General features: G+C 43.7%; 2 protein-coding genes and 1 pseudogene across 3 annotated transcripts in view; 1 reads left to right on the forward strand and 2 right to left on the reverse strand.

Annotated features, from left to right (window-relative positions):
- Positions 1-32,057: 32,057 nt before the first annotated feature.
- LOC307185557 (tektin bundle-interacting protein 1-like) lies at positions 32,058-33,601 on the reverse strand (annotated as a pseudogene). The gene is made up of 4 exons: positions 33,381-33,601; positions 32,862-33,104; positions 32,645-32,764; positions 32,058-32,542 (listed from the first exon to the last, which is right to left on the reverse strand). The product of its transcript is annotated as a tektin bundle-interacting protein 1-like (transcript).
- Positions 33,602-34,664: 1,063 nt separating this feature from the next.
- CTSO (cathepsin O) lies at positions 34,665-55,944 on the forward strand. Its single transcript, XM_079919192.1, has 8 exons — positions 34,665-34,965; positions 41,430-41,538; positions 42,108-42,247; positions 45,314-45,481; positions 46,798-46,919; positions 51,243-51,406; positions 51,974-52,066; positions 54,171-55,944. Exons 1-8 carry the CDS (start codon positions 34,858-34,860, stop codon positions 54,203-54,205), a joined length of 939 nt encoding a protein of 312 aa, XP_079775318.1. The 5' UTR covers positions 34,665-34,857; the 3' UTR covers positions 54,206-55,944.
- Positions 55,945-58,561: 2,617 nt separating this feature from the next.
- TDO2 (tryptophan 2,3-dioxygenase) overlaps positions 58,562-72,089 on the reverse strand; it is a gene marked incomplete at both ends in the record, with an annotated part of 19,677 nt that continues 6,149 nt past the window's right edge. The window contains 7 exons of the mRNA XM_079919191.1: positions 58,562-58,715; positions 60,445-60,535; positions 61,128-61,207; positions 62,594-62,651; positions 63,272-63,383; positions 70,433-70,540; positions 71,620-71,806. Coding sequence (XP_079775317.1) covers positions 58,562-58,715; positions 60,445-60,535; positions 61,128-61,207; positions 62,594-62,651; positions 63,272-63,383; positions 70,433-70,540; positions 71,620-71,806 — 790 coding nt within the window. The remainder of the gene's footprint in view (positions 58,716-60,444; positions 60,536-61,127; positions 61,208-62,593; positions 62,652-63,271; positions 63,384-70,432; positions 70,541-71,619; positions 71,807-72,089) is intronic.

The following is a 72,089-nucleotide window of genomic DNA, read 5'->3' on the forward strand; positions in this document are numbered from 1 at the left end:
ATGGAATCTAAGAAAAAATAAATAAATGTCATGAAGAACCTAGGGGTAAGACAGGAATAAAGACAAACACCTACTAGAGAATGGACTTGAGGATATGGGGAGGGGGAAGGGTAGGCTGTGACAGAGTGAGAGAGTGGCATGGACATATATACACTACCAAATGTAAGGTAGATAGCTAGTGGGAAGCAGCCGCATAGCACAGGGAGGTCAGCTCGGTGCTTTGTGACCACCTAGAGGGGTGGGATAGGGAGGGTGGGAGGGAGACGCAAGAGGGAAGAGATATGGGAACATATGTATAACTGATTCACTTTGTTATAAAGCAGAAACTAACATACCATTGTAAAGCAATTATACTCCAATAAAGATGTAAAAAAAAAAAAACTGAACTCACAACTCTCATGTGCGTTTCTTTTCAGTCGACACTGCCAACTCTGGTTTCATATATTTTAACTCAGAAACCTTAGAAATTTAAATTTCTATACTAAACTATACTCAGCTTCAAATGATACGAAGAGCTTGGGAAATTTAACTCTGATTTTCACATCATGGTTATTATGTATTTTAGCTTTATCTTCATTCTTTAACTCCATGAGACATTGTTTTATATATTCCATGTTTGTTGAAATATGCCCTCAGATTTACTACTTTGCTCACCACTGCTTTTTGCATATAAGACCTCTCTGTGAGGATTACTTTTAGGGTAGCGAGAGGCTGGAATGTACTCTTTACTTAACGTCTATTTGTTGCAAATGTCCTAGTTTTGGTTCACGTACAAACGCCATTAGCTTGCTCTCGTGTCCAAAACATAGTTTTGTTGATTATACAATTCCATGTTTATGGCTATTTTCTTTCAGAATTTTGAAGTAGTATCCATTGTCCTCTGGTTTCTATGGAGAAATCGGTTGACAGTCCAATTGTTAGTTCTTGGATTGTAACTGGTCAGTTCTCTGTGGCTCCTTGCATGAACTCTGTGTCTTCCGTGACCTGCCGTTTCGCTGCAGTGTGTCTGGGTACCTATAAGTGGCAGGATAGGCTGTCAGGGGATCTCGGCCTGGCCCTGCTGACACTTGGGACTGGATAACTCTTTGGGATGGAAGCCGCCCCTTATCTTGTAGAAGGATAAGCAGCATCCTTGGTCTCTACCCCATAACAGTCGTGCCCATGAAACTGTACCCAGACATTGACAAATGTCCCCTGGGGGGCACAGACTCACTCCCCATTGAGAACTGCTCAGCTAGTTTAAACAGCATTCACAAAAAAACCTTCAAAACATATCAGTAGATTATAAGAGCAAAGGTTTCTGTCTCATCTATACTACACGTCCATTGGGGCTGACCATGGCTTTGCTTCCATGTCTTCATTTGCCTGGGATCCAGGCTTATAGAGGAGCCTTTATTTAGGGCATTTGCAGGAACCATGGCAAGAAGGGAAGGAAAGCCTGACAAAACATATACCAGCTCTTAACACTTCAGCTTGGAAGAGACCCATGTCACTGCTACCTGCATTCCATTAACCAAAGCAAGTTGCATCGCCAAGCTCAATATTAATTGGATGGAAAATATTGTTTCTCCATAGGAAGGAGCAGGAAATATTTGGGAATAACAACACAGTCTCTCCCAATATGAATATGTTTTAATTTATTTGACCTCTTGAATCTGCAGCGTGTAATCTTTGATCACCTCTAATATACTCTCAGTATAACTTCCAGAGTTTTCTCTTTTTGTTGTTCTTCTCTTCTGGAATTTCAATTAGTGGTATATTAGATTTTCTGAAATGTCTTTGTATCTTAAACTTTCCTTTTACATATGCTTAATCTTTGTACTGCATTCTAAATTATATCATTAAATATATCTTTCAGTCCATTCACCTTCTCTCTAGCTATGTTTAAGAACCTATTCTTCTACTGATTACCCTTAAATTTTTATGTGCACATTTGACTTAATAAAGATGCACATTAATTAATTTTTCTGTATTAATAATAATAATTGGAAAGATTTGATCCCTCTTCTATTGTAAAATTTTCCCAGTAAATGGTTCCTCCTTGTATTTATAATCCCAAATTCTTATTTGTCATCATTAAACTGTTATTATATTTTCCATATATGGAAACTATATATTTGCCAGCATCTTCTTTTTATTTTTTTGCTACAGTTTTTTTTTCTGGGTCCTGTTTCTTTCCTAATAAACTTCATCTTTTCATTCCAGCAAAATTCTATGAGTGACAAAAATTAATGTGTATTTTAAATATATTTATTTTACCCTCACTATTGAAGGATAATTTAGGTTGATAGTTATTTCCTCTCAGTATTTTCAAGGTCATATTTTTTTCTTCACTCAATTTTTGCTAATGTGAAATTTACTGTCAAAAATAACTCCTGTGATTTCTTGTTTATAATTTGTGATTTATCACTGCTCAATTTAATATATTTACCTTCATTTTTGTTGTTCTACAATTTTTCTATAATAAATCTCAGTGCCTAGTTAATTATCAGCCCTTCCATTACTTCTATGATCTAAGGAATTATTTACATATCAGCCTGAAAATGTTTCCATTATTTCTTCTAATTTTGCTTTTTCTCTATTTTTGTTTGTTTCTTCTCTTGGAATCCCCATTAAATAAATGTTGCCTCTATCTTAGTCTACCCTTTATATCTCAACATTTTTATATTTTCAATCTCTGTTTTTTGTTTTTGTTTTTTTCTGTGTTCAACCAACTGGAAGAGTAGATCATTTTTTTATAAGGGGAACAGGACATTTTAAAAGATGCTATAAACTGGTACAAATAAATATAGCACAAACTGGTCACTTAAATATATAGAGACTAGGAAGAGTTTTCTGTGTCATATAAATGATGAAAAATTCCTCCAATGACAAGGGACAAAAAAATTCAGTATTTTATGTGAAAATGTAAAAACAAACATTGCAAGACATTAAATGCAAATCACTTTCAGAGTGAAGTAGATTTGTGCTCTTTTGTTTAAAAAACATATATTACATATTACATGTGATTTTTCTTTAGTTTGTTACAAAAAACACCATTATAATGGTGAACATAGCAAGAAAGTTTATAAAAAATAGAAATTATCTAACCATAGTGTTAAGCTTTGTTATTTTGTATATAGATTTGTGAATTTCTACCATCCTCTCAATTATATACCCTGAAATAAAAAGGAAACAAAAGGAAAGTCCATTTCATTCATTCTCACAATAATTCCTGAAATAATCACTATGATTCCAAACTCGGAGCGACCAACCAAATGTAACTTCGTGTCCACCTGACCCTGACCCTTTACAGCTGTGACATTTCATTCCTCCTTCCCTTTGACCAAGATTCTCATACGATCAGTCTCAGCTATGCTGCAGTAGGGTAGCTTTCCTACTAACCAGAATGTGAACAAGTTTAGATCTTTGACCTTCAGACCTGAAAAATAGCAAAAACAAGAAAATTGTCTCTGAACCAAAAGAATTGAAACCATTACTGGTTAATGCTATGTGCGAGACGTAGAGACACACTGGAACAGAAGGAAGCCACACCTGGGAAACTCAGTTCAGCCAAAGAACACAAAGGTCAATATATTTTATGTAGATACAACACTGACCACTGTAGAGGAGTTTCTACTTTACGTGGAGTTGTCCCCAAACAAAAATGTCTAAATGCTCGCTATGTTGCCAAGGCTGCCACACACCCACAGCTGGTTCTTCTCTTCCTCAAGATTACCCAAGACAGTTGCAAGCATTTGCTGGGAGCTAACGGTGGCCAAGGTCGCAAACTGTTCCTATGCTAAACACACCTGAGTACGTTTAGAGCAGAAATACCCTTAAAGAAAAAAGAAGAGAAAGATAGACTTCTAGGGGCTTCCCTGGTGGTGCAGTGGTTGAGAATCTGTGTGCTAATGCAGGGGACGCGGGTTCGAGCCCTGGTCCGGGAAGATCCAACATGCCGCGGAGCAACTAAGCCCATGCGCCGCAACTACTGAGCCTGCACTCTAGTGCCTGTGAGCCACAACTACTGAGCCCACGTGCCACAACTACTGAAGCCCATGTGCCTAGAGCCCATGCTCCGCAACAAGAGAAGCCTCCGCAATGAGAAGCCCGCGCACCGCAACGAAGAGTAGCACCCGCTCACCACAACTAGAGAAAGCCTGTGCACAGCAACAAAGACCCAACACAGCCAAAAATTAATTAATAAGTTAGTTAATTTTTTTAAAAAGAAATAGATGACACGGAAAAATCCTAATTAAAAAGAAAGAAAAGATAGACTTCTATATAAAGGACCGTGTTATTAATGTGTGTGGATTCCAGAGAGAAGTAGCTTGAAAGAAATTTCTTCACCTTCCTGTAATGTCAAAACAGATATTTCCAACCAAATGATAATTTTTCTCTCCTTTCATCTGACGATGGAAAAGGTGACCTTGAATGCACATTAATGATTCGTTTATTCAGAGTTGAACATCAAAGGACCCTACTTACATTTAGATTGCTTTCACTCCTACAGACTTGGGGAAGATGCAGGTCTTTGGAGCACAGCAAAGAAAGGATATAAGTAAGCATCATTTTTAAATGATGTTATATGAAAAACTTGTCATTCTTTATTTGGCCATTTGAAAACCCCAGGCCCTTCTTCTCACTGAAGTTTCCATAGAAATTTCATCTTCTCCTCCTCTATACCTCTACAAGGACCAGGCTGGTGGTTTCAAAGGAAGGCGGGAATAATCCCCATTGGCGGGCTCTAGTCATCAGAGGTTACTCAGAAACATGCCCAGAGTCTGCTGCTTCACTGTCTCCATGCTTCCCTGACTCACAGAGAAGTGTTCCTGTTTCTGGGCCTTCCTTTGTCTCTCTTGATCACTCTGGCAGCCTTGGTGAGAAAGACTGACCTTCTTTGTATGGTTTCCTTATTAAATTGTACAAACTGTGGGAATGCAGGAACCAGCAATCACATTCCACCGTCTTAGCCATCATAAGCATCATCGTGTAGGCAGGAGAGAAATAGGACTTCAGCAAACCGTCCTTTACTGAGCAAAAATGTGTCCTGAGAGGACCCCCTTCTAAACTGCTCAATTGCACTAATACAGGAATTTAAGAAGAACAAAAGCATTCACGCTGATGACTGCATCACTGGAATACGTAACCAACTGTATATTGACGTTCCCTGAAGAATGCCACCTCTCTTGCTTGGCATTTTAATGCTAGTGCATTCTCAAGTTCCAGATGACAGCTGCAGAGCCAACATTTTAAAGCAATCAGAAAACTCATGCTACACAGTGGTCACAGCTGGACCCATCGATCAAACTGCTTTTGCTCCACTGAGGTTCATTCATTGTCAGATAATTAAGCAGTGCATGTTCTGGACTTGAGAATTTTAGCCAGGGGAGCTAGATTGGGAAAAAAGCAAAAATGTTAAGCTTTCCCTCTTGCTTTAGCCGGAGAGGAAGATTTTTAAAACGCTGCGTGATTCTAGGACATCTCACAGTGTCTGCATTCACAACTGGGCCCTGTAGCTGTTATCGGCAATATTGGTCATCGAGCGTCACAGCGCTTGAATGCTGAGGGTTGAATTAAAATGCTGATATTCACCCTTTTGGAAGCAGAGTGAGAGTTTCTCCCTCCTTCTTGACCAGGGTCCAAACCAAAGTGGAGAAAGAAGCGCATGGTTCAGTATCTCGGGTATGATGCCATCAGTTCCACTACTTGTCCACTTATGGCCGATACACGTCAGTTGAGATGGTTTTCACTGGATGACACAGAAAACCCTGATTCTAACGGCTCAGGTTATGACCTTATGTTTAAAAAGCTGATAGAAAAGCATTTTGAGCCTCAGGGAGCTCCAAATTCAGTGTAATCAGGGCTTCCGTTCTGCTGCCCGGAGTCTGACTGGGCTCTGCCTTCCTGCTATTTTGTTCTGCTTCACACTACACATGTCAACGCCATCTGTGTGCCCACCTCAGTTTAAGTGCCTTAGACATATTTTAATTCATGTCATCCTCATAATAGTCCTACGAGGTAGACCTCTTATGATTCGTATTTTTCTCATGAGGGGACTTGTGATACATATTAACTCCTCTATCCTCAAAATATTCAACGTTACCCATTTTACAGAGAAGGAAAATGAGGAAGAGAGATTGGGCACCTTGCACGAGACCAGGTGACCAGCACGTGGCCGAGCTGGGGATGGAAGCCAGCATCGGACTCCAAAGCCTGTCCTCTTAACCATCAGGCCGTCTAATCTCATCCTTGCAAGACACGAACCAGCAGCTGCAGAAATTCCCTTCACAGGGGACAGTGTCTAAGGGCAGAAGAGGTGCTCACTCCCTTGTGTTTTTGTTTTGTTTTCTTTGTTTGTTTGTTTTTGCGGTACACGGGCCTCTCACTGTTGTGGCCTCTTCCATGGCGGAGCACAGGCTCCGGACGCGCAGGCTCAGCAGCCATGGCTCACGGGCCCAGCCACTCGGCGGCATGTGGGATCTTCCCGAACCGGGGCACGAACCCGTGTCCCCTGCATCGGCAGGCGGACTCTCAGCCACTGCACCACCAGGGAAGCCCTCCCTTGTGTTTATTTTAAGAGTCAGAAGCCCTTTGCCAGGGGCCCCTGCAGACCTTCGCTCAGGTCTCACTAGACCGAAATGTCGCACCTGCCCAAACTGATGCTCAAAGGCAAGTGGACCAGCTGCACAGCGATGCGCCCCTGCCCTCAGGATTCACCCTGCGGGGACGGGGACCACCCAGGCTCTCCTGGAGGAGAAGGGTGACTCGCGTGCTCTGCCAGCGGGGGCTCAGGGACGATGGTGCCCGGCCAGAGACGCGGCACCTGCACCCCGGACCACGTGCCCAAGTAGAGGCCGAGCACATGAAACGGAACGGTCCTTAGCCTCGGTTCTCCGGTTGGAATTTCCAGTCATGACGTCACTGTGCCAGACAAACGCCAGAGAGGAAAAATGCCTGGAACGCATCCCTCCTCCCTTGAATACCTCCTAAGCCAGAAATCCATTCTTTGCTTTCACAACATACGTGTTGAAAACCTTCTTTGTGCCATTTTTCTGGTGTTAGAGATACAGTGGCGAACACACAAACAGAGTGAGGTTTGTGGAGTCTGCATTGCAGTGGAGGAAAGACTTGGCGGGGAATGTATAAATGAGTATCACGATCACCAGCGAAGGGGTTAGCGCGTAGAGTGGTAGAATGAGGTGGGAGATCTTTTAGGAAGGATGGTCAAGCAGAGCTTCTCAGAAAAGGTGACATTTGGATAAAGGCTTAAATGACATGAAGGAAAGAGGAGATGGCTTGATGGAGGTTAGCACGAGGACCCTGAGGTTCAAGGACATCAAGTCCCCGCGCGGCTGCACACATGTACGCACATCACAGCCTGGGCGTCTGGTTCCTCAGCTGCAGAACTGGGACCTCATAAGATTGTCAGGAGGATTGAATCAGTTGGTACCTTTCACGATGCTTGTACTTCAGGGAGCCCAGGACTGTGTGAGTGCTCGGTAAAGTTCAGCTCTTGTTAATATTATCTCAGAAATAGTAGTCCAGGTGCAGGCGACAGCAGGTTATGCTAAACAGGAAAGATGTTCCTGGGAAACAGAAGGCAAGGGGGCGGGAGCTCAGTGAACAGGGAGAACGGGTGCGGGGTGGTGTCTGAAAGGGAGACGGGGGCCTCATCACTGCCCTTGGTCAGGCCTGGCTCTCCATCAGGATGACCTTCGGATGAATTAACCAGAATCTCTAAGTGGAGCTCAGGGTTAGATTCTGCAGTTCAGCCCAAGAGGAAAATCATTGATGTGCGCTTTGCCTGCTAAAGAAAGGAGCTCGACTTTTGATTCTAAGAGAAACGCCAAGCCATCGGATGTCCACAGAGTCCTGCCCCACTCTCAATTCTGCACATCAAGTGCTTGACTATCTTTCAAAGGTGTCACATTCTCGTAGGTGAAATGACCCCTGTGACAACTCTCTTCCCTCCAGGCCCATCCTCGCTTTCCCTTTACCTAGAAACAATGGCTGAGAATAAAAGCTGACGTTATACCAAAGCCCCCATTGCTTTGGCGAATCAGCCGACTCAACGTGCATCCAAATGTAAAACACTAAAAAATGAAGAGACCAAAGATGGTTTCATCCGGTTAGAGACAGTTGCTGAAATCGGAAACACGTAGAATGTCGTGAAGCAACAGGGACGGAAAGACAGAATAAGAATGTAAAGCATGTGTTTAAGTTTACTTTCCTCCAGCAAATTAAGTGAAGTAACAGAGACACAGAGTTCTAGGCTTTACGTCATCATGATACACAAGAGTGATAGATTTGATTTTGGAGCAATTTCAAAAGTACCAGGAAAAATCATGGGAAAACGGGACCCCTCCATTTAGATTGATTTAAGACATAATGGTTTGAAGGCTTAACTGTGCGTTCTACGTCCTGGATAAAACTGCGTTCAGCTTTAGATGCACAATTTATATTTATTTATCACATATCATCTGTTTTTCATGGTTGTGATGGACAACCCGTCTGTCATGAGTTCACAAATGGATGACTATTGAAGGGGAAAGACAGCAAAGTTAGTTTCTGGGGCTCCTAAAGTGATTCACAATGTAATAAGTCAGAAAAATGTAGGCTGTCTGTCTAACAAACAGAAGTGAACTCTGTGTGGAACAAAGGCAGTCACTTTACATGGAATGTACCTTGAACAGCAGTCTACAGACAAAATAACAGTTTAAAATGGCAAGCTCGGGGCTGCAGGAGCACGTAAGTGTCTGGCCAACTCTCGTCCACATTGTGATGTATGGTTCTCTTGGGTGCAGACTGTCAAACTGAGTTAGTGTCAGTGAAAGAAAATGAGAGATGGACTTTCAGACATTCTCATTCGGCTAAAAAGAAAAATGCAGTTCACAGGGTTTTTACCCAGGGAGCTCTACAAATAGCCCCTCAGTAGGATGGACGTCGCGCTTGGAAGAGACGGCTCCTAAGACTACCCAAGAAGCCTGATATCACTCGTCATTTTTTCAAGTGCATCCAGGCCATCGCTTCTGTGCTTTACCTCAAAAGAGTAAACAGGTGCTAAAGACACTGTCATCTCTGGGCTCACGTGGTCACTTAGCTGGTGAGGTGAATTGAGAACAAAGAGCCTTAAGCAGCTTTCATCAAATTAACTCCCCGCATCCAATGGCCGACACTTTCCATTCCCTCTTAGTTTGTCCTCACCAACACTGGCCATGGCCTGTGACCTTGAATCTCACCTCCTGCAGAAGGTCAGGAACGGTGTCGCCAGCGCCGTTAAAGCTGATAGCAGGGGAATTCAAGATGACCTAAGTGGGACCTTCTGGACCTTTTTATTTCTGTAACACAGCAAAACTCAGTAAAAAACTTAGACTGAAATTTTCTAAAATTCCAGTTTTATATAAACTATCCCTGTATATAGTATTCATTGGGAACCCTAAGTCTCCTTTCGTTTGCTAAACTCAGACATTTGTACAGCATCTGGCCGTTAAATGTTTGCAGTTACCTCAATTTGGGTGGTCCTCTGACCAACAAGTTAATTTCAGAACCTCGTCACTTTGGTCAGTAAAGCAGGTTTTGTGCAATTCTTTGACTTTGTTTCTATTGTTGTTGTTCACTGGCTTTTATAAAACATCTGCTTTTATGCTTTATAAAAAGAGAATGGGAGGGCTTCCCTGGTGGCGCAGTGGTTGAGAGTCCACCTGCCGATGCAGGGGACGTGGGTTCGTGCCCCGATCCGGGAGGATCCCACATGTCACGGAGCGGCTGGGCCCGTGAACCGTGGCCGCTGAGCCTGCACGTCCGGAGCCTGTGCTCCGCAACGGGAGAGACCACAGCAGTGAGAGGCACACGTACCGCAAAAAAAAAAAAAAAAAAAAAAAAAAAAAAAAAGAGAGAGTGGGAAACAAAAATTAAAGTGCCGATGCTTGTCCTAACAGGTTCAGTCTCAAAACCTTAACAAGGATGGATAAGATTAAACTGGTCTTCTGCTTCAAAGAACCTACTCAGTTGGCCTGAAGTTAGTCTGAAGTTACTCAACCATGGGTGCAATTGTGAAATTAGAGATCAAAATGTAAGACATATGCAATGCTGGAAATTGTCCAAGGTTGTATCCTAAAGCTTATTAATTAAATTATTAATAAAGTCTGTATAGGTCTTTTGTTTTATGAATTTCTTTTCCTCTTCAACTCAGTGTCTTTCTGTGTGCGTGTTCATGGGGGACTAATGTTTTTGCCTACTGCTACGAGACCAGCTATCTACTGGTTGGAATGGATCCCAGGTCATTTAAATTGCTACAGATATGCAACTGGAAAAAGTGAGCTCCACATAGATTTAATATTAAGATTAAAAGCATATGAAGTCTTAAGGTCTGAAATGACTGAATATCTGCAGGTGTTAAGAGGAAATGTCCCTGATTGGCTCCAAAGTGGAAGATATTAAAATACAGGATAAAAAGAGGCATTTGATGTAATTCAGTTCTCGCTCTAATGATAAAACTAGTAACTTTAAGTAGATTAGGAAACATGAATGTATGAGTCAATCAAATACAGTCAAACATGAAATCTCGAAACTGGGAAATTATCTAATTTGGAGAAGATAAGGGAACAGATGAGTATCAGAAAAATTAAGCTGTGATCTTAGGATCCTGGCATTCTTAGCTGGGAAAATCTGAGTCAATCACTCAGTCACCGCTTGCATTCAGAGTTGTTCTACCAAAACCTCCAGCAGTGAATGTTTTTAAAAGAGGCATCTTCTCTGCCCAGTACTTCACCTTGCCTCTTCCTTCCCCACTGTTCACCTCTTCAAAGTGGAAATTGAAACGTGACCTCAGAAATCTGAACCAGAAGCAAACAGAAAAGAAGCTAGTCATTCAACCTGAACCTGTGTCCAGAGGGAAGGTTTGAGTCCCGTCCAGATGGCGCTGTGCCACGAAACGCTGACGGACTCTTCACTTCCAGGCGAGGATGGGAGTGTTTGTAAAGTCGTGATAACATCTGTCTGTGAACATCATCTCCATGGCAACAACGCGCACCACCCAAACAGGAAGTTCACAACAAAGGCGAGACTCTAACCTTTTTATCGGGAATTCATATTGAACTGACAAAGAATCATCACATACATCTGACAAACCCAATTAGCATTGACCATACCTCAAAGAACGACTTTCATCCCGGATTAGACATGCGAAAGAAAGCAGACGCGAAGGAAGTGTTAATATGGAGTGTGTCTCATGGTCCCTCTCAATCGGTGGCCGTGAACAGCTGGATTTAACCCCATATTTACTAAACTTAACCCCAGGTCCATCATTCGTTAGCTGGGTCCCCAGGTAAGTTACTTAATTTCTCTCAGTTTCAGCTTCACTGTTTAAAGGAAGAGAATTGTATGCGTCTCACTGCAAGAATAAATAACAGGTATGGACTCAGCAAACAACTTGCCTGTTAAAATGTGCTCCATACATGTTAGTTTCCCTGTTTTCCTTATAAAATAGTCTCTGTTACTCTGATCTGAATTCATAACTGCCTCTTTATTGTAAAAGCAGTTTACTGAGGCTATAAATGTGAAACGGCTTTATGTCTTTCCAGTCACCCCCCTCGGCCGTCCTCAAGTGAATGCCCTGTCCCGTCCCTGAATGTCATCGCAGGCCGACTTCACAACTTTCTGAATATTTTTCCTTACTGGAATTTGGTCCAGTCCTAGTTAAAATTCCAGTCTCAAACCTAATTCCACGCTTTCCCTTCTGCCGCCTCTGGCCCTGCTTGTGAAATGGCCCGAGGAAAGAGACTTGGTCATCTCCCCACGCCTCACCCACGCTCTTGTCAGCCTGAGGCCCTGGATCACTGTAGCCAGAGAGTGAACTGGGGGGGAACAGGGCAGATGCCACTTTGTTGAACCGGGACCCCCGCGCTGGGTCACTGTCACTCATCCAACTGATACAGGCTGGCGGCCGCTCCCTCGGTCCGGCAGACGGCCCAGAGCTGGCCCCTCTCTGAGCACACGTGCGAGGCCCTCGGAAGCCCCCGCCTAGTGCACGGTTCCCTGAAATGAGATACCTGGCTCAGGTTCAGTGTCCAGTGTCCAGGACCGTCCAGCTCCAACCCCTAATGGTCTAGCAAGCCCACGGCCACTACCGGCCCCTACACAGTGAGCTTGCCAGAAAGACAGAGCTGCCATACTCCCCAGCAAGCCCACTCCTGGGCATATATCTGGAGAAAACTATAATTTGAAAAGACATATGCACCCCGATGTTCGTTGCAGCTCTATTTACAATAGCCAGGTCATGGAAGCAACCTAAGTGTACATCAACAGAGGAATGGATAAAGAAGATGTGGTACGTGTGTACAATGGAATATTAGCCGTAGAAAAGAAGGCAATAACGTCATTTGCAGCAACATGGATGGACCTAGAGATTGTCATACTAAGTGAAGTAACTCAGAAAGAGAAAGAGAAAGATCATATAGGTGGAATCTAAAAAAAAAATCTAAAAAAACTAAAAAAATGATACAAATGAACTTATTTACAAAACAGAAACAGACTCACAGACTTAGAGAATGAATTTGTGCTTACCAAAGGGGAAAGGCGGGGAAGGGTTAAATTAGGATTGGGGATTAACACATACACGCTACTATATAGATAACCAACAAGGACCTGCTGTAGAGCACAGGGAATTCTACTCAATACTCTGTGATAACCTATATGGGAAAAGAATCTGAAACAGAGTGGTTATATGTATATGTATAACTGAGTCACGTTGCTGTACCCTGAAACTAACAAAATATAGTAAATCAACTATATTTCACTATAAAATAAAAGTTAAATTTAAAAAGGAAAAGAAAGAGCCCAGCTGCACCCCCTGGAGGTCTCCACCTGACCTGTGAGAAACACGTGTCCCGGCCCTGCCAGCCCGGTGGGCGCCCCTTTCCTCCCCCCAAACACCTCTGGCCCTGACCAGGTGGCATCAGGCAGGGAGCAGTAGGGCTGTCCAAAGCAGCATCCGCCTGCAGAGCAGACCCCAGGCTGCGCTGGTTTCCATTTCTGCAGACCAGGCTTTATCCCTGCACGCTTCCCACCAACCCCACTGCGGTCACCGAGCCCGGGGACTGGGGCTGGAGGGACTCGGGACCCCCCGCGGACACTGCGCCTTCCTCTCCTCAGCCATCATTTCCCACAGTCTCCAAGGGACAGGGCTTCTCACGTCCACGGGGCTGGCTCTGCAGGTGTCCAACTGCATCTACTGGTCACTGTCTTTAAACTGTGGAGAGTTTGCTCTTGTCAGTTTGCGGCTGTGGATCCAGGCTTCCGGTTTTAGGGTGAGGCGAAAAATGTTAGTCAATGGTGGATGACAGGATCGTTACAAATATGACGCATGGCAAAGAAACGTCTGGCAAACAATGACACGGAGCAGACGGCAGCAAACACACGTATTCGGTCCGTGCTCTTCCCCCTGGGTGTGGTCACAAACCTCCCACCGCGTAGCTGGTCTCATCTTTCTCGCCAGCCTCCACGCAAGACGGGGGCTGGAGGCATTCAGCCTGTTAGCTCAGCTCTGCAGCTCTCCTCCATGCTCCCCCCTAAACAGTGTTTGTGTGAGTGCACAGGTGCTCGGGATCCTGAGGAAACACAGGGAATGGACTCTCAGGTCTGTGCAGGGTCTCTGGGGTCCCTTGCATCTTGGCAAAGATCTTGTTCAGTGGCCAGCCTGATATTTCTTGGGTGCACGTAGCCTGGGTCCATCCCTGGGTGATCTAAGAAGCATCTGTGGCTGAGTCAGTAGCTGACTAACGGCAGACTCAGCCTTGCACGGAGCTAGACACCCCACATCCTCTCCCAGGTCCCCTGGGCCTGACGGCCACGGATGCAGTTTCATCTCCCCACGACCTTGGCGCCTGCCATGCCGCCCACTGACCCTTTGCTCAGCATCCGTCCCTTACGGGAGCCAAGCAGTGTGAGAGGTACCAGTGAGGACCTTCGTGTCTGACCATTCCACCCACCCTCTTAATGAGGATCCTGGCTCCTCCATCCTCTGTGGGAAGATTTTTAAACGCTTGTGTGCTTTTCCCACTCATTCTCTGTAAGTTTCCCTCGGAAAGTTCTAATCGCCGATGAACCAAGAGATTGAACTACCAAGTATTTAGTTCACTGAGATTCCTCAGGAGGGTCATCACCTCCAATGGAGTTGACAGAAGAGAGACACCATCATTACTTACTGGGTGACTTCTAGTAGGGATTTCATTACATTATCTGATGCTTAAATTTAATATAAAAGAAAATCTTACTACAATATTGTAATATGATTGCATTGTGCTCATTAAAGATGGAGATATAATGAAAATAAAGGTTTCGATAACTGTAAATCTGGCAACTGTGCTCCCATTGCCTTGGGAGAGGTCTCGGCATAGGTACATAGTATAGAATTCTGTGATACAGAAAATAAAAGTGGTGTTTAAACATAATCCCAGTTACCACAGAAAATAAACGTTCCTTCATAATTTACAGAAGTTTGTTCCTCTTTGGAAATGATACATTAATACTTTTTAGATTTTTCAAATGCATGGTCCATTTGATAGTTGAATTTGATAGCTAAAAATCAATTTGATAGTTGAAAAACTATAGTTACACTTAGCATCTAAGAAATGACACCCTTGAGCTGAAGGTCATTCTTTCCTTCCAAGAAATTCTATCACACATCATAAAACTTATTTTGTAAAAAGAAACTAGAACCATTATCCTCCCAGCCTCTTTAATTGATATTACCCTGTAAACCCTCTAGTTTATAACTTTGAAAAGCCTCAGAACGAACATTTCAAAGTTGAAACTGGAGTAGATTTTAAAAGCCTTTATGTTCCAAGCTATCTTTGAAAATATGCCTAGGTTGATTTAAATCGTTTATTTTTACTGTTACTAAAACATTCTAGGTTTGGTCAGTTTTGGTACTTTTTAAAAAGTAAAATCATCAGTTACCCATGTGCGAATGATATCTGAAGCTAAAATGTCTCAGAAACTCTGGATTTTCTGAACTTTCAGAACTAGAAAATAATTCAGCCTTTCATTTGGATCGCAGCTTTTTATTCATGTAGTAATTAGAGCTTTCCTTCCACGTGTGACGCATATTTGCTACTTGTTTGAAATAGCAATGTTCACTTCTTCCCCAAGCGGGATTATTAGCTGGAACAAAGGTGGGATTCATTCAGAAAGTATTTGGCCAGGTCTTCGGTAGCAAAGTGAAGTGGAGAACACAGGCAATTAGCAGCAACTACTGAGTACTCACTTTTCACAAATTTTTCTAGAGTGCCTTGTGAATAGCTTTAAGGAAAACAACCGGGTCTACCTTCACAGCATTTAAAATTAAATAGGAAAATCTAAAAAAGAGCATCTCTACACATGAATAAATACGCTCGTGATCTAAAAACCTAAACAAATGCATCAGACGTAGTTTTTTTTGCAGCGCACATGCCTATAGAGATGAGAATATTGCTGCAATTCTTTCGTTGTTTGCCCCAGACACAGTTTAAGAGAATAGAGTAGTGCCCACAATAATACAGGGCCTTTGTGTCCTAAGACAGAGGGGTCACCATCAGCTTTCCACTCAAGAGGGATTCCGAGTTCCGTACATTACTTTGTACATGAGGCGTGGTCCAGTCGAGCTGGTAACATTATGGCCCTTGGAAATGCTCCCTGGGGAAATCCAGCTGGGAAAATCACACTGTACAGATAGTGTCTGTCCTTCCTAAAATAGAGTCTTGTCCAAAGGTTGCTTCCTGCCGTGCAAACAGAGACACCGCAGGTCAAAGTCCAGATGACCTGGGTTGTTTTAGACACTGTTGTACATATATTATGGGCATGATCCTAAAGAGATCTAGCAGGCTATTTAAAATATAAATAACTATAAATTGTTTCAATTACACTGCATATAAATTTTCAATTTCTATAAGCATTTTTCAATTAATCCTTGTGTCCTCTCTTCGGTACTCACTATTTTACGAACTATATTTTATCAGTGAGTGAATTAGACAGGTTTCTGCTGTAGCCATGCTGCACAGCAAACCTCCCCCAGATTTCTGGGGCTTATGAAAAAGTCATTTTTTCCGCATGCACATGTTGGTGGGTGATCTGCTATTTGGCTCATCTCAGCTGGGCTTGCCTCGCCTTGCGAGCTCGATGGGATCACAAGCTCCAGATTGGTCTGGGTCTTCTCTTCAGGATGAAAGAAAGAAAGAAGAAATAGCTTCCTGAGACACATTCCTCTAGCAGCAAAGGGCAGGTGTTCCCAGAGCATCGGCTGATCCCTGCCCAGAAGGCACCGGTTTAGAAAAGCCCATGGTAACTTCTGCCCAACATTTCATCAGCCAAAGCAGGTGTCTCATGGCGAAGCTCAAAGCCAACGGGTTGAGAAAATCCATTCCGTCCCCAGGAGAGTGGTAGCACAGCAGGTGAGAGACGAAGAACTATGGGCCCGTGATATAATCCACCCCACTAATGTAAGTAAAAAGATGGATAATAAAACCTAGTGTCTGGTGATCACTGGCAAACACCACCCTAAGAAAAATCACAACTGGGAAAGGAGTCAGGATGGAGCGATGGAACTGCCTGGTAAGGACACGTCAAGGTCGCGCCAGCCCCAAAGCTGTCCGTCTCTTGTGCGGCCATCTGTGTCAGGCCCCGATGGACGTTCTCCTGACTCAGGGACACAGCCCACCCTGTCCACCTTCACCTGGGTTAGTGTTTCGGCAACAATTTCCCAAATGGCATTCCTTCCGGGTTGAGCCCTGGCCTCTGCCTCAGGTATCCGCTCATCAAATCCTTCATTTATACTCACTCAACCTGGGTCTGGTTTTCCCACTGCCACCTCTCCCGTCAGCACTTGGCGCTTAGAACTTGACAACCTTGACTCCTGACTCTGTGCGTCCTACCTGTGAATCATCCAACGTCTTAATGAGAATGTTTAGTCTCAAAATTATTTGACAGTTACAAATCAATCAACATATCTTATGAATTTAGACTATTAATAACATAAAGAAAATTGTGATTCAATTTTACGCATTTCATTTTTATGTAAAATAAAGATGAAATGTAAGCTGTTGGGCTTCCTAACTACCAGAGAGGTCATGAAACATGGTAGAATAGGATAGTTTCTGCTTTTATCCCTGCCTCTGTCGTTAAGAGGTATAGTTACTTTTCACACGACACGTATCCTGTACCTGAATTTTTGGGAACCCCATTCAAAAGATGGCAGTGTGAGCTTCAAAGCCTTCATAGAACCCTACTCGGATGCTACTAAATATTTGAGACAAGGTTATAACATTATCTTCGATAATTAAAGATACATATATATTTTATTTAAAACTAACCACAGTGTCCCACACATGGAATCCCTCCAATTTGAAAGTTTAGAAATTCCCTACAGGTTTAACAAATACATTTAAGTAATGCAATTTCTGACTTAGAACTTAACATTTGACCTTTTACTTTATTATTTAGTCTTGAACCATACGTTCAGATGAGCATCCGATAAGGAGGTCTTCTCCTCACGAACTGCATTTTCGGATTGTTTATTTCACGGACTCAGAGTCAGTCATTTCAGAGAACATTCAAGGATGGTCTAGTACGTATCAAGCGCTGAACACTCTAAGATAGGGGTCAACAGTATCGGCTTCTAGCATCATAGAGATTTGTCTGTAGTTTACAGATATTCTATGCCAGGGATACAGGTAAGGAAGAGAAAAACAAATTAAGAATAAAATATATTTTGGGATAGTTTAATGTCTTACGAAGAAAATAAGCAGAGAAATGGGGAAGAAAATGGCCACCGGCATGTGTACTGCTTGAATTATGGAGGTCAGGGGAGACAACTGAGCTGAATCTAAAGGAAGAAAGGGCTAAGTAGTGTGGATCCCCAGCAACGTGGAGACCTGGGAGGAGAGAGCTCCAGGCTCAGAGGAAAACAGGACAAGATCCTCGTGTGTGAATGTACCTGTGGTGACTAAGAGGCACAGTAAGGACAGGGCAGGAGCTGATGCCCAGGGAGCAAGGGGGAATGTGGTACCCCGTGGGCTCATCATGGTGGGCAGGTCACCAAGGGAATTTCGGAGTAGATGATGGTGGTTTCCAGGGGGTGATTTCCAGGGGTTGCTGGATACAGGCCAACAGAGAAGCAGTCTGCCAATGAAGGGACAGCAAATACTGGGTATATGGGGACTTTATATCCAGTAATCACTCTCTCATTTATTAACGACACGAACTTGGCCAAATGAACCAGTCTTAGAGACCTCATTTTTCTTACCTATAAAATGTAGGCATCTGTACTGTCAAGGTGCTATTGTAGGCTTTAATAAATTAAATTAAAAATCTAATGATCTAACACTGACTGACAACTAACACTGTTATATTAAGCTTCTTTATGTTAATCATACTTGGGGTCTGTTTCATCCTTCAGCCTAAAACTATAATATGCATAACTTCATGGCTGCACAAAGTAGTATCCTAGCAACAGAAAAATAAGTACTTTCTTTGTACTAAGTTAGTAACTGCAGTATGCCCACACATAGGTGGAAGGAAAAATGCTAGAGCTCTGATAGAAGCAAAAATTCTTTCAAAAGATAACTAATAGAATTTACATATTCGGTCAACACATACTTGTTAAATACCCACTAAATGCCAAAAACTATCATGATCGCTGAGGACTCAAGGTTAGTGCCAGCATAAACCAAAACTCTGGTTTCAGCTGAAAACACATGGAAGGGAACCAAAGTGTCTGCAGCAGTCAGGGTTCTCCAGAAAAGGAACAGAGTAGGAGAGAATTATTGATTGCCTGCTTGACTGATGATAAGGAATTGACTCACATGATTACAGAGGCTGGCAAGTCCCAAGACCTGCAGGGTGAGTCACCTGCAGCACCCTTTACAGGATGGAGTCTGGAGACCTGAGACCCAGGAGAGCTGAGGGTGCCGTTCCGGTCTGAAGTCCAGCTGGCTTCAGGTCCAGAAAGGGCCAAGGTTTCATTTGAGTCTGAGGCTGGAAGAAAGCTAGTGTCCCCAGTTTGAAGGAAGGCAGGAAGGAGGAATTCTCCAGATTCGCCATTTTCTTCTAGTCTTTTTTTTTTTTTTTCAATTTGCATTTCTTTTTTTTTTTTTAAACATCTTTACTGGGGTATAATTGCTTTACAATGGTGTGTTAGTTTCTGCTTTATAACAAAGTGAATCAGTTATACAAATACATATGTTCCCATATCTCTTCCCTCTTGCGTCTCCCTCCCTCCCACCCTCCCTATCCCACCCCTCTAGGTGGTCACAAAGCACCGAGCCAACATTCCTGTGCCATGCGGCTGCTTCCCACTAGCTATGTACCTTACGTTTGTTAGTGTATATATGTCCATGACTCTCTCTTGCCCTGTCACAGCTCACCCTTCCTTCTTCTAGTCTTTTTGTTCAGCCTTCACCGGCTTGCCCAGGGCCTACCCACATCGCAGAGGGCAATCTGCTTTACCAAGTCTACTGATTTAATCTCATCCAAAAATTCCCTCATGGAAACACCTAGATTATGTTTCACCCAATGTCTGGGACCCCTGTGGCCCAGTCAAGTTGACACATAAAATTAAGCATCGCAGTGTCCAATTTTCAAGGCTGATTGAGTAATGCAAAAGAGGGGTAACCATGGCAGTAGAGAAGGGAAGAAAGCAAAGATGTGAAAGATGTAGGGGAGGTGAGGGAACTGGGGACACTGGGGCTTACAGCAAACGTATTCTGCTGAGCCGGGTCATCTGATGCTTATTCATGGAGCTGGGAAAAGGGGTGTGTGTGTGGTGAAGACTATCGGTGCAAAGTCAGAGCAGCTCTCTCCCAGCACAGATTCCCACTGTACCACTGCCACTGGGGTGTATGTCTCTGCGTGTTCCTGGCTGTGTACGTGTATGTGTTCATACGTGGCTGGGGAGCGGGACGTGTTGAAAAAGTGGGTTACAGAAAGGGGGGTTCCTAGGCAGGACTGGTGTGCACTCGTCCTTTGCTCACTCCTGCTTCCTGCGGTCAGTGCTGCAGTTTCAAGGCAGCGCACGCACACAAGGTTGTGAGCAAAACATGAATGACAACCTTGAGAAGTCGCACAGTTCAGTCTTCTGCCTTCCAGGATGCACTTATGCACTTATGTCTTCTGGGAATCAGATGCTATCTTTTGGTTTGTCTATTTCTCCAGAAAGGAACATTTCAGAGGCTAATTCATTATCGGAAATATTCGATTCCTCCACAGTTCTGCCACACACAATATTAGCGCATACTAAAAAGCCCTTAGAGAACTTGGGGGCTCTGATAACACGATTACTGTTGCTTCCTTAGTGCTGTGGCTGCTTCTCTGCTCTGCCATCCACAGACACCAGTTGTGTGACGGGGGACTTGCTAGTTGGCCTCTTTGGACCTCAGTTCCTTCCACCGTAAAATGAAAGTTTGGGTTAGAGAATCATTGTGGAGCCTTCTCATGTTAATTCTGTGCCTATGATTTCTATAGCTTTATTACTAGATTCTTTCACCCCCCACCCCCCCCACACACCACCACCACCACCACCACCACCCCCACCACCACCCCCCCACCCCCCCACCCCACCCCCGCTCCAGCCAGGCTACATTCCTGTCTTAAAAAGTACCATGCTGCCCTCATGTGGTCATACCTGAAACAATGCACATTTGCAGAAACCAGGAAATAACGTTTTTGGTTTTAACTAATGTCAAGTGAAATCCTATACTTGAAGTTAAAATGTATAAATAGTAACAAAATCTATTTGGATCACCTATCCGCTAAAAGTGTCAAGATTTCACCTACTCACAGTGTTGCAAAATTTTCCTGTAGGAATAATAGCACAGATTCTAACACGAGTTAACATTAATTAGCTAAGTACTAGGCAAAATTAAAATTTTACATATCTCACCTCACTTAGTTTTTCAAAGATAGGTTGTTTTGATATATTAGTTTTTAGATGTGCACACTAAAATACACTTGGGGAAAGTACCAGGATGTCAATAAATAAATGGAAAGGCCAGTATAAACCTAATTTGTCTGACTCATAGCCCAAGCTCTTTCACCACCGTATTCATGTTCAATCATTTTATATTTACAAAAGTGCATTTTCTAACATTCCATTATTTCAGGAGACAGAAGGAAATGGACAAAGAATTCTTGAAAATGTGGTGAAAGAATAGATATGAAAACTATAAAATGCAATGCCTTATACGAAAATAAGAACTCAGAGAACATTAATTCTTTCTGAATTACCTGTCCTATTGTTAATAGTACAATACGGCTTTGTTAAGTAACTAATATTCGCTACCAACCCGTTGGGATGTGAATCAATAAAGAGATTAAATATCTTACATCAACCAATGTGTACTGATTTTCTCAACAGTTCAAACCCTAACCCTGGTAAGCGCAAAAAGATCTGTTAAGAATTCTGGAATGAAAGGGAATTTATTCGGGTTTCTAGCTCTGTTGAATGACTGCATAAGGCAGATCAGCAGAGACTTGTTCCAAGTTGCAAAAAAGAAAAAAGAACCATTTTTAGTTTAAAAATGAGACGGCGTGTCTCCTCAGAGAAGCAGTAGCAGTCAGAATACCTCGTTAATCTCTGGCTCTCCAGGGGCTGGCTGTGTAAATTTTAGGAGCTCTTCCTCTCATTAGGAAATGTCTCATCTGCAAATTAAAGAGATTAGACTCTAGGGTTTGATCCTAGTGATTCTAAGAAGTCTTGGGTTCGGATCATCTTCATCTTTGGTCCACTTTGTTTCATAATGCTGTAGTCCATGGTAGGAAGATTTGCGCTTGGTTAGGCTTTAGTTAACTTATTCAGTTATTTCTCAACCACCTGTCTGAGACTTGAGGTTAACAATCTTATTTTTGCCCATAACAACTCAATGACAGAACACGTGCCATCAGATCCTTTTAATGCATCACAAAGGCAAAGAAAGCCAGTGACTGAATGTCACATGACATTTTCTCTCCCCAAATTCCACGCATAAATCATGCTTCTGGTTGTCTCAAACTACAAAAACCCCTTTTCCGTAAATATCTCTTAATGAAGAAGCATAAACTTAAACAAAAATTGTCCAAATTTGCTGGGTCAGTAGGAATATCTAAGAAGAAATTATGACTGTATTTATAAAACCTAAACAAGTTAGAGTCATTAGGAAATCACCTTATTTCCCTGACAATAATGATAGCTAGCTCTTATACTATATGACTCTAAGTCCAGTGTCAAGATCAGTAAAGGTCTTTAAGATGCAGAAAAGACAAGGAAGGGCTACTGTCTTCAAATATGAAATGATTTTTGCATAAGGACTTAATAATATAGAGAGTAAAGCCTCCAAATGTTTGTTCTGAATCTTGTCCCAAAGGGAAATTTTATAGTCAAACAATTGTAGCTACTGTTATGAATCAACTTCTATGGCTCAAGCACTCTTGATCCATTACCTCTAATCCTCATAACAACACCAGAACTAAAAATTATTTCCAATTTATATATAATGCTAATTGAGGCCCAAGAAAGATAATTTCTTAAGGTCACACAGACAATAAGCAAACAAGTATAAGAACCCATGTCTATCCAAACTCAAGGCTGTGTTTCATGCACTAGATATGTCACATGCACTGTGGCATTACCTGAGGTCTTAGCTCAAGAATTACCTTAAAGACTGTAGTACACAAATATGGTGTTAAAAATGGTGACCATCAGGAACAAGGTAAGTAGACTCCTTCTCAGCACTGCTTTTCAACATCATAACTGAAGTCCTAGCTAATGCAATAAGACAAGAAAAGAAAAGGAAAGCTATGAAGTTTGAGAGGGAAGCCATAAACTGCCTTTGTTCACAGATGACAGATTCATCAATGTAGAAAATCTGAAAGAATCAACAAATCTCCTGGAACTAGTAAGTGATCATAGCAAGGTTGCAAGATATAAGGTTAATATAGTAAAGTCAGTCTCTTTTCTATATAGCAGCAATGAACAAGTGGAACATGAAATTGAAAACACAATATCATTTACATTAGCACCCCCCAGAGTAAAATACTTAGGAACAAATTCAATGAAATATGTACAAAATTTGTATGAGGAAAACTACAAAACTCTGATGAAAGATATCAAAAAAGAACTAAATAAATGGGAAGATATTCCATGTTCATGGATGGAAAGACCTAATATTGTCACGATGTCAGTTCTTCCCAATTTGATCTGTGAATTCAACAGAACCCCAATCAAAGTCCCAGCAAGTTATTTTGTGTATATTGACAAAGTGATTCTAAAGTTTATATGGAGAAGCAAAAGACTCAGAAGAGCCACCTTGATTATTAAAGGAGAAAAGTCAGAAGACCAACACCACCCAACTTCAAGGCTTAATATAAAGTTACAGTAATCAAGACATTGGGGTTTAATGGAACAAAATAGAAACCTCAGAAATAGATCCATATAAATACAGCCAACTGATCTCTGATGAATAAGCAAAGGCAATACAATGGAGCAAAGACCATCTCTGCAACCAATGGTGCTGGAACAGCTGGACGGTCACATAAAATAACGAATCTAGACACAGTCCTTACACCTTTCACAAAATAGATAGAAACCTGAATGTAAAAAGCAAACTATAAAATTCCTAAAATATACTCAACAATAAGCGTGTAAACAACCCAGATAGAAAATGGGCCAAAGGTCTTAACAGACTCCTCACCAAAGAAGATATATAGATGGCAAGTAACATAGAAAAATGGCCGAAATCCAAAACACTGACATCAGTAAATGCTGTCAAGGATGCAGAGCAACAGAAACTCTTATACATTAATGGTGGGAATGCAAGGTGGTACAGACACTTTGAAAGACAGTTTGACAATTTCTTACGAAACTAAATATACTCTTACCATAGGATACAGCAATGGCCCTTTCTGGTATTTATTCAAATGAAATTGAAAACTTACGTTCACAAAAAACCTGCACATGGATGTTTATAGAAGCTTTAGAGACAATTGCCAAAACTTGGAAGCAACCAAGAAGTCCTTCAGTAGGTGAATAAACTGTGGTATACCCAACCAATGGAATATTATTTAGCACTAAAAAGAAATGAGCTATTAGGCCATGAAAGGATATGGAGGAAACGTAAATGCATATTACGAAGAGAAATTTAAGCCTATTTGAAAAGGCTACATACAGTATGTTTCCAACTATATGACATTCTGGAAAAGGCAAAACTATGGAGAACGTGAAATGATTGGTGATTGCCAGGGTTCAGCTGTCTGGAGGGATGAATAGGAGCACAGAGGATGTTTAGGGCAGTAAAACTACTCTGTATGGGGCTTCCCTGGTGGCGCAGTGGTTGAGAGTCCGCCTGCCATTGCAGGGGACACGGGTTCGTGCCCCGGTCTGGGAAGATCTCACATGCCACGGAGTGGCTGGGCCCGTGAGCCACGGCCACTGAGCCTGCGCGTCCGGAGCCTGTGCTCCACGACGGGAGAGGCCACAACAGTGAGAGGCCCGCGTACCGCAAGAAAACAAACAAACAAACAAACAAAAAAACTACTCTGTATGATTCTATAATGGTGGATATATATCATTATACATTCATCAAAACCCATAGAATATTCAATACCAAGAGTGAACCCCAGTGGAGAAGAGTGATGAGCTAATGTAGGCCGTTGATTGTGACAGATGTACATCTGGTGGGGACATTGATGGTGGGAGAGGTCGTACACGTGTAGGGACAAGAAGTATATGGAAATTCACTGTTCTCGTTGTTCAATCTTGCTGCAAACCTAAAATTGCTCTAAAAGTCAAGTTTATTAATTTGTAAAAATGAGTGATCAATAAAAATCATTTAAACCAAGTAATCCTTCAAAACAATGAAACTGAATCTTTCTGCAGCTAACTGCCCCTGTAGTTCAGCTGCGAGTAGTTTTCTTGTTTGTATGCTTCCTGGGTTATAGATTTCTTTTGTGATTGTTGAGTGTAAGGCTAGATTATAGTCAGGATGAGTCAGCCTCATTTATGCAAAATCCACCTGAAGACTGTTTTGTGTGTGTGTGTGTGTGTGTGTGTGTGTGTGTGTGTCCCTCCCTGTGAGCCTTGCTTTTCTTACATCTCCTGTTTGGGATAATGTGATTTTTGCATAGACAATAGAAGTTAAAAGGCATGTAATCATTTCAGGCTCCATCTAACTCCAGGAAATGGAGAGGTATTAAAAAGGTTGTACATTAGTACTAATGATGTCCTGAGAATAAAGGATACTAGAATTATTTTCTTAGATCATGCAAAGGACACAGTTCTGCTATTTAAAATGATTGCGTGAGAGAGAAAGGGAGTTTTAGGGTCCTGCAAAATATTATTGTCTTGTGAAATGTATTGTTTATACCTACAAGTCCCAGATATTTCTGAAATACTTAAGACCATGGAATAATCTAAGTCTATGAGGGGAGAACTGCTACTGTTTTGCTACAAGCAGTTAATAATGGTTCTAAGGTAAACCCATTAGCTGTCACCACAGCCCATGCCATGCAGCAGAGCTAGTGCTATCCTCTGCTCGCATTCATTCAAATGTCGGCAGAATAGAAATGGATTGAGGTTTCTATGGAAACCACTCATGGTTTCAGGCATTTCTTGGGGCATTTTGTTCCATTAATTGTTTGGAGAAAGGAGGTATACATCAGGGCTTTTCATTAATGACATTTTCCCTCTCGGTTAGAAGCTGGTGGGCGGAGTTACCACCTTGCCTTTTGTTTTGTCGCAGTCTTAGCAGCTCCTGTGGCAGCTTCCCCTCCGGCTGAGAAAATGGAATGAGCTACTTCTAAAGCTTAACAAATCCTGCCCATCAGCAGTGGCTGTTCAGACAGCATTTCTTCTCTTCGGCCTTAAAGGAAATTTGAAATTCTCATACCTAGAAATTTATGTAACTTATTTTCTCACTCAGGATTTATGTAGTTCCTATGAAATGTAAACAATGCAAAAAGTCAAGACAACTTCAACGCCTTTGTGAACCCAATTAGCAATAACAATAACAGAAGGGAATGCTTGTGGGGAGGGGGGATTTTGGGGCCTTAATGAAAATTTCAGTGTGAAATCCAAGACCAAAGAAAATAAAATATTTCAGTCCAGACACTAGCTAATTAATTGCCTGGAGGAATAAGATCCCTCCCATAATATAGAGAGAAAAATTAAAAAGAAAAAAACGAGCTCTTCAACAACTCAAGTGCATTAATGAGTGTCACGCTTTCCTGTAATCATACCAGAACACAAGAAGCTCGTAGTGGACTAAAGAAGGTATTATTAACAAAGAAAAGCCAACACTAAATAAATAAGAAGAAGAAACAACCAGAGAGGTTCCTTGGAGTAACTGAGGGCGGTCTGGACTCTGAAATCCGACAGCTCAATTTACATCTCATCGCAACCACTGACTACTTAGGATCTTAAATAATTTCCTTAGTCACCATACAAGCCAGTGACCTCATTTGTGGAGTGAAGGTGAGAATTCCTACCTTGCGGAGGTGTTGTGAGGATCAGAGGTCATGGATAAGGTTCCTTCTCATATCAGTATAGTCGTTATCTGAGACCCTGCAGTCATGAGGTTGTATAGGGATACAAAATTCCACATATCATGCAAAACATCACTAAACTACTCTCTTATAAAATTAATATCCATTCAAATAGTATCCCTAGTTTAACATGAGCAGTTTCCTCGGCTTATGTTTCCGATTATTTGACTATCATTAGCTGATTAAAGTTTACAATATCTCTTGCAATTATAGTGTTCCTTGATAAGGAGTTAATAATGCATCTCTTAAGAAGATGCAGAATTTCATAAAGCATATAAAGATGGGGATGAAGAAGTGAAGAGGCTGCAGAGCAGACACTAGAGCCGGGCTCCCCCGACTCAGATGGGCCAGTTATCAGATACACAACATTGAGCAAGTACCTCTACTTTTCTGTGTCTCAGGTTCCCATGTGCACAATGGAAAAATTACAACCCCGTCTCCTACAAGGATTTGTTATGAGGATTGAATAAAGGTAATATTTGCAAAGTGCTTAGAAAATCTTAAGCATGGGTGTTCATTAAGGTAAAAATAAAAACAAACAAAATAACTCCATAGCAAAGTCATTTTATTTATTTTTTTAATTGGAGTTTAGCTGATTTACAATGTGGGGTTCATTTCTACTGTACAGAAAGTGACTCAGCTATACAAGTATATACATTCTTTTTAATATTTCTTTTTTATCAAGATAAATATTTTTTTTCTTTTCCAGGACGGTTTATTACAGGATATTGAATATAGTTCCCTGTGCTCTACAGTAGGAACTTGTTATTTATCCATCCTATATACAATAGTCTGCATCTGTTAATCCCAAACTCCCAATCCATCCCTCCCTCCCCCCCTCCCCCTTGGCAACCACAAGTCTGTTTTCAATGTTTGTGAGCCTGTTTCTCTTTCGTAGATAAATTCATTTGTGTCATATTTTAGATTCCACATGTAAGTGATATCACGTGGTATTTGTCTTTCTCTGTCCGACTTACTTCACTTAGTATGACAATCTCTAGGTCCACCCATGTTGCTGCAAATGGCATTATTTCGTTCCTTTTTATGGCTGAGTAATATTCTATTGTATATACGTACCACATCTTGTTTATCCATTCATCTGTCGATGGACACTTAGGTTGCTTCTGTGTCTTGGCTATTATGAATAATGCTGCGTTAGCAAAGTCATTTTAAAATAAAGTAAAATGATTATAAACTGAAGAAAACCCAGAAGGTTTATGACAAGATAGAAACAATAACAAATAATGATCTGAATACCACAGAGGTTGAGAAGCATTTGTGAAAACAGTGGAAACGCTGGATTGTTCTCACACACACACAAATGACCGCGTGCGCTGCCAGTGTTGACGTGAGGCTGTGGGATCTTGTTTCCCAGACGCACCAATGGGTCCAGCTCCTGGTCTTCACAGCCTGTGTCATCCCCTCCACCCACCCTAGACCAGGCTTGGTCTGTGTAACTCAGGGCAGAAGGGTGCTGTGCAACTTCAAGGTTAGGTCATGGGAGACACTGTGGCCTCACCCCGGTCCTTCCCTGGCCTGTTCTCCCCACCCCTGGAATGGCTCACTCTTGAGGAAGACAGCTTGCAGGCCCCGTGGAGCCCTTGGGGGGCCCCAGGGGGTAGGGGCCAGAGGCCTTCATCCAGAAGTCTGAGGACCTCTGAGGACCCCTGCCAACAGCCATGTGAGCTTGAAATCGAATCCCCCAACCCCGTGAGACCTCCAGATGACCACAGCTGCTTTCAACAGCTTGTCTGTGTCAGCTGAAAAAAAGGCACAAACTAAACGTTGAGAATTATGTGTCACTTGGCACACATTCTGAGGACCTAAGCCCGGGACGCAGCCTCTCAGATGGCTCGGAGGGACTGTTTCAAAGAGGCAAGGGGGGAGCCAGGATATAGAGGAGTTTTTGCTACAAAGACCAGGTAGTCGGAACATCAAAAGATTACTGTTAAGTAAAGAAAACCAGACATCTCAAGTTAAGGAAGTGAGAGCTTTTCGGTGTGTGGAAAGATGCAAAATCTGGGCTCACTGAAATTGTTCCTTTGATGCCCACCTCAGCTCTCTGGGGCAAGTCTCCCCATCACTGCAAGGTGGCTGCGGTGGCTGAGGGCTAGATGGCGGGCATCCCGTTTCCATCCTGAGTCCCTCAGGGCTCACCATCCAGGCGGCTGGAACGTGATGGCTCGACGGCTGCAACATCCTTTGTTTACTGATACGGCAGCAACCGCTTTCACTGACACCTGCAACCCCACGAGAGAGCCTGAGTCAGAATCACCCAGCTAGTTCGCTCCTAGACGCCTGCCCCACAGACACGGTGTGAGATCATAAAGGTTAGTACTTTACGCTACTAAGTTTGGGGGTTATCGTTATGCAGCAACAGACAGCCAACACAGAAGCAAAGGAAGCCCAGTGTGCCATTCTGCCAATTTAATGAGAAGAATTACACCTCCCACATAGATGAAATTGATGGTGTTTATTCTAAAAATTAGCAGGAGCGTGCAACCTTCAATTTTCAAGAGAAAAGCTTTTTCAAATCCCTTTCTAATAAGTACTTAATAAGTAATTTTGATTCCCCTTTAACCTGCAGAGAAGTACACAGTCTGAGCGCTGCTTCTGCACTCCCCGCGTTCTCTCCTCTCCACCGCACGGACGTCTTCGATGCTTCTGGACCGTGCCAGGCACACTCCCACCTCAAGGCCTCGGCACTATTCTTTCCATCTTAGTTTCTTTCTCCCAGACACTTGAGCATCTCACTTCACCTTCTTCAGGTCTGCTCAGATGTCTCTTCCCCAGAGAGTTTCCCCCCAAGCACCTTACTGAAAATCACAGCCCCACCACTCACTCCTGACCCTCTGTATCCTGTTTTATTGCCTTGTAACACTTATACTAACTTGTGTGTATCCTTCCTCCCTGGAGGCCAGCTCCACTAGGGTGGGGATTTTTGCCTCTTCAGTCACTTACTTACTGACAGATCCTCATTAACCAGAATGTCTGGCACTTAATAGGTGCTCAATACACAATTGTTGACGTGCGCTTAGGAAATAAATTTAGTTTAAATGGTTTTTTTACTGAACCAGTTTTCCTGGGGTAAGGAGGCAGCCTGTATTTAAATGTTCTGACTCAGTAGGTTGTCAATAAACAGTAGCTATGATCTGAATGCAAACTTCTGCTAAAATATATATATATATATATATATATATATTTTAGCAGAAGTTTGCATTGCAAACATATATATGTTTGCTATATATATATATATATTTATATATATATATATATATATATATATATATATATTGCAATATATATATGAGCTTGAGTGACTTACAGGAGAGGGCTGGTTGCAGAAGAAGAGCCGGAGTTGATATGAACATTGACCTGTGAGCTCGCTGTTTAAATTACACCTTTACCCCCTACATTCCGAGAGCAATCGTCTCATCATACGTGCATAGAAAAAACTTTCATGTCTTTATTCCTAATACCCAGAACAGGTGTACACTATCTTTATTATCAATTTTCCATCAGAGAATAGGACGACTCACCGTACCTAGGCAAAAACGAAAGACGTACACCAGACGGTGGTTCTAAAAAGTCTAAGAGGGTTGACCTTGACATGAATTCCGGAGACTCCTGGAAGCCTCGTTTAGAAAAGATTAGAGTAGAAAGGCCTAGTAAGCCGCCTGTGTGGGCATGTGGCATGGGGAACCACACAGGACCCTGTGCTCAGAGAGACTCAGCACTTGTTGCCATCCTGAAATTCTTAATAACGTGTGAATAGGGGGCCTCCATTCTCAGTTTACACGGGAAGATGCAAATCACATAGCTGCCCTGAGGCCAGAGAGGACAATATTACTCACTGATACCCACTGTCCGAGGAAATGAGCAGAGATGCAATGACCAGAAAGGAATATGAATTTTCTCTGAGGGAGACACCTCAGTCCTTTTTCATTTCCCTGCTGAGTGAAGGGAGTGCAGAAACAGCAGCAGGCTTGGTGTACTGCTTGCCATTCTAAATGTGGCCCCTGCTACCAGCAGCAACAGCCCTGGGAGATGGTTAGAAAAGCATAATCAGGACCCACTCCAGAACTACTGCACAGGAATTTGCACTCACTGTGCACTTTAAATTGGAGAAACAAATCTGTGTTCTTCTGAAAGACAATGGACATTGGAAGTGGCCTGGTCTCCTTGTTACCAAACTCGGGTTCAGTTGCTCACCACTCAAAAGCCAATAATTTGAGAGGCAAGTGTGAATAGAAAGGAAAGGTGCTTCAATCAGAAAGGGCGGCAATCTGGGGAGAAGGTGGACTCATGTCCTAACACCAATGCCCAAGATTCTGCTCAGCCAGGACAGTGTTTAAAGGGGAAAATGGGGGGAAGAATCTCAGTGAATCATGGAGGCAGGAGAGCGTGCAGGCTGGCTGACTCCTTCTTCAGATGTTATCTCCTCTGCCTAATCTGCCTGCAGGATTGTTAAGGGGCCTTGGGGGTAGAGAGATAGCCATTCTTTACTTGCTGAATTCTTCATTCTTCCTTCTTTTTTTTTTTTTTTTTTTTTGAAGGTGTTGGGGGTAGAAGTTTAGTACTTTATTTATTTATTTTTGCTGTGTTGGGTCTTCGTTTCTGTGCGGGGGCTTTCTCTAGTTGTGGCAAGCGGGGGCCAGTCTTCATTGCGTTGCGCGGGCCTCTCACTATCGCGGCCTCTCTTGTTGCGGAGCACAGGCTCCAGACGCGCAGGCTCAGTAGTTGTGGCTCACGGGCCTAGTTGCTCCGCGGCATGTGGGATCCTCCCAGACCAGGGCTCGAACCCGTGTCCCCTGCATTAGCAGGCAGATTCTCAACCACTGCGCCACCAGGGAAGCCCCATTCTTCCTTCTTTTTATCTAGGAAACAAATCAATAGGTTAGCAAGGCATGGTGTGCATTCAGGAGCCCGTAAGCCAGAAGTTAGGTTAAACTGCCTAGTGGTCTCATTCCTACAATTATTCTTTTAAGGTTAGAGGGGGACAGAAATGTATAAATAGGAAAAAGGGGCAAAAGAGCTGCTTTCATCCTTAAAGTGGCCCCCCCTTCACCAGAAAATCCTTAACCTGAGATGCTGCTGGAATGGGATGTTAACTTATTTGAACACTACTTCTGCTCCTTTGGTCCATTCTCTAGGATTAGGTTAATATGAAGTGAAATGATCTGAAAAAATTAAAAACAAGGAGAAGAAAACACGAAGAACTGGGTGACTATGAACTAAGCTGAGCAGGTGGAAAGCAGTGCAACGATAACCAAAGGAGGGGAAAAGCTACTTAAAAGTAAAATAAATAGCTAATACTGAGTGCTTAAGACATGCCAGACACGTACAAAGTGCCTTTGTGCGATGATATACTTTATTTAAACCTGGCCACACGGCCGGATGTGAGGCTCCTGGGCACAGGGCCTGCCCCGAGTTCAGCCCCGGCCAGCCTAGGGTCTCCCGGGTGCCACCAGCCCTGGAGGACAGAGCCATTGCTGAGCCTGCCAGGAGCCCAGCCTCGGGGTTAGCGGCTGGGCCCAGACCCTGGCCCTGGCGATGGTGAGGCTCAGCATGCCGAGCAGGTGGCCCGAGCGCGGCTCCCTGTGCCCAGGCCACCCGGGGCCAGGACTGTGCCTTGGCCTGGGGCCCGGCGTAGGGGGGCCGAGGGCAGGAGAGCTCGTCTGTCTGACTCTGCCCTGGAGCTTGGTCACCAGGGTCCTGGTTCAGAGCTCCCTTCACCTGGCTGCCTGAGGGCCCCAGCTCCCGGCCCCAGAGGTGGACAGACGCCTTGGGGGAGAGGCGCCGGTCCGGACGAGCCACATCGGGCAGCACGATCTTTATCAGTGCCTGGCCGTGTAGACGGGCGGGGGCTGCTGGCCGGTGGAGGGGCAGCAGGGTTCCGTGCCCACTGCCGGTAGTTCTGGGTGGTGTAGCGCGGGCGCTGGGCGCTGACAGGTATAGCACGTAGTCAGACGTGCGCCACAGCGGCTCCTCTCCGAATGGTGCCTGTGGATCGCTGGGGGGCCAGGACCTGGGTCACCGGCTGGCCCCGCCTCCTGGCCCCGGGCGGTCTCACCCCAGCCCCTGGGTCGCGTGCCCTGGCCCAGGATCACCGTACTCCTTGTCCCATGGGTCTGTCTTCCCACAGCACGCTCCCTGCCGCGCGCGGGGGCCCCTGTACTGCGCGGGGATGATGCCGTCTACCAGGCAGTCGTCTCCCGGAGCCGCTGGGTGTAGGCTGCGGGGTAGGGGTCAGGGGTCATCTCTGCACCTCTGGGCCTCACCCTCCCCTCGAGGAGGGCCTGGTGTCGGGGCGGGCGGGGCCGGGCACTCACCCGAGGGCATGCTGTGCACTCCCGGGGAGTGTGGCATCCGCGCTTGTGGACATAAGCCTCGAGGTATGGGCTGTCCAGAGCGCCTGAGGGAGCGTGTTCCAGGCTTCTCGGGGGTCCAAGCTGGTCAGGCCCGTGTACCACTGTGGACCGGCATCATCGCGTCCCATGGGTGTGTACTTCCAGCGCAGCGCCTGCTTTATGGCCGGCGTCCGGCGGGGCCCCTCCTGGGACAGGTAGTCATTGCTGAGGGCGGGGGTGGAAGAAGAGAGACTGAGTTTTCAGCCCCCCTGCCCTCCCCGGGCCTCTTCATCCCCTTCGCCAGCGCTGAGGGTGCAGAAGCCTGGCCCGAGGTGCGGGGGGCCTCGTCTGTCCTTCAGTACTGGACACCCTCCCACCCAGGCTGGCAGAGGGTGGGAGGCTGACCCCTTGTAGCCCCTCCTCTCTGCCACATCCTCTCCAACCCCCAGGACCTCCTAAACATTTCATCTTTTCTTGCCTCTACTAAGTCCTTTGCCCAGCCTCCCAGGTCTGCAGGCCCTTTCCTCCAGGAAGCCCCCCTGGCCTGGAGATGCACCAGGAGGACGTGGTCTCAGCTGTGGCTGAGTGAATGGCACAGGTTTCACCGTCATTGGTCTGGCCTGGGAGCCGTGGGCTGGGGACACAGGGAAAGTGTGTGGGGAGCCCAGGTTCCCAGGGAGACCTTCAGGGAGCTCTTGCACCATCACCACCTGCCCAGTCATCGGGGCCAGCTGGGAGTGAAGACAAGCTCACATTTAAAGGAGAAACTATGCAGCTACACAGGAGTGCCTGTTCCGGGGGCCTCTGTTGCCAGAGCCCGTCCCAGGATGAGAGCATCAGGAGGGCTTCCTCAAGGAGGAGGTGGCAGTGATGTGAAGAGGGACCCGCTTGTGCAAAGGCCCTGGGGCATCAGGGATGGTGTAAGGAACAGAGTCTGACAGAGCAAAGAGGGAAATGGAAATAAATATGCTAATGATGGCAAAAATCTAACCTCAACCAGGTACCATTAAAACTAAAGCTATCCTTCCGGAACACCCTCGCAGCACCACTGCCCAAGAGACAGACATGGGCACGTGCTGTGCTTTGACTTGGTGAGCTCCCTCCGGGGAGATGCCCTAGGGAATGAGGACGTGGCCCCAAGATGGTCCTAGCAGGGATGCTGATAAAACGTTCTCCCCTGGTGGGCTCAACCCTGGTGGTTCCGGGACACAGGTTTCAGGAAGTGGCCGCAGGCTGGGTTTGCCGCTTGCAGGGAGGGGAGTTTGGGGACCATCTGGGGAGCCCCACTCTTCTGAACTACAAAATGAGCCGAAACCACAAAATGCACCTAGCTTGTAAAAAGGAATTAAAAGTCTAAAATAAGACACACACACACACACAATTTGACCACAAACTTAAGAATTAAACGCTACGTTTCTTTCTGTGCAAATGAAGAAACTGGCTTCCAAAGTTTGAAACGGCCATAATGTAATAAACCGAAACATTGTGTACTATTTTCACAACTGTACGTTTTGATATGTATTTAATAAACATCTGCTGAATGAATGTCTCCGTGCAAATTCGCAGACATTATTTCGGAATCAGGTTCCCAATGTCAGAGCCCATCACAGAAGAAACAGGATGAAGGTGAAATTAAACTCCGCGGCTGCCTGCATCTTTCCATCCGAGACAGAAGGAGGAGGCAGAAGGGGCTTGAGGCAGCAAGTGCGGTCACGCGACAGCGCGTACTGTCACTCCCGTGCGAAGCCCACCCTCAGGCTCTCTTCTAGCAGGCGCGGGGCGACACCGGAACACGGGGTCCCGGGCGGGCGCTCCGCCGAGCACAGCGCGAAGCCGCAGTTCGCGGCCGCCGGACGCCCACTTCCGGGCGGCGGGGAAGAAGGGGCGTAACCGTCTCAGCCCCGCGCCCCGCCCGCGGCCCCCAATCCCCGTACCTGCCGGCTGCGGGAGCCCGCGACCGGAAGAGGGAGCGCGCGCGATGGAGCTGCGGCGCCTCTGGCTGCTCTGCTGCTGCTGCTGCTGCGGCTGCTGTCCCGGCGCCGCCCCGGCCCCGCCGAGCGGCCGCAACCCGCCCGCCGCCTTCCGGGTACCGCGCTCCCCGGGGGCCCTTCCCGCCTGCCTGTCCCGGAAGGGGGAGGGGGACCTGAGCTCACCCCCGGGGTCCCCTGGGCTTCCTGTCCCGGGGAGGGGGAGGGGACCTGAGCTTACCCCCGGGGTCCCCTGGACTTCCTGTCCCGGGGATGGGGGAGGGGGACCTGAGCGCACCCCCGGGTCCCCTGGGCTTCCTGTCCCGGGGAGGGGGAGGGGACCTGAGCTCACCCCCGGGGTCCCCTGGGCTTCCTGTCCCGGGGACGGGGGAGGGGGACCTGAGCTCACCCCCGGGTCCCCTGGGCTTCCTGTCCCGGGGACGGGGGAGGGGGACTTGAGCGCACCCCTGCGTTCCCCTGGGCTTCCTGTCCCGGGACAGTGGGGCCACCGGAGCGCCACCCCCGGGGTCGCCTGCGCGCAGTTCGGTGACGCGCCTGCGTTCCAGAGCTGGCGTGACGTGCGCGAGCCGTGCTGACCCACAGAGGGGTCCTCCAAGAAAGATGTGCAGCTGCGGGTGACCACTGGCTACGTCCAAGGTGGTCCTGATTGGAAGGCGCACCCCCTTTTGGAGCCCCCGGGCGTCCTCGCCGCCTTCCCAAACTGCATTTCAAGGATGGGAACCAGAAGTAGGCGGAGAAACCTGCCCATCTTCCGGGGGGGGGCGCTGGCCACCTCCTTCTGAAGTCGGAATTTTATCCGCACAGAGCCAACCTTCAGCAAGCTCAGGGAATCCTGCCGGTTTATGATTTAACTGAACGCGGGCCCCTTGGACTAGCGCACACCCTGCAAGTTCCGCTGACTTGGTGGAGACCGATTTAGAGAAGGGGGAAGCATTTCATTTCCTTTTCAGATTATTCTGAAAAGGCTTGGTAATCTCAGATGCACGCCAGCATTAAAACTCAGGAACACACCAGTTAGCTCCGTATAAATAAGGTTTTTCCTGAAACCAAGCTGCAAGAGGTAATGATTTAGAGTTGGCCTCACTGTGTTCTATTCAATATGTATCTAGTGCTGGGAGCCGTGGGCTGGGGACACAGGGAAAGTGTGTGGGGTCATGAGAGGTCATTATCATTTTTTAAGTTATCAAAGAAAATTCCTTCTTAAGCAAAAGCAAGTATGAAATCAGTAATCCTGCTGCTTAGTGGAATTGCATTTCTTATTTTCCTGGTATTTTCTTGAGCTTTCCATGGGATTCTGTAGCTACTCTCTGCTCCTTCTCCTCGTCTCCCTGGACCTCCAGTGTTTAGGAGGCGCCAGCCTTTCCTGATACTGCGCATTCTTGTTTTTTGCCCAGACCAAGATGTGTATTTTTATCACCAATTTATTTCTCTAGCTTTCAAAACCAGAAGCACCGGTATAATCGCTTAAGATCAAAGTTTTTGTCCTGTATTCCATTCCTGCCCTGAGCTTGGAGGCATATGGTGGTGAACTAACACCTTAGGGGAAAAAAACCAATCCCACCCATACCGCTAATGTAGTCATTGACTGAAGAAATAAAAGCACTGCCATACTTCTCAAAAATAAAAAAAATTGAGGATTGAAGTCACAAGGAGGCCAGAGTAATGAATATGTATTTTGAACCTATGTTATTTATATAATTTATAAATATATATGTATTCACTCATACTGTATAGTTACTCATACTAGAAACCATACCCAGGAGATGATGTCTAGAAAATACAGCTCCTCTCGGGTTCTGCAAGGGTGCATGCCAGGAGATAGACAGTTGTAAGCAGACAAGGGCAGAGTGAGAAAGATTCTCAGTAAGTTTAAAAACCTTGAGCTGAGAAAGCCTGAAAGATGTTCAAAGCAATTGCTCCCATTGGGAGTTTAGTTCTTGAGATGGGGGCCCGGAAGGGAGAGCAACGAGGGCTTCTGTCCACACTTGCTGGAAACTGTGTTTGAACCTAAACAGCTGTTTGGACCTTGGGCAGAGCTGGACGTGAGCAGATAGAAAGGGCCTTGCTTGCTGGGTACCCACAAGCATTGGGAAGCACCCCTCTGGCCCGGCAAGATGGATTAAAGTGTGTTGTAACTGACACTCAGTATAACTCTGCAAAGCTTTATCTCTTTAAAATTATGTCAGGGCTTCCCTGATGGCGCAGTGGTTGAGGGTCCGCCTGCCGACGCAGGGGACACGGGTTCGTGCCCCGGTCCGGGAAGATCCCACATGCCGCGGCGCGGCTGGGCCCGTGAGCCATGGCCGCTGAGCCTGCGCGTCCGGAGCCTGTGCTCCGCAATGGGAGAGGCCACAGCAGTGAGAGGCCCGCGTACCGCAAAAAAATAAAAATTAAAAATAAAAATAAAATAAAATTATGTCTCATTAGGAATTGGTTGAGATTCTCTGTTTACCCATCGGGGTAAATTATGTACAGATTCTAGAAAATTCCCTGGCTCCATAATCAACTTAAAACGAAAAAAAAAGTTTAAAAATTAAAATAGAGTTATAAAGTGCTCTGTGTCGTGCTAGAGAGAATGGAGAGGTTTTAGGGTGAAAAGTGGACAAATGTTGAACCAGCAGCTGTAGTCTTTGGATCTTGGTATCTTAGTTAGGGAGAGCAAAGAGGTGTCCTCTTGTTTGCAAATGCATTGATGACTGACTAGTGGCTGCCCAAAACCCAGTGGAAAGGTGTTCAGGGAACTGCTGACGCAGCTAGAGAAAGGATCTGATTGATTAGTAATGTTTTCACCATCATGGGTTCATGGTGAAAGGTTTTGTCATCCCTGCCTTACGGGGTTTCCTAAGTTCCCCGGGAATATTCCTTGAGCGGAAGTCAGGTGGCACCTGTGATACTTGTACACAAACCGACACTTGTTATTGTTGGGTGAAGACCAGGCTCCTCCTGGGATGATTATGGGATGCCTCACAGGATAAGTGACTGGGGAAGGGGGGACAGCAGCCGCCCCTCTGCCCTTTCACTCCTTAGAAGCTTCTGGTGTTCAGGAAGCCCCTGCCGTTGCGTTCAGCCTGTTCTTTGTGCTACAGCCCAGGTGTGGACTGACATTTGCTGAGGCTCCCTGTCTGACCACAGAACAGCTGGTCTTCTGACCCCCGTGGGAGACCACAGACCCAATAAGGGAACCGATAAAAGTTGTATGTTCTCACCTCAGAAGAGTATTTGTATGCCAATGCACATGTGATTTTGCTTAAAATTTCAGAAACTCCACCTTAAAAATTCTTGCCTCGATGATTACATGCTCTGTTTTTAAAAAATAAAATTGTGTGTACTTTGAGGCATGTTTGTTTATGTATAAATAGAAGGTCATTTTACAATGAATGATCCTAATGAATGAACCACAGATGTTTGCTGTAAACAGCCCCTGAAGATCTGGATTATTTCCTCCAAATAAACTTTATCCAGAATGCTTTAAACCACAATTTCTGTCTAACAGAAACGTTAAGAGGTGAAATTGATGTAAGACACTGTGGTTCGGGTGGCAATTTCCAATGGCTCTAGCTTCACGCATACACTGCCAAAATGAAAATGTACCAGAAACTGGAGATCTTGGGTCAGAATTGATTCAGTCTTTCGTTCATCTGTCCATCCGTTTATCCAGTACTTTAACATCTACCATGTATAACAAGATAGTCTAGGTTTTCTGACTAATTCAGTAGGAATAAGACACAAATGGATTCTGTTCAGAGTTGGCCTCTGATTGAAATAGGCGCTTCATAGATTCTTTCCATCAGGTTGAAGAAGTTTCTTTTCATTCACTGCTGAGAGTTTCTATCGTGAAAGGATTATGAATTGTTAAGTGCTTTTTCTGCGTCTATTGAAAATACCTTATAGTTTTCCTTCCTCTTTCATTCCATTAATATGGTGTATTATGTTGATTGATTTTCAGATGTTAAACCAACGTAGTCTTTTTTAATGGCCCTCACTTGGTCATGATGTATTGTCTTTCTTATAAATGGTTGAATTTGATTTGCTAATATTTTCTTAGGGATTTTACATCTATAGTCATGAGGGCTATTGGTGTGTATTTCTCTTTCTTTGAGATGTTTTTGTCTGGTTTTGGGATCAGGGTTATACTGGCCTTATAAAATCAGTTGCAAAGAGTTCCCCTCACCTTTGTTTTCTCAAAGAATGTGCATACAGTTGGTATTGGTATTTCTTTTTTAATTACATAGAATTCACCAATGAAGCCATCTTGGCCTGGAGTTTTCTTTGTGGAGTCATTTTCAGTTAGGAATTTAATGCCTTTACTTGATAAAAAGCTGTTCAAGTTTTCTGTTTCTCTTGTATCCAGATTTGGTAATGTGTGTCTTCCAAAGAGTCTGTCCGTTTCATGTAGGTTGTCAAACTTATTGGCCTCAAGTGGTCAGAATATGATTCTTCTAGTGCCTGAAGCGTCTGTAGCGGCCCTTGTTTCATTCCTGATATTGGTGATTTGTGTGTCTTCTCTTTCTTTTCTCTATCCCAGGAGTCAGGACTGAGAGAGGAAGTCGGGGAGGGTCAGGGAGAGTGTCTGCAGCATCTCTGAGCTGAGAGAAGGGGTGAGGGCAGGGTACCCTAGACGCCCCGCAGGCCAGGGGAGGGTAGGAGGCCATGGGGACACACAAATCCCAAACCAGTCTTCAGTGGAGGCCCTTCCCCAGTAGGCCGGCCGAGTGCTTAGTCATGGCCTGGGTGCAGCCTGTGAGCACCAGGGCCTCCCTCCCTGCAGTCCTGGCAGTTCAGATTCAGGGGGTAAGCTCCCTGTGGATGGTCTGTGAGGCCCATCCTCCTGGCTGCAGCGGGCTTTCCTGTACATCCGTAAAGGTCCTACCTTCTCAGGCCTTCGCTCATCCCTCCAGCTCGCAACAGTGGCCAGTAGATGCTTACAGGACGAGGGAAGCCGCTGGACTCCTCGGCAGTCTGCAGTCGCTGGCTCAGATTTGTCACGCGGCCTCTACTCACTTGCTTTGCATTTCTGTTCTGTTGATGGATTTTACGTCTCCTTCCCAAATTATATTCGGAGGCTTGCTTCATCGAGATTATCTTTAAATATCTAAATCTCAGTAACTGTTGATTGATTAACAGTCCCTCCAGGCATATGCTCCATAAGGAAAAAATAAGATTACGGTGAGTCCCAGGAATAATTTGCTTGAAAACAAACAGCTTATGCCATTTGCAGCAACATGGATGGGCCTAGAGATGATCATACTAGGTGAAATAAGTCAGAGAGAGAAAGACAAATACCGTGTGATATCGCTTGTATGTGGAATCTAAAAAACTGATGCAAATGAACTTACTTACAAAACAGAAACAGGCCCCCAGACAAAGAAAACAAACTATGGTCACCAAAGGGGAAAGGGGCGCAAGGGATAAATTAGGAGTTTGGGATAAACATATACACACTACTGTGTATAAAATAGATAACCAACAAGGACCTACTGTATAGCACAGAGAACTATACTCAATATCTTTTAATAACCTATAATGGGAAAGAATCTGAAAACGAATACATATGTAAAAAAAAAAAAAGCAGCTTAGCACTATCAAGGGCATGACGTATATAAAATGTAGTTATGCATATATTCAACAACAAATATTAATTAAGCATCTGTTGTGTGCCAGGTGTGTGCTCAGTGAGGGGAACCCAGTAGCGAATAAGACAGACCAGCCTGGCCCTCATTTTGCTTATAGGTTTATGGGACAGACACGCAATAAACACGTAAGTGCACAAGCAAGTACGGAATAGCTAGAGCTGGAAACTTACCAAGTGGTGGGGTCTCCTGAAGTTCTATTTATCCCACACAGCTGGTTAGAAGTAGGAAATGGAGGCGTGTTCATACAAAAGACAAGCCTAAGATTATTATCACAAAACTCAAAGCTGAGGAATCTGTAACAATGGTCCGATTCTCCCTTTGGAAAGACAAGCCAGGCGATCTTCCTGGGACGGTTCCAGGATTGCATCTCTTTCCCAAAGCCTTTTTACCCAAAATGAAACAGAGACCTCTATAAAGCTCAAGGAGAATCGGATTTATAGATTCATTAGTTACTTACTCTTTTTTCGTGCTTCATTAGTTGTGCTGGGAAATACGGAGATAAAGAAGACAGTGTTCCCAGATCCATAGCTGTTAGATCACATGAATGCTCTTTGGCGACAATTCCCACTAGTGTCTAGTGTTTATTTGCAATTTATTTTATTTTTTCCACTATGTTAAATAAACATCTATTTAGTGCTTTCAATACGCTTAGTAAAGAGGAATTATAAATGGTTACCCATTTATATGAATTCCTGGGACATTCCTCTCCCAGCTTCAAAAATTACTCCTGAAATCAGATAATATTTGTAATACAAAACATTTATAAAAGTAATCTGATTATCTTAGATGACCTTCCGTCGTGATCTGCAGGAAATAAATCAAGCTTTGACTTTTGCATCTGAAAGCTATCTCCAAGTAAGTTATACGCAGCGTGCTCTGGAAAGTTAACATGGGTGATATAAATGAGTGTGGTTTTTTTTTCCTTTTAGGAAAGTCTTAATAGACATCGATACTTGAATTCTGTATTTCCTGGTGAAAACTCCACTGCCGTCTATGGAATAAATCAGTTTTCTTATTTGTTCCCTGAAGAGTTTAAAGGTACGGTGCGATGGGGCTACTAGTTGATTAGTTTCCCGACTTTAACTTGTTTCCTTAACTTTTGAGAATTGTTCAATTGTGAAGCTAGTAAATTGAGTAATACTTAATATTCATTAAATGCTTACTAAATGTCAAGCACGTACGTGGTGCTGACAGTTAGAAAAGTCAATCCATGTTCACTCTCTTCTAGTTATTGCTTAAGAACTAAATACCGTAAATACAGACATTTCCACGTGGCTCTGAGGGCTAATACCTCATCTCTCCTCCAGTTTTCTGTGCTCTTTCTATTCAAGACACCCATGGTTCCATGGCTTGTGATCAAACAAATGATGTCAATTATACTCATCTTTTTTTGACCTGCTTCTATCAAACACGTCATTTTATGTGAAAGCCCCGGCCCTACTGGAGGGATTCTCATCTTTGTAGCTTTCGGCTAATCCATTTCATGTATGGAAAAGCACAAAAGGCAGACTTTATCAGAAACTCCACTGTTGCTGTTGAAACGTCCCTCCAAAAGGAATCCCTATAATATAATGTTGGTTGCCTTTTCTTTTCATGTGTATCCTCAGCTATTTATTTACGAAGCAGACCTTCCAGTTTTCCCCGGTTTTTGGCGGACGCGCACACATCCATCTCCAACGTGTCTTTGCCATTAAGATTTGACTGGAGGGACAAGCACGTCGTCACCCCAGTGAGGAACCAGCAGACAGTACGTTTGTTTTCTTTTCCTTTTTGATCAGTGTCTGAGTCACTCTTGAGGTCAAGTTCGATCACGCTTGTAAAGGAGCCGTCACTGCTGTAGGTGGAAGGACACCCCAATCATCAAAAAATGGAGAACCCCTGGTGGGGGAGACGGATGTCAGGCCGGGCTCTCACTCTGGAGGTGAGCTCTGTGGCGCCCCTCCCTGGCTGCCTAGCCCCCTTATCACGGTCCCCAGGCCTGTGCAGAACAGCCGGTGGAAGGCTGGAGGAGGTGAACTTGACCACTGACGCTTGAGCCGTTCAAAAGGGAAACGACGTGGGCTTCCCTGGTGGTGCAGTGGTTGAGAGTCCGCCTGCCAATGCAGGGAACATGGGTTCGTGCCCCGGTCCGGGAAGATCCCACATGCCGCGGAGCTGCTGGGTCCGTGAGCCATGGCCGCTGAGCCTGCGCGTCCGGAGCCTGTGCTCCGCAACGAGAGAGGCCACAACAGTGAGAGGCCTGCGTACCGCAAAAAAAAGGGAAATGACGTGACATCAGGCACTGGCCCCCCGCCGTGTGCCCTGGCCTCTTGGGTTCATCCCCTGAACTCCCTCAGAAACCCTACCTCCATCCCCACCCCTACGGGATCGCACACTTTGTACCTGTGATCCTTAAAAGTGCAGTCAGTTCTGCTGGAATGTGACATAAACGTTCCTAGAAATCACCAACTGTGTAAAATCAGGCAGTGAAAGTGAGAGGGAGTATAGAAGAAATGAGGTTAGGACTCAGCGCTAAAAACTTCGTGACACACTAAAAAAAGGCAGGGAAGTAGTAAAAGTGGCAGTGCAGTTTTACATGTGTTAAATGATAAAGAAGTGTGTAAGTCCTGCAGTAAATGCAACCATTTACCACCCTGTGATATCTCTTATATGTGGAATCTAAAATATGACACAAATGAGCTTATCTATGAAACAGAAACAGACTCACAGACATAGAGAACAGACTGGTGGCTGCCAAGGGGGAGGGGGTGGGGGAGGGATGGAGTGGGAGTTTGGGGTCAGCAGAGGCAGACTAGTACATATATAGAATGGATAAACAACAAGATCCTACTGTACAGCACAGGGAACTATATTCAACGTCCTGTGATAAACCATCACGGAAAAGAAAATGAAAAAGTATACATATGTATAACTGAGTCATTTGCTGCACAGCAGAAATGAACACATCATTGTAAATCAACTGTACTCAATAAAAACAAGTTTAAAAAATGCAGCCATTTACCCTGCAGAAGTCCTGAGTGTGCCTGTGAAGATCACCTGGAATCAGAGGGAAGGCGGGACCCCAGATGTGGGTAGGCACGCTCATTCATGAGGCGAGCCATCTCTCCGGCAGACGTTGGAGGGCAGATGCGCTTGCCCCGCACCCCCGCTGGGCACGGGGATGTCCACTGACCTGGGAAAGTTGGTCCCTAACCCCAGGGATGCGGCCCCAGTTTGTCTGCAGTAGAAACCTCAATGGGTCACTCAGTCTCCTTTCCTAAGACCAACGCTTTGGACCCAACAGTTCCCCGGTCACCATCTAGTTAGGATGATCCTTTTTGCTTTCTCAGATTCTGTATTTATTGTTGTGGGTTAAATTTTACCGCCAAATCATCTGCTTTATTTTTGAATTCGTAATGAAGGGTGATGTAGTCTGAAACCCAGTCCATCCAGGGTGTGCTTACGTTGTATTCAAGGCAAACTTTTAATTAGGAATCTTCTTACCAAAGGAAAGATGTTTTGGAGCAGGGACTGTCCCCCTGGGGCAGTGGTAGGTGGGTAACCTCAGGTGACCTGCATTTACAGTTCTCAAGGAGTGGGCACCCTGCTGGAATGTCCCCTAGTGAATGCGGTACCCTGCTCCAGGCACTGAAGCTAGAGGTGTAAATAAGGCCACTTTGAGGCCATTAGATCGCTCAGAGCTTCCCTCCACGAACACCACCAGCTGTGCGTCCTTTCTTCGCCTGCAGTACCTGGTCCCGGGATTAAGACAGTTCCACCCAGTTTCAAATCCCACTCTCTGCCTTTCCTGCAGTTCTTCCTTGTATGAAATTCTTGATACTTTCCTTCCACCTCCTCCCTTTCTTGTAGGACCAGCCCTTTAATTCTTTTGCTCTAGTTTGTCCAGTGAGGGGAAGTTAAGAGTCCCAGACTCAGGAAGATCGTCGGCCAGTATCTCAATGAGGAACGAGCAGTAGAGGTCTCCATCATTGGGACATTTCCTGTGTTGATAACTGTGATGGGCTGAAGAGTCATTCAGCCAGTTCCTGAGTCCGTCCATGAAAGGGACCAACGTAGGCATGTGCGTCCTCACCCCTGCTCACCTCATCCCTGCCTTCTAGCCGGAGGGGGGGAGGTGGATGGCCAAGCAGAGGAATGGAAGAACGGGCTGGGCGTTGGTACACACCTTAGATGCAAGCCACCTGTTCAGTGAACTGGCTCGATTTTTTTTTTAATGTATTTTACTGAAGTATAGTTCATTTACAATGTTGTGTTAATTTCTGCTGTACAGCAAAGTAACTTACTTATACATATATATATATTCTTTTTCATATGCTTTTCCATGATGGTTTATCACAGGACACTGAATATAGTTCCCTGTGCTGTACAGGAGGACCTTGTTGTTTATCCATCCTACACATACTAGTTTGCGTCTGCTAATCCCAAACTCCCACTCCATCCCTCCCCCATCCCCTCCCCCTTGGCAACCACAAGTCTGCTCTCTGTCTGTGCAGACTCATGTTTTTAAAAAGACCATCAGTTCAAGTGTGTTCCCAGTCTCTAAAATTCACTTGTATTCTGCATCGTCTTACCTGCAATAGTGATACTACCAATTTACCTTTAATGAATAACTAGATTTTGATGCTTCCAAGAGAATTTTGGGTTTCGTTTCCTTTTTTCAACTAGAAAGTCGACGGGATTGGCGTTTATATCCCGTGGGCCTGGGCCTCCAGACTGCCCACTTGATTTGATCATCTGAGGTATCAGAGATGTTGGCAGACTTGATTTGCACGTTATTTGATAGCAAGTACTGTTCCTGTTTCTCTTCTGGCAGTGCGGCGGATGCTGGGCCTTCACCGTGGTAGGAGCAGTGGAGTCCGCGTGCGCCATAAAAGGGCAGCCTCTGGAGGCACTGAGTGTCCAGCAGGTCATAGACTGTTCATACAGCAACTACGGCTGCAACGGAGGGTCCCCGCTCAACGCTTTGAACTGGCTCAATAAGGTGACTAGGTCCACAGCCTTTTAAGCTGCTTGTTTAATGCACATTCAGAATTCACAGACAGTCTACTCTCATTTACTAAATAACGTTTTCAGGGTCGGCAGTGTAGCTAACCAGAGCTTGAATTAATCAGAAGACTTCCCAGTGTGACCATATCCGGAAATAGAGTCTTTAGGAAGCTCTGGAGGTTAAATGAGGCCATAAGGTTGGACCCTGACCCGATCGGACTGTGACCTTGGACTTCCAGTGTCCAGAACCGTGTGAAAATCAATTTCAGTTTTTTAAGCCAAAAAAGAAAAAAAGAATTGCTTCTGGGCAGGTCAGCCGTCAATAGTGAAACCAAAGTATGAAAAATCTTACCTGCAGTCGGTGTTCAGAAAAATATTTATGTTTATTTCCTCACATTACTTAACAGATGCTTCTTTTTTTGCAGATGTGTGTCACATGACTCAAAGCTGAGAGCGTATTCATTTCCGTAGAATTTCCGAGTGTTCAGGTTTACAGGGGATTAGCGGTCAGCTGATCGGGTGCTCTCTGTAGGCGCAGGGCTGAGCCCACGTTGTGCGTCAGTAGCTGGCATGGGGCTGCGCCCTGTCTCTCCCCCTCCAGAGGCTTCCCCAGCACTAAACACCCTCTGACGCTGTCCTAGGTCCAACAGCAGTGGCGTGAAGCCAGCGATGAGGTGTTGTGAAAGCTTGTCACGACAGCGCTCCCCAAGCTCCAGGGCCCCCCTCTTACTCATTTGCTGTGTTTTGAGTCACCGCACACCGGACGCTGATGCTCTGTACATGTTATGGGCAGCAGTGGGTAGAGCGTGTGCCCGTGCTCGCATAAGCCCCGCCCTCCGAAAGGGAGGGTTCGGTCCCGACGACTGTACAGGTGTGTGGCATTTGCCAAGTGAATGGCAGCGAGAGAAGTGGATGGAAGGATGCTTGTGAGCACAACGCAGGACCACTGCCCTGCCTGAGCCTCAAAGGCTTGGCCACCGAGAGCCAGAGCCGTGGAAGGAGAGCAGTTTACACGCCTGTACCCTCGGGAGAAGGAGCGCCAGACTTTATCATCAGATCACCGGGGGTCCCGGGAAACGGTACACAGGAAACACAGGAGCCAGAGACAAAGAAAGACATTGAGTTTAAGTACCTAGGATGTCCTTATAAAACACCTAAAGCGTTCATTTAAGATTTTCATAACCCAAAGAATACCCACACGATGAAGGTGTGGCCCAGGCTAATCTTATGTTGACACATGGTAATAAGTTCTATTTGATTTCTGACACAACCCCGTGACAGAGATAACTTTGGGCACGCATTTTCTTTTAGATGCAAGTGAAGCTGGTGAGAGATTCAGAATACCCGTTTAAAGCCCAGAACGGTCTGTGCCGTTACTTTTCTGACTCACATTCTGGATTTTCAATCAAAGGTTATTCTGCCTATGACTTCCGGTAAGTGTCTCCCTCTGTTGTGGTTCCCTCTGTATCTCTTAATTTATTATCTATTGATTATTTGGAATGAATAAGTTGATTGACAGCATCACTGCCTACTCTTGTTTTACAATGGCCTTTTTACTGAAAATTGGTAATCAACGTGGAGGTCTATGTACGTTGTTTCTTAAATACAATCTGCTTTCTCCCACGTCATTACAAATAGAAACAACACACTTAAATTAACACGTTTCAATCCAGTTTAAAGTATAACTGACACTCACCACCTCTTACCAAGTTTAAGTGCCACACTTCCCTTAGCGTATTTCAGTCTTACTCATGAATCAATGTAGACTCCAGCTAACGTCAAGCCGTCTACGTACCAAGAAGCATTTTTGAACGCACTCTGTGTTCCTTGCGTTTCTCAAGTGATCAGCTGTAAGGAAAACATGAAGTGCAGTTTTCACGTGAGAGGCAAGAAGGCAGAGCACATGAAGAGCAGGTGACGTAGCACATCTGTAGGCGCGATGGGGAGGCCGGAGAAGAGGACTTGTGTTGGGACTGGAAGGGTACAGGGACTTTGGACAGATTCAGGAGAAAATAATCATTTAAAAATTCTTTAAAAACTCAGAGCCGGCTAGAGAACCATTACGACCATTTGATTTCGTGCAAAACAGGTGCTCAGGGATGAGGAGAGCCACGCAGCGCCTGGCTTCATTTTTTAAAAATATGAAGGGAGCTTGTCACAGCGTTTCGAAACAGAGAAAACAGAAGGATTAAAATCAATTCAGCGAAGGTGACAGGTTGCCCTACTACTTAGTAAATATAAAAGGATCTCTGGGTGCACATGGAGTCTCCCCATGGGATCTCAAAGAAATCACGGGCGCATCTGGATCCTTGAGCAAAACGGAAGCCTACTACGCCAGCATCCTTGCGTCCGCGGGCGGCCAACCGGCCCCGGCTCCCGTCTGCGGGAGGGGCTCTCACCAGGCGGCCTCAGGCCCCGAGGGAGAGGCACAGAACCCGCGATAAACGGGCAGGGTCGCTGAGCACGTCGGCCCCCACCTCCCTTGAGGGTGAAGCTCACGCACTTTCTAAACAAGCAAGTGCGTCTCTAAGCTGTCAGCTCCTGGAGAGTCTAAGGGAAGCGTCTGCACACGAAGGAACTGCATCTTCAAAGTGTCATTAGAAAGGACTCAGGGCATCCCTTGTCATGAGGAGCAGACTGAAAAAGTTAGGAAGAAACAAAAGAATAATAGGCACTAGTCTGAGTCAGAGAGAGAGGGAGAGGGAGAGAATGCAAAGGTGACTGCTTGGGGTCTGAAGCAGGATTCCTCCAGCCCTTGGATTAGAAGGCAGAGGACCTTGTGAAATCCCTCACGTTACAGCGAGCAGTTAACTCTGAGAACACAGCGCCAAGCTCACTGCGTTAGACTCTGCAAGAAGAGCTTCCTTCGATTTATTCAGTTATTCGTACTTACTGAACCCTGTTTTAGGTTCTGGGGATTTGGCAGTGAACAAAACAGACAAAAATCCTGTCCTCAGGACTATATTTTAGTGATAGAGACAAGAAATAAATGAAAGAAGTAAAAGTATGCCTGGTCTGTTAGATGAAATAGCTTTAAAGAGAACAAAGCAGCCGTGGGATTAAGAGGAGACACGGGAGGGGTGCACAGTCTCGGGACGGGAGCCTAGGGAGAGGGTCCCTGAGGAGGTGGCCTTTGAGTGAAGACGTAACCCTGCAGATACCTGGGGAAACGTGTTCCCAGCAGAAGGAACTGTACATGCAAAGGCCCTGAGGCAGACAAGGGTCTGGCATAGTTAAAGAGCAGTAAGGACGCCAGTGTGACCGCCACGGAGAGAAGAGCAAGATGGGCAAGTGATGAGGTGACAGGTCGTCAGTGATAACCTGAGCAGTGTTACGAGAATGGCCTTAGACCTGGTGGAGACTAAAGCCCCACAGGGTATACAGAGGGATGTTTCTGAGTTTGTACACAAGAGCATCACAGGAGACTCCGGGATTTTTGCCCTGAAAGACTGAAAGGATGGAGTCGCCATGAATAGAGCTGGGAGAGTCTACGACAGAACAGAGAACATCAGATTTGTAGGAAGTGACCCCAGGAAGCACCGGGAGGGGACTAGGGCGTGAGACAGCAGGGAGAGCCGTGTGTCCTCGGGACACAAATTAGGTCTGAGGGTAACTCGGCCCTCAGTCCTACTGGGGGCCTCTGGGATGCAGGGCAGGATGTGTGTGTCAGGGACGATGTCCCGCCGCAGTTGGTGCACATCACGTCCCAGGATTCAGTAGCTGAGGGCGCAGCGGAGGTAGCAGTGGGACATGGGCTTGCTTTCCAGGATCTTGAGGGGAGAAGGGCCTCAGGCAAGAGCTGCAGGGTCTCCTAGTGGGACCCTGGCTGCCTGGCCACACCGCAGGGTAAGGGCCGGAGGGTGTGGGAAGGTCCCCAGGCGTCTGCTGTGACCCGGCGCTGGGCAAGCCCCTGCCCTGGAATGTTACCGCTTCCATAGGAGGACCTGAGCTGCAGCCGCAGGGCCTGGTTAGGGCTCATGTCAGGCCAGTTCTGAAGCTCATGCTTTTCCCCCGACCTCTATTTGTACGGTCATGCTCTCTTAGTTTTTGAGTAGTCTCAGATAACATCAGCCCAGGGCACAGCTACCAGCCAAACACTTCATAAAATCTTGTGGTGACTCTAAAAAGATCTAAAAGAAAAAACCACACTGAGTCATAAAAGCAAAATGATCGTTCGTACTCAGGCTGCCTTCTGCATTTTTGCTCATTACACCTCAGGAGAAGCATCTCAGGAGTCAAACTAGGATATGAGCATCACTATTTAAATAAACGGAAGGGACAAACATCACATGATATCACTTAGATGTGGGTTCTAATAAAGCATACAAAGGAACTTATTTACAAAACAGCAACACTCACAGACACAGAAAACAAATTCATGGTTACCAGGGGACAGGTGGCAGGGGGATAAATTAGGAGTTTGGGATTAACATGCACACACTACTGTATGTAAAGTGGATAACCAGCAAGGACCTACTGTAGAGCACAGGGAACTCTACTCAGTATTCTGTAATAACCTAAAAGGGAAAAGAATCTGAAAAAGAGTGGATACTTGTATAGGTATAACTGAACCACTTTGCTGTACACCTGAAACTAACACAACGTGTATCAACTACGCTCCAATATAAAATAAAAATTTTTTTAAATAAAATAAAATATTTATGGGTGAAACAAACAAAAAGGGAAAGAACCTACTACATATAACAAGAGACTAAAACACTAGGAAGCAGTATACCACGCTGAATTCTAGGAAGGTTGCGGTGCAAACCTACACACTTCCCCAGGGTCTGCAACAGGTAAGACTCGCCTTAATCACCAAATCTGGATGACAGTAAAGATTAGGAGAATTCTCTGAAGACTGCGAGATTTGTATCTTACTGATGTGTAAAATTGTTAGTAAGCTCATGCAACAAGGTTTGATAATTTGATGGTAGTTCCATATTGGGCTAAAAATGGAAATAAAGATACTGTTCGGAGCATATTTTCACTTGTTTCCAGCCCACACTGCTCTGAAAGACAAGTGACCGCAGTTCTGGGGCTAAATGGAGCCTTTCCCTGCTGGTCTAGACCGTGGCGTGCACGCCTATTTCCTATCTTCCAACAGCTGTGCAACCTCCCTCGTCCTGCCTCGAGCAGAGATGATAACTAAATCACTTCCATCAGCCCACAGCGCTCATTGCCCTCCAGCTTCTGTCCCCCCCGCCCTTCTCCTTTCCTCACACCGTCCCTGTAAGGTGTCGTTGATGTCCTGTATCTACTGTATAGCTTTTGTTACCTTTAAAAGGTGGCGGGACTCCCCTGGCGGTCCAGCGGTTAGGACTCCGCTTCCACTGCAGGGGGCACGGGTTCGATCCCTGGTCCAGGAAGATCCCGTGGGCCGCATGGTGCAGCAAAAAAAATAAATAAAATGGAAAAAATAAAAGGTGGAGGCAGACTTCCCTGGTGGCGCAGTGGTTGAGAGTCCGCCTGCTGATGCAGGGGACATGGGATCGTGCCCCGGTCCGGGAGGATCCCACATGCCGCGGAGCGGCTGGGCCCGTGAGCCATGGCCGCTGAGCCTGCGCGTCCGGAGCCTGGTGTCCCACAGCCCTCCTGGACAGCCAGTCTTCCAGACTTCTTTTAGCCTCCATCGATTAGGGCTTGATAATTGCAACCAAACCTACTCCTACCCATATACAGATTAAATAGATCACTTTTATAAAGTATTTGTACCTGAAAAACTAAACTTCTTAACCAAACATTTCCTCTTTTGGTAGTGACCAAGAAGACGAAATGGCAAAAGCACTGCTTACCTTGGGCCCTCTGATAGTGGTAGTAGATGCCGTGAGCTGGCAAGATTATCTGGGAGGCATCATACAGCATCATTGCTCTAGCGGAGAAGCAAATCACGCCGTTCTGGTAACCGGCTTTGATAAAACAGGTGAGTGCTGGTGAGATGCGACCAATTGCTTTGCAGCTTGAACTCCAGCTTGACAAGTGATTGCCATCCTTTAAGACGCGGAAACCTGGTCCTATTACGTCTAAGTCCTCATGAGCTTTACAACTTTTCACTAAACTTCCAGGTATACACGCCCTGCGGGTCCCACTGTCAATCTGGTAGATGCCTCGTTGAAATGACACTAAATTCCTGATCTAAATAATGGGCATTCTCCATCTGGAATGTTTAGGGTAACTGCTGGGAAAGAGAAGTACTTATACTTATCTAAGGATCCTTTTTTTTCTTTCTTTTCCTTTTTCTAAGTCCCTGGAAAAGGATGTGTGTTTTCATTTTCTGCAGAAACTGCATTAAGTGAAATGAATTCAAACACATTTTCCATTGATGGGCGTGTGACACTAGTACTGATCAAGTTTACTTGGCTGGTTTGTTAGCAGTTCATTACATTTTTTATCTTTTTCTTAGAGCCACTGTAGTTTTCAATAACTGAACTTTAAATAAACATTCTTTCACCACAAATAGGTTCTCCAGGGTTTGTTTCATGTTTTTTAGGAAGTACCCCGTACTGGATCGTGAGGAACTCCTGGGGAACTTCCTGGGGCATAGACGGCTGTGTCCACGTAAAAATGGGAGGAAACATTTGTGGTGAGTCGTGAGTTGATATTCAAAACTCCAGGCTAAATGTCAAGGGAGAGACTGTGAATAGATTAAAATTATAGCCCATCCAGTCCATAGTGTGCGTCCAGGATACTTAGATCACTTTTACAGTAAGAATTGTCATCCTTTAACTAATTGATAAAAATACAACAGTGTTTTTTAAAAAAGACACTACTGTACACATTCATGTTTTTAAAAGGAAGAGGGACTGTAGTAAAAACCAGTGTAATGAGCAAAACATTGTAAGACATGGCGAAAATTTACCAAAGTTAACTACTTCCAAAACCAGAAAAAACTCCACTTAGGAGGCTGAGCTTTTCCAGAAATGTCTCCAATTCCAAATTTACTTTTTATAATTGCATTACTTTCCATTATTTTATGTATTATAATACCTTCTCTAGGATCATCAAGAATCACTTTTTCTTTGTATCAAAATGGGTGAAAATCTGAATATTAGGGTTGTTTCTGATTTAATATGCCCCTTGTCACCTACAAAATTCTAGCAAAAAATTCTACTCACTGGAATTGAGAGGCTTAAAAGAATGCCAAACATGCTCTTTTGTTGAATAACACTTTTTATTAATTAACAACAAACCAAATTAAGAGAGCTATTTAAGTATGTTAAACGTATTCTAAAATCCATATTCAAATTCTGTTCTAAACTTTTTGATCTAGAAAATCAGCATATTTTCTGAATCAAGTTGGACCCAAACTATGCTGTGTATACAACTTTTTAAAAATTGTAGAACAGCCCAGGTTGTGATATTTATGATAAAAGAGAGTTATGGATGGGCTTCCCTGGTGGCGCAGTGGTTGAGAGTCCGCCTGCCGATGCAGGGGACACGGGTTCGTGCCCCGGTCCGGGAAGATCCCACATGCCGCGGAGCGGCTGGGCCCGTGAGCCAGGGCCGCTGAGCCTGCGCGTCTGGAGCCTGTGCTCCGCAACGGGAGAGGCCACAGCAGTGAGAGGCCTGTGTACCTCAAAAAAAAAAAAGAGAGAGAGTTATGGAAAACTTTGAGAGCTTATATTTTGATTCAGTCTAGCGACGACAGCTCTGTCGTTTCACAGAGCCGCATCCGTGTAGTTTAGTAAATGGCCTGTTCCATCACCCCAGTAAACAATTTTTCATAAATTATTTATTAACAAGAGTCAGCCTCACAGAAGCTTTTCAGCCAGAGCGCGAGCACCCCCGCCAGGCCTCTGCGTTCAGCTTCACTGGGGCTCTGCAGATAAAGGGCCGCTGCCACTTCTGGAAGCCCTGCTGCCCCCACAGTTCATCCCCAGCTGCGGAGTGAGGGGCCTGCATCTGGCTGAGGGGCGGCTGCTTTCACAGCGCTGGCAGGGTTGCTGCCAGGACGTGATCCGGATGCTGGTTCAGCATCACTGCATCCCCACCTCTTCCCAGCCCCCGGCTACAAAGGGTGAGTCGGGATCATCTTTGCCCTGTACCCGTCTCCCAGTTTAAGTCTCCAAGGCCTGCCTGGTTCGTCATTATACAGGAATCCAGATCCCTTCTGAAAGGGAGTATTTCCTGAAAGTTACATCCCTGGGATGGTCACATTACTCTCACGACCAGCTGCGGAAGGCGGGTAGCATTCCGTGGCCCCAAGAGATTTCAAAGACGCAGCTAATCACAGAGGAATCCAGTCCTCAAATAGGATGTTTGATCACTTCCGCCACGACATTCTGATCTGCGACCACAGAGCACGCTGGTGATTTATTGAAATGTTGTTGAAGTTCAAATCTTAGAGTTTAAATTTTCAAATTGTGTTTAAAATAATCCTATAAATTATCGTTTTGCCTCTAAGCAATATGTATGAGTGCGATACAGATTTCAGATACATTCACCTGTTCAGTTCATAAGTCGTTTGGGGATTTTTAATAGTTTACTGAAATAAAAATATTAGGTATCTCTTCTTATATCTGCGTGTGAGGTTGCCGTGTCGCTGTGGACAGGTAGCTATCACCAGTGAGTGATTTTCTTAGTAGATACTAACTCTTTCCGAACCCAAATGAAAATTGTTTTAATTTGCTATTTAAAAGGCATATAAGGAGGAAATAGAGTAGTACTGATCGTTTCCTTTTTCTCAGGTATCGCAGAATCTGTTTCTGCTGTATTCGTGTGATACGTTCGCCAGATCAAGAGACAGATACAAAACCGAAGGCTCGTGATGAGATGTGATACTTCATTCTTGGCAATTTCATCTTTAGGCTTTTGCAACTACCCACAAAAGACAGGCTCCAGGGCCTGGTCCTGCTGAAACTATTGATAAGTTGTAGCATATTCTCTTCTTACAGAGAGATGGACAAGGTCAGAAGGAAGAAAACCAGCACCATGGCCTGGGAGGAAGTCTGTGGGACAGTTTCCTACTGGGAGGACAGTCAGATTAGGAGGTATTTTAGGTCTCTTCACTCTGAAAAGGCTATTGTCTGATTTGTTTGATCATTGTTTCTGTTTGCCGTTTCTTTATTTTTAATGACGTACTTCCAGTCGGATTAAAGAGGTGATAAGAATCCCTTTTCCTTTATGGGATAAAATCACCAGCCCAAGCTGCCCTGCATACAGGAATAGCCAGCCTAGAACTAGGTGTGCCCCTCCCAGCTGTATTCCCAGCCCTCCAGCATGGAATTTCAAAGGAATGTTGAAGGGCCAGTTGCTCTTCCCCAGCACATGGTGCCGACCCGTGACCTGCGCAGATCACGTAGAAAGAAGCAAAGAGACAAAGTTACTTTTTAAGGCAGACAGTTAGCCTGATTGAAACTAAATGACCAATATGGCAACCAAGTGATAGGAAAATCTCAAGTAGCCTTGCCTGGAAGACAAATTATTTGGGGGTTTCACGGCCCGGAGGGTTCCAGTACATTTTATTTCCTCCTTTGTTCTTGCGGATTGAGGAGCGGTGTGTCTTCTCACATTTTCTCACTCTTTCCCTCACTCTTGGCCGTGAAACTTCTAAATCCTCCTGGTGGTGCGGCTTCCCTGGCGAAAGAAGTCTCGTTGTTTACTTTCCGTTTCAATTTAGGGCCATTTATCTGGCTCCAGTTGTCTCTAAGCCTTGATCAGCATCAGGACCTCACCTGTCTGTCCGCCCATCATTTGGACGCACCACCTCTTTCAAAGTTCAACCTCATTAATCTGGGGTATCAGCCAAAATGTGTTTCCCAGCCTCTGTTGTCCCAGTTTTCTGCTTATTTTTCCCAGACTCCATCCTAACTACTTTTTCATGCGTCCCTTTGGCTTTCCACGTGGTCCCTGGTCCTCGAGGTCCAACTCCTCTTTCGCAGGGTCATTAGTCTTGGTCGTGTAAGAACCTCGGAGCATGAAAGCTGCTCTTCTGATTGAATCGTATTGTGTGAGTTAAATGATAAAGTTGTATCAAGTACTACGTATGTAAGTATCTCCTCTCTCAAATTCTCGGTCGCGGTCCAGTGTAGACTATCTTAAAAGCATAACTGTAGAGGTGGCAATAACCACTGAAAAAAATTGAGACATCCCATTTTTCCTCTCACAGTTGGCCTTTATTTATCACTCTCCTTATTAGAAGAAAATCAAAAACAAGACATTATTTCTTTTCCTTACACCAACAAGAAGCAATTTCAAAAGAGTATGTGTTGACTCAGGTTTAGAAATGACAAGTTGATACTCTGTTTGACTAATATTCTAAATATCCAGCTATGCCACAAAGGACTTGTGTCTTGATTGTTCCAGTTCGTGTTCATGTACTAATTCCTGTAACGTGTGAACGCTTTTCTGATACTCTTTTACAAAGATCAATATCCTTCTGAATTACGAAGGGATGAATACCTCTCGGCTCTTCTGGATTTTGATAACATTTTTAATAAAACGACCTGTATCTGACTCTGGGTTAAGAAGACTCTGTCCCTGTGTATGGGTTACGTTTTGTGAACACAGTGTTAATGCGGTTCACATTCACACAAGAGTTTTCTCAGCTCCAAACCCATATATTTAATTTTTGGTTTTCTCCATAGACATCTTAACTTCCATGTCTGCAAACTATCTCCTTCCCCTCCTCAAAACAACAAAACGAAAAACCTAAAAAACAACAACAAACGCCCACACCTCCTGGAGTCTCCGTTTCGGGTAACAGCATTAGCATCGTGGAATAACCCAATCAGTAAAATTGAGGGAAATCTTAGATGTTCCATCAGGTCAGCCACACCTGAGGACCAGCACCTAATCACCCACCTGCTCTCCGTTTCCTTCCTCCATCCTTCACTCGCTGCACGTTCTTTAGCATCTCGGACCCCCACTGCTCAGGAGTCGACCCACCAGACCCCTTGTCCCTCAGTCTGGGGCTTCTCGAGTACGGCCCCCAGACCAGGAGCCACCCGAGGACTTGGAAACTGTTTCGTCAGCCCCCCGGGTGTTTGTGATGGACGGATTGACGATGCATCTGCTCTGTGTCCCCAGGGTTTGCATTTCTAAAAGACCCCATTTTCATGTTATCCCTCTGTTTTAGCCCATTCAGGGGCTCCCGGTGCCTAAAAGATAACATATCAACTTTTCTAAATGAGCTTTTCCCAAAGAGGCCCCTTCCTGCCTTCTCAGCCTCACCGTCTGGTGTTCCACGTGGGCGTGCGCTGTGCCCCCGCACTGACCAGCTGCTGGACGTTCACCCTTGAGGCCGAGAGGAGAGCAGTGAAATCTTCACATAATAATTAGGAGTCATAATGAAAATAACCAAGATGTTCCTGGATGTGATTTCACTGGGATCTCAGAGTAAATACTAAATTAGCCCTACAGGGATTCATGATTCATTTAAGAATTATTGAAAGTGGGTCGTAGGCACTAGAAGCAAGTTTAAATGGGGCAAGGGTACTAACTGGCATTATGAGTGGTTTCGACATTTACGTAAGAATTAGTGATACATCATTTGAAAAAAACTACACCTATATAACCTAGTCACACCAAGAAACAGAGATAAAAATAACTAAATCAGATCATTCATTTAGTCTATTAAAAGAACGTGCCTTGACAAATAGCATTTATTCCAGGATTCCAAGGCATCTTGATGGACGGAATATCCAGTAACATATTTCTTCATTACTTCCTGAGAAAAAGCCAAGATTATAAGTATTTTATCCCAATACATAGAGAGGAAACTGGGGATTAAACTGGTAGTTTGGACCAAAGTAGATAATTAATAGATGCATTTGATCTCAAACTTGCTGACTTATTTCAAAAGGAGTGTCATTGGCCTCGCTACTTGTCTCTGGATTTTTCAGCTTAACCACCATCTGGTACCATGTACCTGTCCCTGCACACACACACACACACACACACACACACACACACACACACACACTCACACACACGCCATGGAGGCAAAAGCAAGTATATGTAAGTAATGTAGAGACAAACTAGACAATATGATCCTTATAAGAAAATTGTAATTGAGACCAAAGAATAGCTCACTTCCATCAAGAACCTACTGCTTGCCGCAGATGAGCACCCTCGGTCAAGGTGGCTGCGCATTCCAGAGTTCTTTGATAATATTTTGTACTCCCCTCATAACAGAAATTTCACCAGGTATTGGCAGACTGAGCTAGAAAAAGAAGAAAGGAACTCCTGTTGATCTAAACTCTTGATCTAACCCATTTTATGCCAAACGAACCGGGTCATTGCTTCCTCTGTTCACCTCTCCTTTCCTCTGGAAAGAACACTCCCCGCTACCTTAATTCTGCGGTGCGCTAGGGTGGGCTCTGGCTGCCAGACACGTGCCTTGGGGCTGGGGGGAGTCCAGAGGTGCAGGAAGAGGGACACAGCCTGAGGATGGAGCCGGTGCCCACAGGGCAGAGCGAGGCCAGCGCCGACAGAGAAGAAGAGGTGAGACAGGTCCTCCAAGGTTTGGGGAATGGCGTTCTCCAGGAGCTGGATCCATCCCCGTGCCTCCAGGCTCCCCAAGCATCTCTCACTTCTGGGAGCTATGGGAGAAACTGCCCAATAAACCCCCTGCAGGTAAGTTTCCGGTAGATTTCTGTCCTTGGTCACCAAGAGTCCTAACAAATACAATGTTTCCAAAACAGTATATGTCAAAAGACTAAAGTTTATTTACTATTTACAAAACTTTTTGACTGAACACATCTTTGTACAGAATGACACATTTTATTGCATAAAATATTTGAAGTAGCTGAAGTTTACAAGCTTATAAGGTATGAAACTGAGAAAATTATTACATTAAATGGTTACATTAAGGTAAACACAGGGACATTGTCTCTAATAGGAAAACACTAGGTACAATGTTACAATGTAACTGAATTTCTTACTGTTGAGTCTGATATCATCACAAACATGAGGTAATAAAATTATTTTTAGGTTGAATCAGTGCTACAGTGCTATATATGCTATATATATGTATAACATATATTACATTAGGAGTCTGCGTAGTCATGAAAATTCATAGACAATAAAGACCGCAGCCTGAGAAATCAATGTTCTTCATAAATTTTTGCAGATGATTTCAATCTGATTCATCACTGCTGAAGTAAGAGCTGTCACAATATTCAGCTGTATAAAGGAACTTATGGATAACTGGGTTCATCTTCGGTATCCAGTGTCGGGGAACCAGATATGTTGAGAGATTAAATAAATCTACAAACACCTTGTACCTGTCACTGGAGAAGCACATATATACAGATGTTTTAGACTTATTGACATGAAAGATTTTTAAATTTCTCAAATAATGATATTTTGCCGTAAATAATTAGTATTCATTAGTATATGTTCCATGTTGTGTGTATCAAAGAGTATTAGTATTAAGATTGCTTCCTTTTTATTCCACATCCAAGGTTCATGCCCATAAAACCATATTACGTGTTTCGGTGATCCGGACCAGGCTGGTCCACATTAAAACCTAGAGCTTTATTATTGTCATGCTACCTTCATAGATAAGGGTGTGTCCTAGTTTCTGACTTTTAAAGGACAGGATGCAAAATTATAAATTGAAAGCACACAGAATTCCTAGTTGTTCATCAGAAAATATTTCCCACCCATTAAGTTGTTGCCGGATAAGTGACATGAGTGCATTAATAAATTGAAATGCCATCTTAGATTTATAATAAATGTCTATGAGAGTGATTTTCACATTTAAAATTGCCATGTGTTTGTTAGTCAACTATTTTAACTTGCAGTTTTATAGCAGAAGAGCATTTGTCTTTGCAGTCAAATTTGGGTTCAAATTTTGCTCTTTCATTTGCAACTCATGTGACCCTGGGCAAGTTGTCTAAAGCTCAGTGTTTTGGTTTCTAACTCTGTAAGATAAAAACTACAATCCCATCCTCTAACCAGGCCTTTGTGAAGATTTAATGAGAAAATGACACACCAGGAAGGCTGTTTGTGTTCACCGTTCCCACCACCCCTGATGGCTGTGCTCGTTTCGTACAATCATTTACAGTTTCATGCTGCTTACAGAATTTACTCCCAGGAAAAGAGAAAATGTGTAATGACTGTGAAAATTCAAACCAATAACTTTTGTGACTCATTCAGCCTAGCGTTTATTCCCGGGGAAACTGAACATCTCTACAAATGATGAAAATAGAAACACTGTGTTTTATAACTTAGTCCATCAGGTAGTAAGACTAGGGATGAAAATAGTGAATTATAAAGAATTTTGGAGTCACTTTGCTGTACAGCAGGAATTAACACAACATTGGAAATCAACTATACTGCAATAAAATTTTAAAAAAAGAATTTTGAAGACTAAATCTAATTTATTCTCAATTCTCCTTTCCCACGGGGCTCTGTAAGTTTCCCAGTTTTCAGATGTGTCTGTCTATCTGTATATCCATCTGTCTATAATACTGTGAATACTAAATAAAGTAAGAACATGAATGTCCTAGAAATCTCTCTAGCATGTTTGAAGTGCTCAGTAAATGTTGCTTTCTTTCCTTGTAAACAATGTAAAAAGGCAGCCTCTGGAGCACATGGGAGTAGTTTTTATCCTATACAAGAGAGTCATCTCAGCAAACAGGAACCTATTTTCAGCTGTGTCATTCATCTGGCCAGGAGGACTTTGGCAGAATCAATGATACCCATTTTAGTCTAGCCCAGACCTGAGCCAGAATAAGTTGAAAACGCTTCTTGGGTTACCTGGTTCCTGCCCTCCCAGGTCATGCAGACATCGGTACCCGCCCCCTCGCATCCCAGGATGCAATGATGAATTTCCAGAACTAAGGATGTTTTCAGTGACCTCCGAAGGCGGAGGAGTCCCTTAATCTAAGGATACATGGGTTGCCGGCAGTCCAGACAGGAGGGAGTATAAGTGACTTTTCCTGGATAAGGCGCATCTCCGTGGGGAAAAAGGCGCTGGTGGGTCCCCGAGATGAGGAGGGATGCCCGGCTTACCTCACCGTGGAGCGCAGGTACTGGTACCCCGAGGACCCGCCGGTGCCCGCCTTGCTGCCCAGCATCCTGTGCACCACGCACACATGGTTATCTAGACAGACACACGTGTTAGCTCCACGTGCGCCAAGGACAAGGGGTTGGTAACGATTATCACCTCCCCTTATCCCTCAGCCGTGTGGAAGGCTCAGGTGTGAGCGGATGAGGGTGCGGGGCGGTTGCCCGGCGCCCTGCCTGGTCCAGGCTGCGCGGGGCGTCCGTCCATCCTTACGCACGCTCTGCCCTCGGACGCCGTGGGCGGAGGCCCTGCGACTTACATGAGCCCTCGCTACTCGTGTCGTCATGGGGCCCTTCCTCCATGAACTCGAACTATTGAAATTATATTTTCAAGTTGTACTGACGCCAAGAGGAGTGCATTGCTATTACAAGCGAAATCTGCTTCGACCCTAAGCCTGCTTGTTTCTTCTGTTTATCAAACACAGCGTCTTCCTGGGCCCACAGAGGAGCCGTGAGCCCTGGGCACTGCGCCTGCCGCGCCCTGGATGGGTCGGCCCTGAGAGCCGCGGGTCGGCCCTGAGAGCCGCTGCTCGGCTGCTTTTATGACGGAGCCCCACCCCGACCCACAGTTATGGGGGAGGGGAGGGTGCCAGGGAGGGAGCAGCTCTGGGGGGTCCGGGGGGACTTACATCTCCACTTGGTCATGAGCGAGTCCATGTCCATGAGGGAGGTCAGCAGCTGGAAAGGGACCTGGAACCTGGGCTCTTCCCTGGGGCAGAAAAAGAATAATAATAATAATAGTAAATAATAGTAATAAGAAGAAGAAGAAGTGTTCAGGCAAGTCCAGTGTGTCAGGAAGAACACACGTTCTACCATCTGTTGGGCCTGAAACAAACATCCCCTTTGCCTCTTAGGAGCTGTGACAGCTCTGATCTCTCTCCCAGGCTTAGTTTCCTCATCTCATAAAAGGGCTTAACACCACTCATGTTGCAGCATGTGTGTAAGAGTCTCGAACATTCCTCGATAGACGTGAAGTGACCCGCCAGAGTCGCACCTCACACCCGTTCTCATTAAAGGCAGACACGGACACCATCTTGGATTTTCTAGCCAATAACAGTCAGAAACTTCTTCCAGGCAAAGATGTTAAAACGTGAAAACAAAGACTGCTTGTTACAGCTCCCTCTGATATATTTGTTTCCTTTTTCATCTAATCCCCCAGCTCTCTCAGTGCATTTTCTGCCGAGGATACATAAGCCTGAATAGCGTATGCTTACTAACATTTGAGGAAAACAGAAAGGTTTTTTATGCTGCCATTCTGAAAAATAGATGGGACAGGATTAAAAACTAAACCCAAGTAAGTAAGACATGCAGTAAACACAGATTTTTTAATTTATTTTTTTATTTTTTATTTTTTTTGCTTTTTACTAGTGTGCTATCTATTGCTCTGACACATTTAATCTATGAAACACAAAGATGGGCCGTTCACCCACGTGGCTAGGAGGACAGGACGTGGATGCCCCAGACACTGTGGATGGTGAAGACAGACGTGAAATTGCTGAACAAGCAGAACAACAGTTTATAAGGTGTTTTCACTTCATTTTTTTCATCTTACAAAACAGGAATAACAACATCATTAAGTGACAGAACCCATTTCATGGCTGAGTTTCTGAGACAGATTAAACTTTGTGTCCTTAGGACACTTAATGGACATAACACTCTGCAGAATTTAATGAAAAGGATATTGATTAATTTGTGTGTGTTTTTATGTTTTTTTACCCACCACAGGTATAAAATTGGACTCTTACTATTTAAAATAAAGAAAAACCTCATGAAACTTCACGATTATTTTCTAAGCTTCCCCCCCGCCAAATCTAAATGATTTTTTTAAAACTATGATTGCAATGTATAAGCTTTATACTGGATTTATTATCTGTATCTACTCCTCCATTTTTACTTCTAATTCACCTCTTTTGAGAATTCCCTGGCGGTCCAGTGGTTAGGACTCAGTGCTTTCACTACCAGGGGTACAGGTTCCATCCCTGGTTGGGGAACTAAGATCCCACAAGCCGTGCGGCACAGCCAAAGAAAACCAAAAATAAATAACTAGAACAATCATGCTGTATGCCTTAACTCTCCTCTTTTGATTTGCTTTTACCTGTAAAAGTATATCATCAAGGCCCCCTGAAGTGCTTTGTATGATAGCCGTCTCTCTCCTGCAAGACACATAGCAAGTTTTAATTTAATAGGTAATTTAAGGCGCTCATGTTCACTTGGCAGTCATCACCTTAAATAACTGTGTCACATGTCTTTAGAAAAGAATGTGAATGTTCGTTTAAATATTTTATCCCTTAGCTTGAATTTGGAAAACTATCATTTAAAACATTATTTTAATATTAGATTTTAAAAGACAAATTAAAAAAAAAAAAAAAATATATATATATATATATATATATACACACACATACTTTAAATTCTCAAAACCTTTAAATAGGCAGGGTTAGAAATCAAGCAATAAACAGCCACATACAAAAGGACTTGACCTTTTTTCTTTTCCTAAATACTAAGTTCCTGTATCATTTATGAACACCTTATTGGAAATACTTCAAATAAATTATAGAATTATAAAATAAGGTTTATTAAATATATTTTAAGTCACTTAAAAAAAAAGAGAAACCTGGTATAGAAAATACTTAACTTCCACAACAAATGAAAAGTTCATTGTGCCTATGAGTGGAAATATCAGTGTGCATTTCTTCCCCCCAAGTAAGGTTTGACTTTTTGATCTCATGGTCTTACATTCCAGGGGAAGGATCCTCGGAATAGAAATGCCTACCTTTACTAAGGAGATGCTCATGGCGTTTCTCATCAAATAAGGAGAGTAACACCTCTTTCTGCTTCTGAAATTCAGCCTTTTGTTCCTCCTTTTCCTCTGACTCTTCCTTGGCCTTTGGGGAAAATACTGCATTAATATTCCCAAGAGAGAAGAGATTCTTATTTTAGAAAACATTGCTTGTGAGAAAAAACTAGCTGGGTGCAGAAAGGGTGTACTTAGGATATGTACTATATCATCTAATACTGCAGCTTGGAAATTACGGCTTATGAGACAGGACCTTCCTCATACCACTGGTTCTATACTTTTGTTTAAGTTTAAATGATTTGTTAAATCCAAATACTCTCTTCATAAATATCAAGAAAACTGGACTCAGATGGGCAAAGCTGGAGGTAACTACAAGTGGTCAATGATGGTCTAATTTTAGACAGCAATTATTTAATACAGGCAGTAAAGTAATTCCACTTAGGAAAAATTAAGAATTCCTAGTCAGAGATACTACTAATTCTACTGAAATTCTATCTTCAGTGCAGTATTCTAGAAATACAATTCCGTAGATAGTTTCCACTGTTGTATATTTTTTTATTTGACATCTATTGATTTGTTTAAGGAAATTCTTATTTTCCTGCTTACAACACATGTGCTACTTACAACTCAATTACTTGGGCTGGAGCAAAAATCCGTTTCCCCAATTGTCTTCAATTCATCAGAACAACCACACTGTGTGGTAAGAATGTGTGTGCACACTATAGCCAATTGATTATTGATTTATTCAGTAAATAAGGCTAATGTGATAGAGATAAAAATCATGAGCAAAATTGAGTCCCTTGATCTCTATCTGGTGGGACTGAAACATTGAAAACTTAAGTTAAATTACAACCATAGGCAGTGGTGTAAAGGAACAGTGTTGTCCATAATAACTTATAGTAGCAGAGAGGTTGGGTAAGAACATCCCACAGAAGTTGTCCTTGAACCAAGACATTCAAATTATAGGGGTCCCAGAAGAAGAAGAGAAAAAGAAAGGGACTGAGGAAATATCTGAAGAGATTATAGCTAAAAACTTCCCTAATATGGGAAAGGAAATAGTCAATCAAGTCCAGGAAGCACAGAGAGTCCCATACAGGATAAATCCAAGGAGAAACACGCCAAGACACATATTAATCAAACTATCAAAAATTAAATACAAAAAAAGTATTAAAAGCAGCAGGGAAAAGCAACAAATAACATACAAGGGAATCCCCGTAATGTTAACAGCTGATCTTTCAACAGAAACTCTGCAAGCCAGAAGGGTGTGGCAGGACATCTTTAAAGTGATGAAAGGGAAAAATCTACAACCAAGATTACTCTACCCAGCAAGGATCCCTCATTCAGATTTGATGGAGAAATTAAAACCTTTACAGACAAGCAAAAGCTAAGAGAATTCAGCACCACCAAACCAGCTTTACAACAAATGCTAAAGGAATTTCTCTAGGCAGGAAACACAAGAGAAGGAAAAGACCTACAAAAACAAACCCAAAACCATTAAGAAAATGGTAATAGGAAAATACATATTGATAATTATCTTAAATGTAAATGGATTAAATGCTTCAACCAAAAGACATAGATTGGCTGAATGGATACAGAAACAAGACCCATATATATGCTGTCTACAAGAAACCCACTTCAGACATAGGGACACATACAGACTGAAAGTGAGGTGATGGAAAATGATATTCTATGCAAATGGAAATCAAAAGAAAGCTGGAGTAGCAATTCTCATATCATACAAAATAGACTTTAAAATAAAGACAATTACAAGAGACAAAGAAGGCCACTACATAATGATCAAGGGATCAATCCAAGAAGAAGATAGAACAATTGTAAATATTTATGCACCCAACATAGGAGCACCTCAACACATAAGGCAAATGCTAACAGCCATAAAAGGGGAAATCAACAGTAACACAACCATAGTAGGGGACTTTAACACCCCACTTTCACCAATGGACAGATCATCCAAAATGAAAATAAATAAGGAAACACAAGCTTTAAATGACATGTTAAACAACCTGGACTTAATTGGTATTTATAGGACATTCCATCCAAAAACAACAGAATACACTTTCTTCTCAAGTGCTCATGGAACATTCTCCAGGATAGATCATATCTTGGGTCACAAATCAAGCCTTGGTAAATTTAAGAAAATTGAAATCATATCAAGTATCTTTTCCGACCACAACGCTATGAGATTAGATATCAATTACAGGAAAAAAAAATACAAACACATGGAGGCTAAACAATACACTACTAAATAACCAAGAGATCACTGAGGAAATCAAAAAATACCTAGAAACAAATGACAATGAAAACACAATGACCCAAAACCTATGGGATGCAGCAAAAGCAGTTCTAATTTTGTTGTGGTCATCCATTTACAGTGCTTGGTGTCAGTTTATTTATCTCTTGTAAAAATAAAATACAGTGTGTGTGTGTGAAAAAAAAAGTAGTTCTAAGAGGCAAGGTTATAGCAATACAATCTTACCTCAAGAAACAAGAAACATCTCAAGTAAACAACCTAACCTTATCCTAAAGCAACTAGAGAAAGAAGAACAAAACAAACCCAAAGGTAGCAGAAGGAAAGAAATCATAAAGATCAGATCAGAAATAAATGAAAAAGAAATGAAGGAAATGATAACAAAGATCAATAAAACTAAAAGCTGGCTCTTTGAGAAGATAAACAAAATTGATAAACCATTAGCCAGACTCATCAAGAAAAAAAGGGAGAAGACTCAAATAAATAGAGTTAGAAATGTAAAAGGAGAAGTAACAACTGACACTGAAGAAAATACAAAGGATCATCAGAAAAGACACAAGCAAGTATATGCCAATAAAACGGACAATTTCTGGAAGAAATGGACAAACTCTTAGAAAACCACAACCTTCCGAAATTGAACCAGGAACAAATAGAAAATATAAACAGACAAATCACAAGCACTGAAATTGAAACTGTGATTAAAAATCTCCCAACAAACAAAAGTCCAGGACCAGATGGCTTCACAGGCAAATTCTATCAAATATTTCGAGAAGAGCTAACACCTATCCCTCTCAAACTCTTCCAAAATATAGCAAAGGGAGGAACACTCCCACACTCATTCTACAAGGCCACCATCAACCTGATACCAAAACAAGACAAAGATGTCCCCAAAAAAGAAAACTACAGGTCAATATCACTGATGAACATAGATGCAAAAATCGTCAACAAAATACTAGCAAACAAATCCAACAGCACATAAAAGGATCATACACCATGACCAGGTAGGGTTTATCCTAGGAATGCAAGGATTCTTCAATATACACAAATTAATCCATGTGATATATATTAACAAATTGAAGGAGAAAAACCATATGATCATCTCAATAGATGCAGAAAAAGCTTTTGACAAAATTCAACACCCATTTATGATAAAAACCCTCCAGAAAGCAGGCATAGAGGGAACTTACCTCCTCATAATAAAGACTATATATGAGAAACCCACAGCCAACATCATTCTCAATGGTGAAAAACTGAAACCATTTCCACTAACATCAGGAATAAGACAAGGTTGCCCACTCCCACCCCTATTATTCAACATAGTTTTGGAAGTTGTAGCCACACCAATCAGAGAAGAAAAAGAAATAAAAGGAATCCATATTGGGAAATAAGAAGTAAAACTTCTTCACTGTTCGCAGTGACATGATACTATATATAAAGAATCCTAAAGATGCTATCAGAAAACTACCAGAGCTAATCAATGTATTTGGTAAAGTAGCAGGATACAAAATTAACGCACAGAAATCTCTTGCATTCCTATACACTAATGATGAAAAATCTGAAAGAGAAATTAAGAAAATACTCCCATTTACTATTGCAACAAAAAGAACAAAATACCTAGGAATAAACCTACCTAAGGAGACAAAAGACCTGTATGCAGAAAACTATAAGACACTGATGAAAGAAATTAAAGATGATACCGACAGATGGTGAAATATACCATGTTCTTGGATTGGAAGAATCAACATTGTGAAAATGACTATACTACCCAAAGCAATCTACAGATTCAATGCAATCCCTATCAAACTACAAATGGCATTTTTCACAGAACTATAACAAAAACTTTCACAATTTGGATGGAAACACACAAGACCCCAAATAGCCAAAGCAATCTTGAGAAAGAGAAATCGAGCTGGAGGAATCAGGCTCCTAGACTTCAGACTATACTACAAAGCTACAGTCATCAAGACAGTATGATACTGGCACAAAAACAAAAATATAGATCAATGGAGCAGGATAGAAATCCCAGAGATAAACCCATGTACATATGGTCACTTTATCTTTGATAAAGGAGGCAAGAATATACAATGGAGAAAAGACAGCCTCTTCAACAAGTGGTGTTGGGAAAACTGGACAGCTACCTGTAAAAGAATGATATTAGAGCACTCCCTAACACCATACACAAAAATAAACTCCAAATGGATTAGATACCCAAATGTAAAGCCAGACACTTTAAAACTCTTAGAGGAAAACACAGGCAGAACACTCTATGACATAAATCACAGCAAGATCCTTTTTAACCCACCTCCTAGAGAAATGGAAATAAAAACAAAAATAAACAAATGAGACCTAATGAAACTTAAAAGCTTTTGCACAGCAAAGGAAACCATAAACAAGACGAAAAGACAACCCTCAGAATGGGAGAAAATATTTGCAAATGAAGCAATCGGCAAAGGATTAATCTCCAAAATATACAAGCAGCTCATGCAGCTCAATATCAAAAAAAAAAAAAAAAATCCAAAAATGAGCAGAAGACCTAAATATACATTTCTCCAAAGAAGATATATGGATTGCCAACAAACACATGAAAGGATGCTCAACATCATTAATCATTAGAGAAATGTAAATCAAAACCACAATGAGGTATCAACCTCATACCAGTCAAGTGGCCATCATCGAAAATCTACAAACAATAAATGCTGGAGAGGGTGTGGAGAAAAGGGAACCCTCTTGCACTGTTGGTGGGAATGTAAATTGATACAACCACTATGGAGAATAGTATGGAGGTTCCTTAAAAAGCTGAAAATAGAATTACCATATGTCCCAGCAATCCCACTACTGGGCATATACCCTGAAAAAACCATAATTCAAAAAGAGTCTTGTACCACAATGTTCATTGCAGCACTGTTTACAATAGCCAGGATATGGAAGCAACCTAAGTGTCCATCAAGGGATGAATGGATAAAGATGTGGCACATATGTACAATGGAATATTACTCAGCCATAGAAACAAACGAAATTGAATTATTTGTAGTGAGGTGGATGCACCTAGAGTCTGTCATACAGAGTGAAGTAAGTCAGAAAGAGAAAAAGAAATACCATATGCTAACCCATATACATGGACTCTATGAAAAAAAAATGGTTCTGAGGAACCTAGGGGCAGGACAGGGATAAAGAGGCAGACGTAGAGAATGGACTTGAGGACACAGGGAGGGGGAAGGGTAAGCTGGGACGAAATGAGAGAGTGGCATGGACATATATACACTACCAAATATAAAATAGATAGCTAGTGGGAAGCAACTGCGTAGCACAGGGAGACCAGCTCGGTGCTTTGTGACCACCTAGAGGGGTGGGATAGGGAGGGTGGGAGGGAGATGCAAGAGGGAGGGGATATGGGGACATATGTATACATATAACTGATTCACTTTGTTATACAGCAGAAACTAACACAACAATGTAAAGCAATTATCCTCCAATAAAGATGTTAAAAAAAATAAAAAGTAAAAAAGATAAAAAATAAAATAGAATTCGCCTTCCAATGCAGGGCATGTGGGTTCGATTCCTGGTCAGGGAACTAAGATCCCACATGCCGCAGGGCAACAGCCCGTGCACCACAACTACTGACTGAGCCCATGCACTTTGGAGCCCGCAAGCCACAACTAGAGAGAAGCCCATGCACCTCAAGGAAGATGCCCCACCCTGCAACAAAAGATCCCGCCCCAACTAAGACCTGAAGCAGCCAAATAAATATTTTTTTAAAAAGCAAGAAAAAAAGAAATTTAAGGAGTTAACTAAGCTAAACAGTTGAGGATTACTCGTGTCTTAGCAGATGCTGAAGCAGTGGGTATAAACGAGTTCACTGGTGGAAGAGGACAGAGACGGAATGCAAGGGCTCTGAGCCCTTGTGAAAAGGAGAGAGAGAAATAAGGGCCAGCACACTAGATGAAGACACAATGTTAATACCAAAACCATGGGGGAAAATGTTCAAGAAAGCGTAAGTAGTCATTAGTAGTAAAGCCAGTAGGAAGTGAAGTAAAATGGAGATAAAAGTGGTCATTGGATTTACGTACCAGTGACCATTTGTGAATGACGGTCAGGAAGGCAGACTGAACCGGGGCGAGAATTAGATGGAGAAAAAGAAATAACCATGCTGACTGCTGTTCTAAATACTCTGCGAATATGAACCTCATGTAATGTTCACAGTAATCCTATGAGGTGGATACTCATATTTTCTATTTTGCCAATGAAGGGAGCGAAGCAAAGAGAGGCTAGGTAGCAGGAGGGGTTCAATGGCACAGGGTCACCAAGCAGGGACGGGGGGACTTGACCCATGACTGTGGCATCAGGTCCCTGCTTTAAACACCTCGTGACACAGCCTCTCAAGGTGTAGAATTGAAACAACTCTTTCAAGAAATTTGGTCATGAAGAAAGGATATGGGGCCCATAACGTGAGGGAAATTGAGGAATCTACAATATATATTTTTTTAACTGAGAGAAACTTGACATTGTCTGAGAGCCAATAAGAAGAACTCAGCAGACATATCAGAGTGAAGGAAAGTTATATGGCTTAGTGTATTGGATCACTGGTCCTTTGTGAGCCCACTTCTGTCTAGAACTGGTCATAACATGATATTTTCAATATAAATGAGAAAGGTCTATTAGTCTCATCTATTCAAAGTCTTGCTTACAATCAACTTCTTCATTTAATTTTTATTGCACATCAGTAAAATTAAATCAATCACGTCATATATTCCAAGCAGATGCATTTGTAAAAGAATATGAGGAAAACGAAAGATTAATAGAAAATGGTTAAAATGAAATTCCCAGTACTTCTCCTGTAGCAAACTTATGTTTACTTATGGTTTCACAAATACCTGAATTCTTGTGAATTCTTCTTCCAGGCCTTTGACAATGTTGTTTTCAAACTTTCTCCAGAAGTTAAATCCATGTGGCTCTAAACCTGGGGTTCTTTCCAGCCATGCCTGAAATAAATATTTTTCAAGTAAATACATTGTAAAATTTAAAATATGTAAAATGCTTTGTAACAAACATTTATGAACTTGAAATAGAAAATTTTCATGGTTTTGAGAAACATATATCCTAAGTTTTTTTGTGGGTAAATATTTCTCTTTCCCTTCAATTTCTTCATTTATAAAATAGCAATATTTTATTCTCCTAATCTTAAAAGAAATCACATTAAAGATATTTACTCTTTATTAAGAAATATATTATTACAGAAATCCCAGTTTTTTTCTATAAATCTATGAACATATCTATACATTCTTTTAATGAGGGCTTCTAGTTTATTCTCAAAATAGTTTATGTCTTAGGAGCTGAAGGAATCATGACCTGTATAAGATATGATTTCTTCTAAACGCAGGGACATTGTACACTTAGCAACTTTGAAGTCAACTGACCGCTCAATTATTTTAAGATGCCACAGGATTTTTAATCCAGAAATAAAACCGAATCTGTGCAAATTCACTAAAATAAAAATTAAATTTGCAAAGGAAAAGACTTTGTCAAGGAACTCAAGACTATACAATCCTTATTTAATAATTTACTTATGCAAGAACAAATTAATAATTCCTCAAGGTCATTTACAGACCCACAGAGAAGTAAGATATGAAGGGAAAGAATTCTGAAGGATAGAATCTTAGTGACTTAGTTTAATTAAGAAACACAACTTGTGGAACTTCTCAATTATGGAATATTTTAAAGAAATAAAGCTCATTCAATAAATAACCACACCCAATTTAAAAATCAGCTAATCCAATGTTGCTTAGCAGGAATATTTAAAAGGATTGTTATAATAAGATAAGGAGGTTATTAAATATTAACATATCATTGATTATATAAATCTCTCTGAAGTTCTCAAGAGAGCTTTTAATATTTTAATTAGTGGAATTTACCAGCTAAAGTATTTCTATACATTCATTCTTCTCTTATTTACAATGAACGCGACCCAACTTTGATATGAATTTTAAAATCCGGGTGTCGCAGAAGCTCAAGTAACCAGGTGTGCTGAGCTAGGCGTTCCCAGTGGCCTTTGCACACACACCTCCACCAGCTGCAGGAGGGTCCTTTCCTGCTCGGACTTCAGTAGTAGCTCGTTGTCTTCTCCCCTGAAGTTATCACGGTAGTGTCTTCTGTTGTAAGGGACCCTCAAGCTCTGAAGAACCCCTAGCTTGTTTTCTAACAGTCGGAACTGCAGACTCTGGAAGCCTGATGCCGGGGATAAGTACTCTCTGTGAGAACAGGTGGGGTAGGGCAGAAGAGGAGGAAGGAGATTGTTGTCATGGCCAATCGCCGCAAGGGTCTCTTCTGTTGGGAAAGGTGGTCAGTGTGACTCTCCCAGGCATCACCACACACAGACACACAACTGCCTAGCGTTGGACCCAGGACTTGGACTTCACCAAAATCAGGACAACGAGGTCTTAGCCATCATTGTCACTGCCAGTTGATGTTTGTATAGTCTGTGAAAGGTCATATGTGTGTGTTTATCTATGTGTGTGTGTTTACATGTAAACT

This window comes from Stenella coeruleoalba (genome assembly GCF_951394435.1).
Source record: "Stenella coeruleoalba genome assembly, chromosome: 4".
NCBI lineage: Eukaryota > Metazoa > Chordata > Mammalia > Artiodactyla > Delphinidae > Stenella > Stenella coeruleoalba.

Coding starts and splice junctions, on each gene's coding strand:
- CTSO (XM_079919192.1), top strand. CDS start 34,858: ATGGAGCTGCGGCGCCTCTGGCTGCTCTGCTGCTGCTGCTGCTGCGGC. Junction 34,966..41,429: donor ACCCGCCCGCCGCCTTCCGG/GTACCGCGCTCC, acceptor TTTTCCTTTTAG/GAAAGTCTTAATAGACATCG. Junction 46,920..51,242: donor TATTCTGCCTATGACTTCCG/GTAAGTGTCTCC, acceptor CTCTTTTGGTAG/TGACCAAGAAGACGAAATGG.